Consider the following 60,948-nt stretch of genomic DNA (forward strand, 5'->3'; position numbering starts at 1 on the left):
TGTGGAGCAAAAGAGTGAAAGCGGCTCAATCACCTGTTTAAGAGCTCTTGGAGCAGACCAGTGTGCCGGGTTAGGGAGTATGGTTAAAGAAGGTTTTAATTTAGATAGAAATGGGTGAAGCTTATGTTATTGGTTTGTTTATAGTATGTGTTGGAAATATGTATATGTTTGCGATGTGCTTTAATGTTATTGTATGTTTGTTTGTGTGGAGGGTTATGTGTTCATTTTGATTAGTTAACCCCCATACTTGGGCTATTCCAGATGCTCACCTGAAAAGGTAGAGTATAAAAGGAAGCCATTTTGTTTAGTTGTAGTTAGTGTTTGTGCTGTTATCATGCTCCTTCTTTAATAAAGTGCCAATCCATGGATGTCTTTTACTCCAGTCTCGCGTCATATTATTGGACAGAACCTATGACCGCCGGCCAAAACTGACAAGTGGTGTCAGGAGTGCTGCCTCTAATGAATGAGGTAAATATGATGACGAGAAGTGGAAAGAAGAATGACAGTAATGACGTGGCAGAGGATGGTGAAGGTGCTACAGCTGATCCAGTGGCTAAAGCAGGAGCTAAACCTGGCGATAGACTGGATGAACTGACAGCTCTGGTGAAATCATTGATGCAGTCTCAAGCAACAAGAGACCAGAGAATGGACAGAGAATCAGCCCGACAAGAACAAAGATGGAAAAGTATGCAACACCAGTTTCAGCAAATGCAAGTTCAAGTAAAAGAAATGACAGAACAGCAGCAGGAACAAGAGGGCCACCAAATCGAGGAGGGAGGTGAACCTGATGAGGGGCCTAGTCTGACTGGTCAGCAGATGTGGTCTCTGCCAAGACAGGAACCATTTCACCAGAGAGATCCCAAGTTGTTGCCACTCACTCCAGATGATGATATTGAGCATTTTCTCACTACTTTTGAGAGAATGGCTCAAGTTTGCCGTTGGCCGAGAGAAGAATGGGCTGTTCGACTCGTACCTCTGCTCACTGGAAAAGCACGTAGTGCATATGGACATTGCTGATTCAGAAGTCTATGATAAAGTAAAAGATACCATTCTTGCTAAATACGAAATAACTGCTGACACATACAGAAGAAGGTTTCGAGCCCTGGATATGCACCCAGGTGAAACTCCAAGAGAACTTTATGTGCGATTAAAAGGTATGTTTTACAAATGGGCGAAACCTGAAAACTCTACAGTGAAAGACATTTCTGAACTGATGATCTTGGAGCAGTTTCTGAGGATGGTCCACCCAGATCTGGAGGTGTGGATCAGGGAACGTGCCCCCAAATCTGCAGAGGAGGCTTCACAGCTAGCGGAAATCTTCATCTCTGCCAGAACAGGAACGAGAGGAACCACCTTTGGCCGGGACAGCTTCATGACTGGACAAAGTAAGTCTGATGGGGGTATAAGGAGTGGTGGTATAGGCCAGAGTAGAAGTTATCCTGGAAGCAGACATTTTGTTTCTGGTAAAAGTAACAACACTAAAAAGTCACATTCAGGTTCAAAATCAGATGTTAGATGTTATCACTGTAGCCAGATAGGCCACACTCAGTATACCTGCCCAGCAACAACACAAAGTAGGCCATCCCTTTTGTGCTCAGCCCCCCAGACCCACATTGCCAGGTCCTGATCATGAAGCAGTAAGAACAACACCTGTACTTGTTAATGGTCAGCGTGAAGAAGCACTCTTAGATACAGGGAGCTTTCAGTCAGTGGTTTTGGCTAGTTTAGTACCAAGAGAGCTATGGAGTGACACAAGGACTAAAATAAGCTGTGTACATGGTGATGAGAAGGATTATCCCATGGCTGAGGTGTATTTGACTGTAGGTGGCCAGACATTTCTCCTGCCAGTGGCTTTAGCACCCAGACTACCATATGCAGTGATATTGGGCTTAGATATACCTACACTGCTAGATTTGGTGTCTAATGAAGTTCCGGGACATTTGCATACAGTTCATGTAAATCAAGACCACAACGTACAGAAGCAAGACATTATTCTGCAGGCACAGCCAGAAAGTGCAATCCCCAGTTTGATCACCACAAGAGCTCAGAGTGCAAATGACCCATTAAAAGAGCTACCTTTCTATGATGAAGAATTAGAAGTAAGCCCAGCAAAACCAGCTAAATCTCAAGCGCAAAGACGAAGAGAAAAATTTAGGGGTTCATCCAGGTTAGAGGGTGTAGACCAGAGCCCCAACCTCCCTCTGGAACTTGATATCCCACCAGATATCTCTTCACTTCAATGGGCAGATCCATCATTAAAATCCTGGTTTGATAAGGTGTCGGAGGTTGATGGACAGGTGCGAGGGACAGTAGATGTGTTGGCAGATGCAACCTATGTGTTGAGAAATGGTGTCCTTTATGAGTGTAAAGGCAAGACTGAAGCCATAGCATTACCACAGGCACTAAGAAACAAAGTCATGGAACTTGGTCATTCTGTACCTTGGGCAGGCCATCTTGGTTTTCAGAAATCTCTACATAGGATTGCAAGCCATTTTGTCTGGCCTGGCATGTACACTCAACTACAGCAGTTTTGTAAGTCATGTCAGATATGTCAGCTCACCCTAAATAAAGGAGTGGCCTGTGCCCATCTTCAGCCATTGCCTGTCATAGATACACCTTTTGAAAGAATAGGAATGGATGTAGTGGGGCCCCTTGAAAGAAGCTCATCAGGTAATAGTTACATCTTGGTCATTTGTGATTATGCCACTCGTTATCCTGAGGCTTTCCCCCTAAGATCAGTGAAAGCGAGACAGGTTTCCAATTGTCTCCTGCAGTTGTTTTCTAGAGTGGGTATAGCTAAAGAGGTCCTGACAGACTGTGGGACAAATTTCCAGTCTAAATTTCTACAGCAGGTATATAGATTACTTGGTATAAAAGGTATTAAAACCACCCCTTACCACCCCCAGTCAGATGGACTAGTAGAGCGTTTTAACCAGACAATAAAGAACATGCTGCGCAAATTTGTAACAGAGACTGGCTCAGACTGGGATCAGTGGCTGCCTTACTTGTTTGCCTATCGCGAAATGCCACAGGCCTCTACAGGATTTTCACCATTTGAACTGCTTTATGGCCGTCAAGTGAGATGTCCACTCGACCTGCTGAAAGAACAATGGGAGAATCCAGAGCCTGATGGAGATAATGTAATAGCTTATGTGCTGAAAATGAGAGAGAGAGAGAGAGAGAGAGAGAGAGACTAGAACAAATGACAATACTGGCACAGCAAAACATGAAAGTGGCTCAAAACAAGCAGAAAACCTGGTATGATAAGAAGGCCAGGGAAAGGACATTTCAACCAGGACAGCATGTGTTGCTGTTGCTTCCTACGACAGATAGCAAACTGCTAGCCAGGTGGCAAGGCCCCTACAAAATTACAAAACGTCTTGGCAATGTTAACTATGAGCTGTACATGCCTGACAGGAGGAAGAAACATCAGGTCTTCCATATTAACCTGTTAAAAGAATTCACGCAGCAGCAGCAACCCATCACGCAGCAGCAGCAACTGCCAATGCAGTCCACGCAGCAGGTAAAACAGCATTGTCTTGTTCAGGTAGTCAAGGACGAAGAGGAGGGAGAATAGTTTTTTCCCACAGGCAAATCAGGGCCAAGTTTAGTGTCACTGACCCATCTTAAGCCCTCCCAGCAGGGAGATTTAAGGGCTCTTCTGGATCCAAATTTGTTCCTGGAAAAGCCTGGTTTTACAAAACTGGTACAACACAGAGTCCACTTGAGGGATAATGCTCCACCCCGTAGAAAATTCTATAGGATTCCTGAACGCCTGGTTTCACAGCTGAAGAAAGAAATCGACCTAATGTGGTCACTTGGGATAATTGAAACATCAGCGAGTGAATGGTGCAGCCCAATTGTTCTGGTCCCAAAAACGGATGGAACATTGAGGTTTTGCATTGACTTGAGAAATCTCAACTCTGTCTCAAAGTTTGACCCCTATCCAATGCCTCGTATTGATGAGCTCTTGGAAAGGGTGGGGAGAAGTAAGTTCATTACCACTCTTGACCTAAGCAAGGGCTACTGGCAGGTGGCCCTAGCTCCAGAGGCAAAGGAACTGACGGCCTTCAAAACCCTGTTTGGGCTGTTTCAGTTCAAGGTGATGCCGTTTGGTCTCCAAGGGGCACCAGCAACGTTTCAGCGGCTGATGGACCAGGTCTTGAGGGATGTGTCAGACTTTGCTGCAGCATACCTAGATGATGTTGTGATATTTAGTCAGACCTGGGAGCAGCATGTGGCTCACCTGCGACGCATTCTACACAGCAAATTCAAAAGTGTTAAATGTTTTGGTGTTAATAGTCTTCCTGCAAAAGTAGAGTTAATTTTACTCTAAGCAGAGTCACATTCTTTTAATGTAACTCTGAGGTGTAAAATGATAGTAGTTAAAATTGAGTGTTAAAAATGAGTGTTTCTCTGTCAAATCTGGAGGTGTTACAATGGAAACATTAACTCTTGACCTCTTAACTCTGAACTCCTACAGGGGCTATGACACCAACAGAGTAAATTCACAGACTCCGCCCCCAGCACGGCTCCAATCGAAGCTGAAGTGAACCCGTTTCAGAACATTTTGCTCTACATATTTGAGTTGTTTGCCATGCTTGGTAAGTCATTTTTTCAAAGATTGTTTCAATTATTATTATGAGCTTTTACTTCTGTGGCTCTTTGGAGTTGAGACAAAGCTGTGTGAAAGGCGTTAGCCATGTTGCTCGCTGATAGCATAATATTCTGTTTTAGCTAGCTGAAAGGTATTGTTTGCGGGCAAATACCACAGCCTTGAAAAAAGCTTGCATGTGAATATTCAGTCAAACTTTTGGTCAAATACACCTAAAACAATGTCTAGAATGTGAAATGTTGGTATAATGGTGCTACTTGAAGCCTGAAAACGATCGCCCATAAAAAAATAAATAAAAAAAAAAACCGAGCAAACAGCAGTAGCTGACGTCCTGACTGGATTCTACGTTAGCATAGATACCTCCAGAGTTTTGTGCACACGGTTTAGGTAAAAATGAAAAAGGTTGAGGTTTTACATTTAGTTCAGTATTACCTGTTGCCCGTGTCCTTGTCTTTTGGGAAAATACTTTACACAAGTAATGGCTCAAAGAGGATTCCTTTTTTTTTCTGTGCTGCAATTGTTTACTGGATTATTTGTGCCATTAATTAGTGTCAACTAATTTTTATTCTATCTCCGCACAGGATATGCTTGTGAAGATGGAATATGGGGGAGAGCAGAAGTGTGAAGTTCCACAAAGGGATGAATGAAGGACATGCATATTGTATTGAAGAAATAAGTGATGAGGATGCTGTTATTTGCATTTACCATGTCAGACCTTTTGATAAACAAAATTCTAATGAAAGTGAGAACATGTACACTGTTACATCTTTCAGAAAATGTTTTGAAATTGTGGTGCACAGTTCAGAATAAATGTTTTTCAAAAACATTGCATCTTTTTAGTAAATGTTTATTTCCAAAAGAAATTTCTAGAAGTTCAGAACAGTAAAATTCCCGCTTTTTAGAATGAATTAGAAGATAACTCTTACGTAGTTAAACTAAAATACTCTTTGAGAGTTACTATATAAACTCTTAACACCAAGTGTTAAATTATCAACTCCAGACAGATTTGGTGTTTAACACTAAATCAGAGTTAACGTACCAACTCTCCAACAAGAGTTAAATTAACACTCTCTGGTGGGTCCACACCAGAGAGTGTTAATAGTGTTGAAATCAAATCCGACAGTGTTAATTTGGACATGCTGGATTTGCTATGTACAGTTTATCAAATCTGCTGGTCTTACTATCAATCCTCACAAGTGTAAGATCGCACAGGGGCAGGTGGAGTACCTTGGATATGTGGTTGGACATGGACAGGTGAAGCCTCAGGTGGGGAAAATGGAGGCAATCCATGCATATCCAGTTCCTACAACCAAGAAGGTGCGGGCATTTATAGGCTTAGTGGGCTGGTACAGTAAATTCATCCCCCACTTTGCAGAGAGGGCAGCACCTCTCACGGATTTGACAAAAGCGTCGGCGCCGAATAAGGTCAAGTGGACAAAAGACTGTGACAGAGCTTTCATTGACCTTAAGTCAGCCATCACAAGTGATTCTGTTCTACACAGCCCGGATTTTGCTCAGCCTTTCACACTGCAGACAGATGCTTCTGGAGTAGGCTTGGGAGCCGTGCTGCTGCAGGAGGTGGAGGGAGTGAGGTGCCCGGTTGTTTTCCTCAGCAGAAAGCTTCAGGACAGAGTCTAGATACTCCACCGTGGAAAAGGAGTGTCTTGCTATGAAGTGAGCGGTGGAGTCACTGAGGTACTATCTTCTAGGCAGACATTTCACCCTGGAGACAGACCACCGTGCCCTTCAGTGGCTGCACAAGATGAAGGAGACCAACATGCGTGTTGCGAGATGGTATTTGTCATTGCAACCCTATGATTTCACAGTGCGGTATCGTCCAGGCAAATCTGTGTTGCAGACTGTCTTTCACGTATGTATGAAGATTGAAGTACAGTAGTCTAAGGAGAAGGGGGGAGGAAATGTAATGGAGACCAGGGGTTCCATTACCTGGTTGGTATTGTTAATAATAAATTGTTGGATTGGGAATTTTAAAATAGGGTAATAAAGAAAACACATTAGTTCTTATGGAGTCTTTTATTAGGTTATTTGACATACGATTAAATTGACAGCTTGTAACAGAAAACAGACAGTGGGACTGGCCATCCTACCTGTGTCGGAGAAGAGCCAAAGTTAGAGCTGCTTGCAGTTAATCATTTATCAATAACCTAAACATATGTGAAATGAGAACTTGTAAAGGTACTCACCTGTCCTGGTTGCTTCTTGCAGGATGTGGAGCAAAAGAGTGAAAGCGGCTCAATCACCTGTTTAAGAGCTCTTGGAGCAGACCAGTGTGCCGGGTTAGGGAGTATGGTTAAAGAAGGTTTTAATTTAGATAGAAATGGGTGAAGCTTATGTTATTGGTTTGTTTATAGTATGTGTTGGAAATATGTATATGTTTGCGATGTGCTTTAATGTTATTGTATGTTTGTTTGTGTGGAGGGTTATGTGTTCATTTTGATTAGTTAACCCCCATACTTGGGCTATTCCAGATGCTCACCTGAAAAGGTAGAGTATAAAAGGAAGCCATTTTGTTTAGTTGTAGTTAGTGTTTGTGCTGTTATCATGCTCCTTCTTTAATAAAGTGCCAATCCATGGATGTCTTTTACTCCAGTCTCGCGTCATATTATTGGACAGAACCTATGACCGCCGGCCAAAACTGACAATCAACCTCTACAAGAATGATGGCAAGGAAAACGTGTGGAGAAAGTGTGGAACAGCTTATGATCTGAAGCATAATCTGTCATCTGTAAAACACGGCGGAGGCAGTGTAATGGCTTGGCCGTGCATGGCTGCCAGTGGCCCTGGGAAACTAGTGTTTATTGACGATGTGACACAGAATAGAAGCAGCCGAGTCATAGACCTTGTTGTAGTTAATCCAGGCAGTGCACAGGTTGGCCAGCCTAGTCTTGCAGTCTTAGGTGACTGCTTGGTCTACCAGTAGGTGGTGTTTTGGGCCTCTGGTATTCTTGCCAGTTCCTTTATGTGCCATGCTCATGTACTGAGCCATGTGCCTGTTCATTTTGCCCACTATGATGCTGGACAGGATCTTCCATGTGGTACTGAGGCAGGTTATTGGCCAGTAGTTGGATGGGGGGGGATCAGGACCGCCTGGCCCTCAGTTAGCCATTCTGGATGTATCTTGTTGACTAGCAGCTGGTTCGTTTGTACTGCTAGACACTTGTGGAGTGCAGTCAGCTGAACAGACCGTGTGAACCATGTCAGGGCCTGGTTCAATTCAATTCAATTCAATTTTATTTATATAGCGCCAAATCACAACAAAAGTCGCCTCAAGGCGCTTCATAGATACAGAGGAAAAACCCAACAGTCATATGACCCCCTATGAGCAAGCACTTTGGCAACAGTGGGAAGGAAAAACTCCCTTTTAACAGGAAGAAACCTCCGGCAGAACCAGGCTCAGGGAGGGGCGGCCATCTGCTGCGACCGGTTGGAGTGAGAGAAGGAAGACAGGATAAAAGACATGCTGTGGAAGAGAGACAGAGGTTAATAACAGATATGATTCAATGCAGAGAGGTCTGTTAATACATAGTGAGTGAGAAAGGTGACTGGAAAGGAAAAACTCAATGCATCATGGGAATCCCCCGGCAGCCTACGTCTATTGCAGCATAACTAAGGGAGGATTCAGGATCACCTGGTCCAGCCCTAACTATATGCTTTAGCAAAAAGGAAAGTTTTAAGCCTAATCTTGAAAGTAGAGATAGTGTCTGTCTCCCGAATCCAAACTGAAAGCTGGTTCCACAGAAGAGGGGCCTGAAAACTGAAGGCTCTGCCTCCCATTCTACTTTTAAATACTCTAGGAACAACAAGTAGGCCTGCAGAGCGAGAGCGAAGTGCTCTAATAGGGTGATATGGTACTACAAGGTCATTAAGATAAGATGGGGCCTGATTATTTAAGACCTTGTATGTGAGGAGCAGGATTTTGAATTCAATTCTGGATTTAACAGGAAGCCAATGAAGGGAAGCCAAAACAGGAGAAATATGCTCTCTCTTTCTAGTCCCTGTAAGTACTCTTGCTGCAGCATTTTGGATTAGCTGAAGGCTTTTCAGTGAGTTTTTTGGACATCCTGATAATAATGAATTACAGTAGTCCAGCCTGGAAGTAATAAATGCATGAACTAGTTTTTCAGCGTCACTCTGAGACAGGATATTTCTAATTTTAGAGATGTTGCGCAAATGGAAGAAAGCAGTCTTACATATTTGTTTGATATGTGCTTTGAAGGACATGTCCTGGTCAAAAATGACTCCAAGGTTCCTCACAGTGTTACTGGAGGCCAAGGTAATGCCATCCAGAGTAAGAATCTGGTTAGATACCATATTTCTAAGATTTTCAGGGCCGAGTACAATAACCTCAGTTTTACCTGGTGCTGTCCAACTCTTCATACTGGAGAACTTTTCTTCGATATCTGCCACTGCGATGGTTACTGGACCCTGTTCAGGGAGGTTTCTGTTTTTAGAGTAGACCACTGAGCATTAAAGTTATGGGTTGCATCCTTCTCCCATATGCTCTTCCAGTAGTGCTCAGTCTCCAGTCTTTGTCATGGTCCGGGTGGGTACAGGGTTTTTCCACTCCGCTGGGCTCCACCTTCAGGCAGAGACTCCAATCAGCTTCCACACCTGGTTCCAATCAAGTCACCAGCATATAGGGCTTTGGAGTTGACGTCACGCCGCAGTGCATTGTGGGATCGCGGCGCCATGTCAGTAGGCTAGAAAGCAAAACAAGTGCACAGTGTTGGAATCGGGACTGCCAGAACCATGCTCAAAATCAGCGCAAAAGCCAAAGGGCTGTATCGCGACCGATTGCGCCCAGACGCCAAGAGACGGTACTTTGAAAAAATTCCGTGCATCGGCTGCGAGTACGTTGTTGATAAGACATAGGTAAGTCGGTTTGAACTTGATAACTTTATAAACAACTTCCTTGTTACAGTTTTTGATTTGCACGTACAGCCAACCCATCTATATTAGCCTTGGTTCATTACAGACCTTTTATCAAAAGTGTTTATGTGTTTCAGGTACTGCACTCACAACGACTGAATGAAACTGCATTACAGCCATGGGTCGTGAGCACCAATGGGAGGGTTGAGGCTGCTCACTGCACATGTATGGCTGCAGAGACCTGCACCTATGTCGCTGCTCTTTTGTTTAAAGTCGAGGCTACAGTGCGTTTCAGAGGCACCAGAACTGTAACAGATGAGCCAGCATATTGGGTATTGCCCGGAAATATGACAAAGATACAGCCCAAGGTTGCACATAACATTGACTTCTCCTCAGCAGCTGCCCAAAAACGTGGTCTTGATTAAAATATAAACACACCCTCCTTTTGCCTTTGAGAGGCAAAAGGAAGCGATCGCAAAAAAGGCAGATTCCTATTGCAAAGCTGGAGGATTTGTCACCATTACTGGATACACTACTGTCAGGTACAAATACAAATCTTTGTTACCGGCGCCAACCACTGTGACCTTGTTGTGTGGACAGAGAGACCTTGCTGTGATACGCATCTTCCCTGATGTGGATTTCTGGGAACCACGTTTAAAGCCAGCACAAGATTTCTTTCTTTAAGTGTGTCTTCCTGAACTTGTTGGGAAATACTTCTCCAAACAACGTGCTGCTCTAAATAGCCTGTAATGTTTAATTTTGTGGTTCAAGATTGATGCCAGCTGTGTGTTGCCATGTAAATAGTTTGCATTTCATTTTTATGTACTTGCTAAGTACATGTGAACAGATCAAGAATAAAAAACAAACAAATATACTTTTCTTTTCTGTTTTATTGAAACTACTTCACATAAAGTACAATTATTTACAATGAACTACACATGCAACACAACAGCTTTATGAATACTCAACAAGAGAAAGTTTCATTTGGCGCTGGTTTGACAACCACACTGGGGCACATATTCACCAAAACACAACAAACCTTAACAATCTTATCAAGCAGTGTTGTTTATTTCTGCTCTGCCCTGTTCATTGCACACAATACTTCGTCTGCCCTTTAGCTTCCGTGATGCTGTCTGTCCGATCGCCACTGTCCACATTTGCAGCTGGTACCTCATATCTTCCACTTGTCCAACACAACTGCTGTCCACTGCCTCCATGACATGGTGATTTTGTTGTTGGTCTTCTGTCAGATCTTCATCGATCACTTCTGCACGGGGCACACCTTCAGACTCTGCAGCTGCATAACAAAAGCCTGTAAGATAAAATTAGTGACAGGTGTGCAATTCAACTGGAAGTTATGTGCGGATTAGTGTACAATGAGAGCAATTTGGTATGTTTTTAGAGGCCCATGTGCAGTGTTGGTGCTGTTGTAATCTCCCAATTCTTTGAATCTTTGGGCTGAAGGAAGGACAATACTCGGTGTATAAATGCTCAATCAACAATCATTTATTTCCATACAATTCAACACAAAGAGCATTTAGAATCATCATGATGGGGAGACATGCCTGAAGAGGCTCGCAGCAGTCTCGAAATGGTGATGTGTTACTCAGCTTCTTATAGCCGCTAGTGGCCCCCACCTAGTCGTAAAAGCCTAAACATTCACATTCTTTCTCTGTTACGGCGCCCAAGTTACGACCTCGGCTCCCTGTCTTTCTCTGCTCTCTGTAAAGGTGGGGGTATGGAATGTGGTCTATCTCCCCTGTCTTAGACACAGAGTCTCCTGCTTACAACCTTCTTTTTATGATTCAACAATAGAGCATGTCAAGAAAACAGTGTAACACATTCCCAGCAGATCAAGGATACAGAGTGATGCACATTTATCTAATGAACTAATATGTGAATATGTTCTGTTAACTCAAAAGTATAATGAGAACTAAACTACATACAGATCACACGCTCTATATTAAAGGGTATAATATGATCTACAGCAGTATTCTAATTCAACTACTTTGATTACATATATAAGGTAACATATAATAACAGAATAATCTAATAGTGCCCAGTCTGGATTTGTTACATCCATGCTGCTTTGCCTGCAATAATGCTAAATCATAAGCTACTCAGTCGACATGACATGGTTCTGCAGCATCAGACATTAGCATGTTTTATCTCATTATCTATGACCTCAGCACATTGAAAATAACACTAAAAGCCTTTTAAGAGTGATATGAATTAATTTAGAACTCACCGGAAAGAAAATGCGGAGAGCAAACCAACAAAAAGCTGGGGACTGCACAGAACTCGATCCGCTCGTCTCACCACTGCAATGCAAGCCTGACGTCTTTGTTTAGTAATATCGGATACATGGGATCCCTCACGTTGCCTCCAGGATGGAAAACGATGAAAAGAGAGCCCGTTATCCAGTTTCTTGCCTTCACGATCGTGAGATCTCAACACAACACATACGAACCACAGCTGAAGCTGTATCCTGTGTCTGGCCTACTGTCATGGCGAAAGGGAGGGTGGCCCACCTCCCGTGACATCACGCTCCAAAGCCCTATAAGACCAGCATTCACAACAGACCTCTGCCAGATCTTCTGCTAACTCATGTTAGTGCTAGGCCGCCAAGCCCTTGTGAGAGCCCTTAACTACTGCTTTTCTCCTCACCGTGTTTTCTTTGTCATAGGACCCACCTGGCAGTCGCTCTTCCCAAGCTAAACTACTCACATCTCTGCCTGGACGCTGGTTCTGTCATCTGGTTGCTTCCTTTCCATCATTGGACTACATTTGCCTGCCTCCCAGCCAAGTACCTCACTCCAAGTATATTCTGGATCCTCTCTGGACACTCCTCACCCAGAACCCCTTGGACACCCCCTCCTCGCATGACACTTTAACCTGCAACACGTAAGCCCTAACCACCATAGTCTAATCCTTCAGCTGTGATTCACTAGACTGCCACTAACTACTTGTCTCCTCTCATTATAGTGACTGCGTACCTCCATCCAAGCCGCTGCCCCTTTTTCCATTCCCAGGATCTATCCATGAAATCTAGCACCTAGTCATAGCACTCAGAGTTTCATGTTCATAGTTTGGCCCATAGTTCTCAGTTCATAGCTTCCACAGTTCATAGCATTCTCCATTCATAGCATTCATAGTTTCCTGCTTTGTAAGTTAACTAGGCACTGTAAATAAAGCACTGTGTTCACGCCCGTTTTGCCTCCCTCTGTGTCTGCATTTGAGTCCACACCCACAGCCTGGCCCTCTCGGCCGTAACAGTCTTGGTGGTTCTGTTCTCATGTTGTTCGCCTGCCACTTAGAGTACACCTAGTACACCATGGCTGGTTCTGTGGAGAACAGCTGGTTTATTCCCCCCCCCCCACCTTCTAGCTTTCTGGTGTGTCTGTTCAAAGGGCTGGTCAAGGCTGTGAGTCTTTGCTTGCAATTTCCAAAGCCTCAGGTATGGAGAGCTTGCTGTACTTCTTCATCACACCATTCTGCAGCTCTAATAGTTTGCTAAACCTCTGTGCTATCTTGATCAAGCCCTCTGGTCTCCTTCTCCATACTGGTACTGCTTCTTGTGGCTCTTCATCTTCTGAGGGTATTTCATGTAGTTTTGGTAACTGACAACGGATGATCCAGGTTTCAAGCTTCTCCATGATCCTTTCTCTCAGGTCAGTCATCTCGCACTCAACGATTCTTCTTCCATCATGCTTGCCCTGTTAACACCTGTTAAATCTTGTTAATCTGGGCGATGTCCGAGCCGGTATGGCTTCATCTTTATGTCTGTGTGTGTGTGTGTGTGTGTGTGTGTGTGTGTGTGTGTGTGTGTGTTAAAGAAATCAAAAAGCTTTCACCACCAGAGGGTGACAAATGACTTTCAACACACTGTAAAAAAAAATTGTTGCGAAAACTTAAAAACTCAAGGCAACCTACTGCATTTACATTTTTAGGTTCTAATGGATAACTTTCAAGTTTAGGAGAAAAGTTGCTTCAACTAATGTTTTTGTGTTTACAAGATTAATAACTGTGCTTTTTCTTAATTCATATTTTATTGTTTCAGCAATTATTATTGTTTTAACAACACACACTGGCACACAAATTATTTGTGCCAGTCAAAAAAAATTGCTTGTGTTCAATATAAGACAGAAGAGAACAGCACAATCCTAAACCCTGCAGGTCTGACAACAGGATGGTGTATCAGTCCTGTTTGCATGTGGGAACAGCGTTTACACTGGAATCTGCCTTTGATGGCTTTTTTAGAGCATATGTGACATTCAGCAGTATAACTGACACACAATACAAAACAATAACTACACAAGCACAGCACACTAACTCTTGCCTCCAAACACACTAAACGTCACTAATGTCTTACATATGAAAACTCACGCTCTCTTTCTTTTGCTCGCCCGCTTTCCATCGCGGGTGTCACTCCTAAAATTTCCCCTTCTCCCTAAACAACCAAGTGCCACATGTTGCCATATCATTTTTGATAGGCTGACATGGGAAACTTTAACACCAATAGGGAAGGGGTGTTTTTTGTTTTTCTTTTTCTTTTTTACTCGCAAGTGGAGAGTGTTTGCTAGCGTGGTCCGCTAGCAAAACTACGGAGCCCCGCAAGGGACATGGGAGAAAAAAAAAATTAAGATGAACTTTTGCGAGATCTCGCAAAACTAATTAAAAACCGATAATTACTAGTAGAGCTAGGATCTAGATTCTGTTTTTTTGAGAGTGGAGTTACCTCAGAATGTTTAAAATAAGATGGAACACAACCTTGCCTCAGTGAACTGTTGATGATGGATAACAATGTGGGACCAATGATGATGAGTGTAACAGACAGTACATGATGCTATATATCTAAAGAACACGATGAGAATTTCATTTTACCTATTACTGTAATTAAGTCATACAGTGTGATTGGAGAAAAAGAAGTAAATGACCCATGCCCAAAGATTTCTTACTTTTTTTGACAATATTTGCTGTTTGTGTGACACACTACTAAAAATATGAAAAGCATACAGTACTTGGTTGAGACATAATATTTTAACAACAAAAGTATAGATATCCCCCCCCCCCCTCCCCCCAAAAAATGGCTTGTTCCAGCTCCCCCTCTGGCTCTAGCGCTCTTTCTGGCAGAACGATGGTGGCTGAGACGCAGCGGAGCGGAGGTGTGCGTTTCTGGCAGAGGTGGGACCAAGTCATTGTTTTGCAAGTCTCAAGTAAGTCTCAAGTCTTTATCCTCAAGTCTCAAGTCAAGTCTCAAGTAATGTCAGGCAAGTCAGAGTCGAGTCTCAAGTCACTGGTGTAAAAGTCCGAGTAAAGTCACAAGTCTGAAATTTTGAATTTCAAGTCCTTTCGAGTCTTTAAAAAAAAAACGAAAAAATAATGTTGCAGTTATGCTAAATGTAAATATTAGACCATGTAATTTTTAAATCTGTGTTTTTCTCAACACATGACAAAATAGTGAACTTAGAAAATATACACAAATTGTGAAATTGCACCTCTTTAAAATGCAGCTCAATTAAACCTAGCTCCAAGAATAATTTTCACCGACAGTTCTGAGATAAGCTGCATGTTATTCTTGGATGCGGTTGTAGGACCGGCTTTAAAATCGCATGACAAAAATATCATACATATTAAAAAAAACTGCATCACCAACGTAGCCTGGAAAACATTTGCTAGTTAGATGAAGTCAGCTATCTCATTGTAGCATATTTATATGCATATTTATAATCATATGGTTCTTGGAGTGAGTGCATACACTCATGAAGTTTAGTAACTTCAGGTCACTGCAACAAGCCCAGGTACAGTTTACCGACGGATGGGTGCACGACCTTGAAATGCACCGTGTAGAACGAAAGACCATCGTACGTATCATAAGTTTACCAGTCTCACAAATTGTCTTCATAAATACACATTCGTTAACCGTTTATTAATAGGACCTTTGAGCTCAACGGTAATTAATTAGTAGTGGAAATAATTTCTGGTACGCGTTACAGAAATGTAGCAGTGACAATAATACTGTATGCTGTAATCGTACTGGGCAATTAGTGATACAAAACAACTGTTTTATCCTGTGACTAAAAGTATATGTTTTTGTCAATGTACCATAATAACAGAGGCGAAACGCAATATTGTGTCAGGACAATTCACTATTTATGCACAATAAATAAAGGAGCATAGCGCGACAATTTCTGTTCAGCGCCAGACTTGCTTGTAACCTATATCACCAATTATGTTATGAAAATGACGTATTAACTACTAAAAAACACTGACCTTTGTGTAAATGCTTGAGCAGACTAACCTGTGAGCTGGAGTGTTCTGGGACGTTATATTTGGTCTTTGAATGGCTGCAATCCAGGCCACCCGTCGCGTCTTTGTTACTTCGGAAACATGGCTTGAACAATTTCTCTTCAACGACGTAATCCGATAACAACCGATCTCTTTACCCGTCGGCTTCCCGTGGCTGTCATGCGACCAGCTATTGCAGTTAATAATACAACGGCTTCTTGACATTTTTGTGTTTCTTTTTATCGCTGTGTGACTGATTTCAATTGAAAGCCTGCGTGCGCTAGTACCTCTTGCCACGAGTTCCCAGAATCCTTTGCGGTTTTACCCCTGAATGACGTCACATTTTCAATCTCTATATAATATGCATGTTAAATTTTATATTTGGGGTGAAATATCAAGTCTTTTCAAGTAAACCGGTTCAAGTCCAATTCAAGTCCCAGGTCATTGGTGTAAAAGTCCAAGTCAAGTCACAAGTCTTAGAACATTTTTTCAAGTCAAGTCTAAAGTCATAAAATTAATGACTCGAGTCTGACTCGAGTCCAAGTCATGTGACTCGAGTCCACACCTCTGGTTTCTGGCTTAAAACAGGACATGTTAGCTGCATTTAACCTTCAGTTACTCTTTATATAGTTAGGTAGGAGTCAGACCATGTTTCTTTTTAGCTGAAAAACATTACACCCAGGTAACCTGCAGCATTGAAAATGTGTTTTCCGACGATGTTTGCTACCCAACAATCCATCCTACTCTGTAGTAAAATCAACAGCCATTGAGTAAAAGCAGCAACATCTGACTGTCCTGTTGCTCCCGTTTAAATTTTTATAGCCTATTTAAAATCTAAAACTTAAAATTGTCCATAGCCTACTGTTGTTACCACTGTCCTGTTTGAAATGGAATGAGAGAAGTTGCTTATTTTGTCATATATACATGTGCCGATATTAAACCCAAGGTACTAACTAGCTAACTGACTGGATGCCCATTAACCTTATAACTCCTGTTGTGTGTGTGTGTGTGTGTGTGTGTGCGTGCGTGCGTGTGTGTGTGTGTGTGTGTGTGTACAGAGAGACAGCCAGGTTCATAATGGATTTAAGGAGGTTTTTTCAAAAAAAGGAGCCACATTCAGGTAAAAGTGTAAGATCAAATGATCCATCAGTCAAGAATAATGTTGGATCAGTGTTTCAATATTTATATATTTTATTAGATGTACATGTGGTTTGGTTATTTGCCTTTTGGTTGAAAGTACACTGAGAGAGGACTTTTTCATTAGTGATCTTAATAGTATTTTTTTTCATATTAATGTAATTTTTTCATCTAATTGAATACAATCTATTTGTGTATGATTGTCAGTCCAAAGAGGGAGAGAGGAAAGAGGGGAACGTGAGTAGAAAGTACAAGGTCAGGAAGAATCAGGTAAGAAAACAGACAGGGAACAGTGACAGCCAAAAAAGAAACTGTTAAACTGCTTGAGAGAGTTGACCACCAAAAAGTGATAGACAGATTTGCCAACCTCAAGGTGAGGCGACATAAGTTAAAATAAAATAAAAAATCTGCAGAGCCATAGTAGTATCTGCAGTAAAGATCTTGTCATATATAGTATAAATTGTACCATAGGCAAATTTGCCTCCATTTGAATTGTTTTTTAATTAATACATTATACATTTGTACTTTTCAAGGGCTCTTCTATTTTTAGAGTGTATTTTTTATGTATCTGTATTATATTATACATACACATTAAAAATTAATCTCTGTCCAAAAAATACACTGTTTACTTTTTACTCACTATGAGCATAATTTAGTAATTTCCCCTATTAATTAAGGTTAAGATAGGTATTTTTTTTTATTCCAATCCATTCTTCTTTTTCAGTAGTAGTCTTTTGCGGCATTTAAATAACCTTTATCAGATTTGATGGTTTTGTTACAGACTTAAAAAAAGTGTTATGCCTTTCTTTCACAAATGTGGGGATTAAATTGTGTTAAAATGTACAAAACAGTGATGTCATGTTTTGGGACGAGGACCCAGGCACAGATAGACTTGATGAATTTAAGAATCTTATGATTTAATGAAGAAATTTGCAGACTTGCACAGAGATGGTAAAGTTATGATGACTGATAATGGAAACGAAGACAACAGACGACGAGGACAGCCAGGAACAGGGATTTAAATGCACCAAGGAGACAGAGAGAATGGAAATGGAGACATTTAGGGATGCAAGGACTCACAGAGACAAGGAAGAAGTCCAATCGTGACGAGTAAAGTTTATCTTGCCTGGCTGGGAAGCTCTCTGGGTGCTCAGCACCCCCAAAGCTCTGATGCTAGAATCACCCCTGGACACATGACACTGAGGGGAGGCACTTGAAGAGATTTTGGATCTCAGGTACATCACCTTATTTACAACGTGATTGAGGAGAGTATTACAGTCTTCATCAGAAAGCAACACAGCATGCTGTGTTGGGGGTGAAACAATACTGTTAATGGTATCAAATGGAATTCTTGGGTTATTTTTATGACAGGTTATAAGATTATTGAAAAAAGAGGATTTAGCCTCTTTCACTGACTCATTGTATAAGTGAAGTAGTTCTTTGAAGTGTTCAAAATGGACAACCAGACCAGTGGACTTCCAGAGACGCTCTGCTTTTTGACAAGAGCATCGGAGGCTACACGTATGATTGTTTAACCAGGGTATGCAGGAACTAACAGAGCAATGCCTAGTTCTGAAAGGAGCAACCTGTTTAAGAATGGCAAGACAGTGTTCATTGAAAGAATTAGTAAGGAGGTCAACATTGTCAGAGGTTGTGGGGATTAATCCAGTAATGACAAGTCTCAGGCATATCCTACCGGCAGCATCCCAGGAATAAAGCCCCCAAAGATCCACTTCTCTCCAAAGCCAGCGAAGCCACTCAAGAAAGCCTGCTCTCTTGCCCGCTTCCTCCGATGAGGCCTCTGAAGCAAAAGTGAACTGATAGGCAAGAAAGAAGGTAAACCAGGGGCAGCGAAAAGACCGCAGGGGGGTTCAAAACGATCCACTGTTCTTGCCGGCTCTAGTGATCCTCGACCTCGCTGTCTGCTATGGAGCTGGCGGGTCACAGATGTCTCCGAAAACATCAAAGCACGTTTGGAAATATATGATATCTTGATAAATTGAGCAGATATTTGAAGCTTACACAGCTACATTCTCCCTTGAAAATAACTTAAGTTTCTTTTGTGACCCAGAAAGAGTAATATTTAAAAGTTTTTAGCCGCGCTTGTCCACCATTGCCGCGTTTGAGTTTTGGACGAAATGTATTCTGGGATATTTAGCTGTACCAAGTCAACACAAGTCATCGCCGCTGCATGCTCGATAAAACAGGTGGAGCAAGAACACATCCAGGAATTTTTTGTGTTTTTTTTTTTTATTTTACCTATGAGAAAACAGTATGTTCCATTACTGCTGTTGTTGTAGGAGGGGGTCAAAGTGAATGTGGTTCGATGGAGTTTTGAATTTTGGTGGTTCTGGTATTAAAGTCCTATACACCATGAGGGCAGCTACACAAACACTCCTGTACACAACTTTCTGCACAGAGCCTCATCACTAAATCCAGTAGGTTTATAACATTTAAAGGTGACTTTGTGCTGCTGCAGACATTAGTATATCTGACCTTAAATGTTTTCTTTTCTTTAAAATTCAAACTTCATGTTCACAGGCTGTTCTCATTTAAATTGCCTGCATAAAACAACAGGTTTAAAACATGCTGTGGTAAATTAAAATATGCATTCTGCACTCCATTTTCTGCACATTATACTTTCAAAATGGCAGAAATCTGGCGTCACATCGCTAAGGAGAGACGAGTGTGAGGTTGTTCAGATTCTCAGAGCTCAGATGTTTTCCCAAGTCCTTACCAACTCTCCTACCCACCTCTCCTTGACATTGGTGATGTAAGAAAATAGTTTAGGAAAAGGAGATAGGAGGGACTTTTGAACCCATGTCAAAGCAGAAGAGCCGCTGCAAATGTCACATGATTTCTTTTGGATGATGGGACTGGCTGCTGCTGCTCTGAGTGGATTTAGTAGACTGTAATCAAAGAAACAGACTGAGGAACATTTGCTGCAGGTTAATTATTGATATAAAGTCATATGAGGATGCAGCAGCTTACCTTTGATCCATGTGCTGCAGATTAAGTCTCGTTTATGGTCTGAATTGTTTAATGTTTATAGTGTTTAAGATTACAGACACACCCGTAGTGACACTATTGTTGAAAATTATTTGCGTGTTGCTATCTACAGTGTGGATTTTATATGAGTGTGTTAGCTGAGCTTTGACCCGCGAGCCACATCTTAAGACTCTTTTATGGTGTGGAGTGCTTAATGTGAGAGCAGCCTGCAGATACAGAGGAGTGACGACGGAGAAGAAGCAGAGGATTTTCTGTTTCTACACAGACCTGGTGCAGACAGCAGAGCTACAGAGTGAAGAAGTTCATGGAAAGAAGCTGAGTAAGTGAAACTTTAATTCATTCCAGTCTCTGAGGTTACCTCCTCATCACAAAGCAGCTGCTCTTTGTTAGAGTGTTTCTGCGGAGAAGACTCGTTTCATCTCTGATGTCTGGTGCTGGATAAAGACTCCAAAGCAACAACAAAGTCTCCAACATCCAGCTTAGAGCCTTTCAATCAGAGTGTGCCGGTAGAGATTTGTTTTCCTCACATCACATCAGACTTACAGTCTGTGTGGGCATCTTCATGAGGAACGTTGTTGGATCAAACATATCTGCCACTGTTTGATCCTCTTTAACAGGGGAAGTGTGACTGTGCTGTGATGTTTAGTCACACTCAGTGTTCATGTGGACTCTGAACAGGCTCACAGTCAAACTATCAAACTGGAGTCCTGATATGAGAACCTGCTTCAGATGCTGGACTCCAGCTTGACTATGACTGTTCAAGTTTTTTTGTTTTTGTTTAACGAAGGATCAGAGTTCACGTTTATCTGTTAAATATGCTCCAGAATTCATGGAGAATATTTAAAAGCACTAAGTGAGTGCCCCCTGCTGGTTCCTTCTGAGTGCTGCTGTTATTCTCCAATGATCCTGTAGGACAGATTTATGGATGCTTTGAGGGATTCGCTGCAGTCCTGCTGTAGTTACCCCGCCCCCACAGCTACACCTAAATGAAAATGGAAGCCATCAACAGTAATGACATCACAGCAATAAAATTATTTAAAACTCACAAACCTCTGAAAATCTGTATCTGCTGTTGAAGTGTTGCTGACTGTGTGTAGAGTGAATAGAGGACTCAAATACAGACCAAAGATGAAATGTGAACATAACTTGAATAATAAATTTCTTTTTTTTAAAAAACAAGAAAAAAGCGACTGTTATGGCCCGTCTAGGCGCGGCCAGACCACAACATAAAGGGTGATCCATCCCCGTCCAACCCCAAGCAGCACGTCACACACTTACTATTTTGTGACAGTGATTTATTTACCATAGGTGCGGTTAAACAAAGGAAGGGAGCATATCATAGCTTCAGGGTGAACCCAAGGCCAAAACAACAAACATAAGCAGCCTATCTCAAAAATAAACGAAACTTACCTACTCAAAGGAACTAAACAAAACGACAATCACTTTCCTCCCTACCTAACAAAAACAGGAGAAAACTGATTAACCAAAAAGGCGGTCCACCCCTACATGCTCTTACATTACATAATACGTCGATACAGTGACCGGTCTGCCGGCTGGGTTGGGCCGAGGATGAATGACTGGGCAGTCCCTGGCGGGCTCTTCTTATCCGCTGTCTCCCAGTCCTCAGCCAATCGGTGTGAGCCATCCACCCTGGATGCACCAATCCCGGAGGAGCACCTAGATACTCAAATCCACACACAATTACGGTCACAGTCGTAACACCCCCTTACCCAAGAATTAACATTAACCCCAAAATGTTTAATTCAAGGAGACAGTGCTCTAGACAGGGTGTCAGCCAATACGTTATCCTTCCCTTTCTTGTAACTGATCTCCAAGTTAAAATCTTGCAACAACAAGGACCAGCGCATAAGTCTTTGATTGGAGTTGCACATTTGGGAAAGGAACACCAGTGGGTTGTGATCGGTAAACACCTGCACAGGCAGCACACTTGACCCAGCATAGACCTCAAAATGCTGTAACGCAAGGAGTAAAGCAAGGGCCTCTTTTTCAATGGTGCTATAATGGGTCTGGTGTCTGTTAAACTTTCTTGAAAAGTAGCAGACGGGATGATCTACGCCGTGATCATCTTCCTGTAACAGAACAGCGCCTGCGCCACACGAGCTGGCGTCAACGTCTAGTTTAAAAGGGCGCTCAAAATTCGGCGCAGCTAGCACTGGTGCACTGCACAACAATGCTTTGGCAGATTCGAATGCCACCTGACATGCTGGAGACCAAATAAAAGGTTTTAAGGGGCTAACAAGATCAGTTAGGGGACTAACCACATCAGAAAAATTTCTGCAAAACCCTCGATAAAACCCGGCCATTCCTAAAAAACGATGCAGTGCTCTTTTTGTCTGCGGGACAGGAAAATCAACAATGGCCTGTACTTTCGCAGCAACAGGGCGCACTTGCCCCTGTCCGACCTGTTTCCCTAGATAAGTAATGGTGGCTTTACCAAACTCACACTTAGAGAGGTTTAGTGTGAGAGAAGATTCACAAAAACGTCTGAACACCTCAGAGAGCGTTTCCAGATGTTCTGACCATGTTGGAGAATAAATGACAATGTCATCCAAGTATGCCTCACAGTTTCTCACTCCAAACAATACCTTCTGCATTAGACGTTGAAATGTTGCGGGTGCGTTTCGCAACCCAAAGGGCATTACCGTGTATTGGAGGAAATGATCTGGAGTTACAAACGCGGAGACTTCAGAAGCTCTGGGGGTTAACGGGACTTGCCAATATCCTTTTAACAGGTCTAATTTAGTGACGTATGTAGCTGAGCCGACACGATCAATGCAGTCCTCCATTCTGGGGAGAGGGAAAGAATCCGGTTTTGTGACAGCATTAACCTTTCTGAAATCGGTACAGAAACGTGGGGTGTCATCTGGTTTAGGCACCAAAATACAGGGTGAACTCCACGCACTGTTACTGGGCTCAGCTAACCCATGTTTAACCAGGTATTCGACTTCCTGTTGCATTAAATTCCGCTTGGTTGGATTTACTCGATAAGCATGTTGCTTTATTGGCTTATCAACTTCCACAACGATATCATGAGAGAGCACAGACGTCTGCCGCGGATGGTCAGAGAAAAGCAGCAAATTAGCTTCAATCAGATCAAGGATATCTTTGCGGGCGGAATCTGACAGATGCGACAGGAAAGAGTCTAAGTTTTCTAACGCTTCTGAGTTTCGCAAACGGGCCAACGGCATACAACTGCTCTTGTCAGTCAAGTCATCATCTTGCAAAACATACAATGGGGGTGCCGAACACACAGAGACAGGCGTTATGGGTGTGGTTTTGTCAACTGCCACGTCCTCTCTAGAAACATAGCGTTTAAGCATGTTAACGTGGCAAACCCTCAGTTTTCTCTTTCGATCAGGGGTTTTTACTGCATAGCTAGTGTCACTTATCCTTTTGTCCACCTCATAGGGACCAGAAAACCGCGCATGGAGGCTAGACCCAACTAAAGGAAGCAACACTAGAACCTTTTCACCAGGAGCGAAATGTCGGACCACTGTCTTTTTGTCATACCGGGCTTTCATGTTGCCTTGTGTTTGCTCCAAATTGTCACGGGCCAACTGACATGCCCGGAAAAGACGCTCTCTAAAACTGCAAACATAATCTAACACGTTATGCTCGGCTCGCTGCGACTCAGATAACCACTTTTCTTTAAGCAGTCGCAGGGGACCGCGTACAGTGTGTCCAAAAACCAGGTCAGCCGGACTAAATCCAAGGGATTCCTGGGTGGTTTCTCTAACAGCAAAAAGCAAAAGCGGAAGTCCCTCATCCCAGTCTTTACCTGATTCAAGGCAGTATTTGCGCAACATGGTCTTTAGGGTTTGATGAAATCGTTCCAGTGCACCTTGACTCTCTGGGTGATAAGGGCTGGACGTTTGATGTTTAACTTTTAACTCCTTTAAAACCTGGGCAAACACTTTTGACATAAAGTTTGTTCCCTGATCAGTTTGAACAACCCTGGGTAACCCAAAAGTCGAAAAGAACTTCGTGAGGGCTTTCACAACGTTCTTTGCCTTTAAGGTACGTAATGGAATTGCCTCCGGAAAACGAGTGGCAGCGCACATTACCGTTAACATGTACTGGTGGCCTGATTTTGTTCTTGGCAACGGGCCCACACAGTCCAATAGAACTCTCTCAAACGGCTCACCCAGCGCTGGAATCGGGTGAAGAGGCGCTGGCGGAATCGGTTTATTTGGCTTTCCCACCACTTGGCATGTATGACACGAACGACAATATTTCACCACATCTGATTTTAAACCAGGCCAAAAGAAGTTACGTAATACACGATGATACGTCTTTTTGACCCCAAGATGTCCAGCTAAGCAGGCATCATGCGCGAGACTGAGAATCTGGGGTCTATATTCCTTTGGCACCAAAACCTGGTTTACCCGATGCAAATCAGTTGAATCAGGAGACCAAGATCGCAACAGTACACCATTCTCAATGAAATATTTTACGGGAGCTTTAGATCCCTCTCTGTCCACAACAGAGGAAAAACAAGGCACCAGTGAAGGATCACCCTGCTGTGCTTTGATCAACAGCTCTCTGGTAATATTCAAGCTCTGATTAATGTCCTCAGGTATCATTTCAGGGACGTCACATGTGGAGAGTTTCACAGAATCAATGGGTGACACGAAAGAGTCGTCTTCATCAAGCGTAGCCATAAACGACCCCGACAAATCCACAATCTCACCCATTTTACGAGCCTGAGCACGAGTAATTGCACACGCAGGAAACACCTCTGAAGCAGTGGAGCTTGAGTCAGCAGCAAGGGCAGGAATATCAACAACTTCTGGCGGGGGAAAAACATGCCCACCAGCTAGATCATTACCAAGAATGAAGGAAACTCCTTCGATTGGTAATCGCCGGCGCACGGCGACTTTAACGTAGCCCGACACTAACGGCGAGTGCAGGTGCACCATATGCAGAGGGGCTTTGGTGACGCTCATTTTTATTCCCCATACTAGTATGTCGGAACCACAGGATGTTTTTTCAGACAAAGGCAGCACAGACTCTAGTAGAAACGAGTGGTACGCACCCGTATCTCTAAGAATCGTGACTGGCACTTTATCATGTTCTTCACCTGTCAACGAAACAAAGCCACATGACACAAATGGTAGAAACTGCGGATCAACGTCAGTTTTCGGGTTTCGTTCAGCCTCCACGTGCACTTTTGGCGAGCAAGCGGTTTTAATCAAACCCACGCCTGCGGGAAATTTAGTGCCCCTCGCTTCTTTTCTTTTTAATACTGGACACGCAGCAACAGGGCGCACTTGCCCCTGTCCGACCTGTTTCCCTAGATAAGTAATGGTGGCTTTACCAAACTCACACTTAGAGAGGGTTAGTGTGAGAGAAGATTCACAAAAACGTCTGAACACCTCAGAGAGCGTTTCCAGATGTTCTGACCATGTTGGAGAATAAATGACAATGTCATCCAAGTATGCCTCACAGTTTCTCACTCCAAACAATACCTTCTGCATTAGACGTTGAAATGTTGCGGGTGCGTTTCGCAACCCAAAGGGCATTACCGTGTATTGGAGGAAATGATCTGGAGTTACAAACGCGGAGACTTCAGAAGCTCTGGGGGTTAACGGGACTTGCCAATATCCTTTTAACAGGTCTAATTTAGTGACGTATGTAGCTGAGCCGACACGATCAATGCAGTCCTCCATTCTGGGGAGAGGGAAAGAATCCGGTTTTGTGACAGCATTAACCTTTCTGAAATCGGTACAGAAACGTGGGGTGTCATCTGGTTTAGGCACCAAAATACAGGGTGAACTCCACGCACTGTTACTGGGCTCAGCTAACCCATGTTTAACCAGGTATTCGACTTCCTGTTGCATTAAATTCCGCTTGGTTGGATTTACTCGATAAGCATGTTGCTTTATTGGCTTATCAACTTCCACAACGATATCATGAGAGAGCACAGACGTCTGCCGCGGATGGTCAGAGAAAAGCAGCAAATTAGCTTCAATCAGATCAAGGATATCTTTGCGGGCGGAATCTGACAGATGCGACAGGAAAGAGTCTAAGTTTTCTAACGCTTCTGAGTTTCGCAAACGGGCCAACGGCATACAACTGCTCTTGTCAGTCAAGTCATCATCTTGCAAAACATACAATGGGGGTGCCGAACACACAGAGACAGGCGTTATGGGTGTGGTTTTGTCAACTGCCACGTCCTCTCTAGAAACATAGCGTTTAAGCATGTTAACGTGGCAAACCCTCAGTTTTCTCTTTCGATCAGGGGTTTTTACTGCATAGCTAGTGTCACTTATCCTTTTGTCCACCTCATAGGGACCAGAAAACCGCGCATGGAGGCTAGACCCAACTAAAGGAAGCAACACTAGAACCTTTTCACCAGGAGCGAAATGTCGGACCACTGTCTTTTTGTCATACCGGGCTTTCATGTTGCCTTGTGTTTGCTCCAAATTGTCACGGGCCAACTGACATGCCCGGAAAAGACGCTCTCTAAAACTGCAAACATAATCTAACACGTTATGCTCGGCTCGCTGCGACTCAGATAACCACTTTTCTTTAAGCAGTCGCAGGGGACCGCGTACAGTGTGTCCAAAAACCAGGTCAGCCGGACTAAATCCAAGGGATTCCTGGGTGGTTTCTCTAACAGCAAAAAGCAAAAGCGGAAGTCCCTCATCCCAGTCTTTACCTGATTCAAGGCAGTATTTGCGCAACATGGTCTTTAGGGTTTGATGAAATCGTTCCAGTGCACCTTGCCAAATGCTTGACATTTGGCAAGCATTTGACACCCTTTTAAGAAGCTCTCTTCTTCTGTTATCTGATCATGAACATCCTGTACAAAAAAAACTGTTGCTCTGCAAGTGCAAAGTTTCCAAGCAAACTGTGTCTTAACTTCCTGTTATCTGTCTCTGCAAGCATTTTTTTTTACATTGACCTTTTACTACCCTCTGTCACCTTTCACAACAGATCATCTCTTCATGTAAGAAAATCATTTTAAAAGATCAAAGAGAAAACAAATATTTTCAATCAATTACGTTTAAGCATAAAAGCAATTACTTATGAGTAAGTTTTATCATAGCTAAATTATCAAACACCCAGAAAGTCATAAAATGATCCTAAAGCCCCTTATTTCAAATTAAACCCAAAATCACCCCTTCTTGACACATTCTATGTGTCAAATAAGCTAAAGACCCGCTACTGAAACTGAAAATGCTTCACCACCTCTTAAGAAACTTAACCCTTGTATGGTGTTCGGGTCTGTGAGACCCGTGTTCAGTTCTTTTCAAAAGAAAAATTAAACAATTAATTATTTTTTCACGTGTAAATGTGTTGTGTCTTTCCACTCACTCCACTTGATTATAACTGATTTATTTATAACATTTTATATAAAAGAAAAACGAGAAGCACATTAATTCATAAATGTGATCTAACAAAGGTAAAGGGAAAAAATTAACCATGTTTGCTGTTCATATGTCTTGTAATTGGGATGAAGTAAACATCTGTTGAGTAATTTAACATAAAATTGTTTGATAGTGTTAATTTGGAAAGCCAAAACTCTAGCGGGTCCACCAGACCCATGAACACTGGCTGAGTAACAAAAATACGAACACCACACAAGGGTTAAAAGAAAAAGTCTTGATGCATTCTCAATCATCCAGGAAAATAAATCTCCAAATGTTGATTCTGTTCATCTGGATGTAGCGTTTTCTGGGAGAAACGTTTCGTCACTCATCCAAGTGACTTCTTCAGTCTCAGCTGACTGCAGGTTTCCCCAATCTTATAAACAGTACACTTGCATAATGACTTGCCCATATGGAAAAGAAATAGTAAAAACTTATATGACTTAACTCATGAAAGTGGCCACTTTCATGAGTAAATCGTATAAGGCTTACATGATTTACTCATGATAGTGGCCACTTTCTCATTACTTTCATATATTGTTTTAGTAAGTATCCAAAACATACAAGTTTCATTATATAATTTTTCAAGGGATCTTATATCTGTTTTCACTCTTGTATGCTTTTCATACAAGTTTCACACAAGACAGATACAAACTTTATAAGATTTATATATATATCTTTTCCATATGGGTGAAACCAGTCCACTGAAGTAACTGACCTCACAGCCCATTGTTCCTTCGGTGGGCTGGTTTCAGTCATTATGCAAATGTATAACTGCATTTTATATGAAAAGTCTAGCGATCCCCTATGTGACTCATAAATATTGCTTCTCCCCCTTTAGCATTTGGCATTTTCCCCACTATATAATTTACTACCATAATCTAAACCCAGTCAATAAAACAAAATTTTCTTAAAGCAAATATCAGCAACCCAAAAAAGTCTGCAACTCCAAACTTATGTAAACCTCCAGTCTCCCTCTCTCTCCCTTACGTGATTAATTGTTTGTCAACCTTCATTCCTCCTGACCTTGGTCCAGTCTTTGTTTCAGTGTCAAGTCAGTCAAACCTTTAGTCCATATCGTCAGTCCAGTCACACACATTCACTTACTCACACGCATTCACTCAAAAGAAAAAACTATTGTTCATCATTTTTGGTCTGGATTGACACATGGCAATCCTTTTAGACAGGAACCGGGTTCCCACAGATGGCTTCTCCCCAGCCCATTGTAATCTGGAAAAGCTCACCTTATATTTGCTCTCCCGAAATTTTTTTCTTTACAGCGCTGTTAATTCAATCGTGCAGGCCTGCTTAGAACAAAAATGAGAAAAAGAGAGCTGATTAGTAGCTCATCAAAACACAAAACATAATCACCTGACAGGATTTCTCTAAGTGCACTGTTACAATTTTAAAGGGCCAAGTTCTAACCATGTCCATGATTAGTAAAACTCCCTCTATTAAAATAAGAAAACAACCCTAACCTAACCGACAGAATCGACCCATCACTAAAACAACAACCCCAAAAATCTTAATCACAGAAAAGTTTTGCTTACTCATCTAACAACATGTTGGCCTCAGGTTCTTCAGCATCCTGACAATCTGAGGTCAACTGACATAATTTCACCTGCTAAATACAAAGAAAATCTTGTTAAAAGCAGCACCATTTGCACAACAGTAATATTCCCCATTAAGCACTCTAAACACGCTATAACAATGTGTCCTCACTAAATTATACATTTCCTGTCCAAATCTGCACTTCTGGACAGACCTGACCACCTTATTTAATTATTTTACCATTATATATTATACCAAGTAATTCTTCTCAGTCACTGCTATGTTTCCTTCATTGAAAGCCTCAGACACATAGCCAGACAGGAAGCTTCTTTGACACCACTAATTTCAGCTAATTTCCATATTGAGTCACATCTTAAGAAGTTGCCTTGACAACAGAAATGCATATTTAAACATTACCACATGAAATTATTTTTATTTTTACCGTAGTCACTTCTTTTGCTCAATCGGCACAAGAGCACTACCAATTCACTATTTTTAAAACTACTGTAAGCTTTTAATCACTGGTTTATCCTTTTTCCTTTTCACAAAAATCACTTTATTGTCATGGGACTTTCGTGAGTTATTCCTCCAGCTCTAGCTTTAAGTATGTTAAATCTAGCATTTATGTCATGTAGTCACATTCATTCACATTCACATTCTCCAAAAATAATTTCACATGTAACAATTTGCACGTGTCTTTTCTATTCATTCAGGTACTTGTTAGTTTATTTCTCTCTTTAGCTCTCTCTCTTTTTTCTTTTTTCTTTTTTTACCTTTCTGTTATGATCCTCTGGACATTTCTAAACCTCCATGAGTTCAGTCTCAATCTTCAATCCAATTTTCCCATATGCTTTCACTGTATCACATCTAGGTTCACCTCTCACTACTGATCCTCGTCCCTGTTCTAACAGTTTCCTGTGTGGGCTCGCAGATCAACACAGGCCCAAATCAGTGGTTTCTTCTCTCCATTGCTTCTCTCTTGATCTTTTCAGTGTTTTCTTGGAGGTTCACTCCCAGCATGGCAAATCTGAAACTCAGTGTCCAGTGCTGTCCAGTGCTTTCACACAGTCAACCCACTGTTCAACTTCCCACCTTGTAATTCAGAGTGCATGTTCCATCAAGTGTTTTCTTACATGCTGCTGCTGGAGTCTTCAGTGCTATAGTTCAGTTGCACTGTCTTTTTGCCTGCTGTTAATTCTTCAAGTACACGGTGTTCTGTCTGTCTTCTGTCTTCATCAGGAGATTTACTGTCTTTTAAGCTTCTTCTCAGGATAAGGACAGAATGAGAGGTGAAGCTGTCAAATTTTAAGCCAAAGCCTGGCCTGTTTTCATCCCAATTCTGTTAATCTATCATTTTGCTGCTGTACTCATGTTTTCAATATGAGAAGAGTCCACCTGTATTGACACACTAAAACATTTAATTAATATAATTTTCATTGCTATGTCTTAATACATTCAGTCTCTAATTCCTCTGTTTTCACATATCACACCAACGTCACAAGCTCAGTTTTCTGCTTCACTTCCTGCCAGACACACACTCCCACAGCCACACAAACTCATGTTTTCATCTGTTTCTACAGCCTAATTGAACTCTTATTTTATATTTACAGTCTATAAACCCTCTGTAACTCTACTAAATGTTGATATAAAAGAATGCTCTCAGTACACACACACTTAAATATACTAAGCTCTTTGCATTTGCAAGCATTCACATCAAAATCTTCAGCGTGCTTAGCAGAGCTCTTTCAGACCTCAGGACAATTAATAGTTTTGGGTTTTTTTGGGTTTTTTTCCCCACACATATCACCATTCTTTAGCTCAGCTTTGTAGCCTCATTCACACAATACTTTCATCAGCATTTTACACACTTCCCTGGACTTCGTTGTCTCTCACACACACACACACACACACACTTTTCTCTCAAAACAATGTGCACCTTTAATCATTCATCCAAATAACAATTTCACACATTTATATATATAACAAAAACTGCCACTGACTGCCAATAAATTATTTCCATTACCATGTCACATCTTCACTTCATCTTCCAAACCTTAGTACTGGTACACCTAACTTTACGACTAATTTAAAAGCCTCTAAGCCCAGCTTCGCCCACCTTGCTGGTCAATTGTAGCTGTTATCTGTCCAGGATAGCGGCCCGATTTCTAAGCCCTATGATAATTTATAAGCGCTTCCCGCAGCTCGACAGAAGGTAGTGTGCGTTAAAATGATTTAGGAACCAACAGCTGAGGTTTGGCCAGCTTATAAAATAAATGAAAAACAAAAAGCAAAACAAAAAAGTTCTTCCTGCTCTGGTAATTAGACTGTAGCCAGTAGACCGAGAAAGGCTCTTAAAAATCAAAGCTTATAAATAGCAGTTTTTCCAGGAGCCCTCCACAGAGTGGATTCTTCAATTAATGGTGAATAACTCTAACCTGGAGATGATTTATCAAACGGCCTCTTGATACACTGTCTTCAACTGCTGGACTTGAATTGAGCTCTCAGCAAACTGCTAAGCGTGGAGAGAGAGAGGGGTTAACATGTTCCATCCATCCATCCATTCGCTTCCGCTTATCCTTTTCAGGGTCGCGGGGGGCGCTGGAGCCTATCCCAGCTGTCATAGGGCGAGAGGCGGGGTACACCCTGGACAGGTCGCCAATCTGTCGCAGGGCCAACACACAGGGACAAACAACCATTCGCACTCACTCGCACATTCACACCTAGTGACAATTTGGATTATCCAATTAACCTATCCCCTCAAGCTGCATGTCTTTGGACGGTGGGAGGAAGCCGGAGTACCCACGCAAACACGGGGAGAACATGCAAACTCCACACAGAAAGACCCCGGCCTGATGTTGGAATTGAACTCAGGACCTTCTTGCTGTGCGGCAACAGTGCTAACCACCGTGCCACCGTGCTGCCGTTAACATGTTCCATGCAGTGTAAACGCACACATTCATATTTTAAACAGTCAAAAAAAAAAAAAGACAGGTTCGGGCCACAAGAAAATGTGAAGATGGTGGTAGGATGGCAGTCAAAACTTATCAAAAAAGATCAAAGCTTATTACAAATCATTTTGAAAGATTAAAGCCAACCTCATTCAATAAAATAATTAGGTCACAAAGGTCACAAATAATCACATTTTGATACTTAATCCCACTTTGCAGACAGGTTTGGCCCAATTTCTGGGGCCAGCACTGCTGGCTGACTTCTGGCATGGTAAGTGGTATGTCATCCAGATATGGGCCAGGCCTGGAGTTGATGGCACTGTTTATATGATGGCATGCCACATCTGACCCGATTGTGGTTTGGTTTATGTGGCCCAGGCTCATAGAAAAGAGGCCCAGATCCGGCATCAAGCTGGCACTTCTAACTGACTGGTGTCATGGCAGAGTGTATGTCAACCAGATGTGGGCCAGGTCTAGCAATTATAGTACTATTTATGTTCGTATTTTCCTATTTTAGTTAGAAGACCCAAATGCCTTGTTGCAATACTATACTGCTGTGGTAGCCAACGTTTCAAATGCAGGTTTGACAGGTTTGTCAGTGTACACTTTATCTAAAACCTAGTGAGGGTTTGCACATCTTTTCTGCTGGGTAGCTGTAGCTCAGGAGGTAGAGCAGGTCACTTACTGACCGGAAGGTTAGTGGTTCGATCCCTGGCTCTTCCAGTCTGTATGTCAAGAGAATTAATGTAGTTAGGAAGCAGCTTAGACAAAGTGTGTAATTGGGTAAATGTTGTATAGAGCACTGTGAGTAATCCAGTGCTATATATCAGTCCATTCATTGTCTGAACAGAGTTTTGTCATGTTACTTTTGTACTATTATGTTCCAGCACATGTTGTTATTGCGTGGCTTGATTAATGTATATATTAGGCTGAAAACTGGGGCCAGAGTTGAAACTGTTCTGGGCCACCACAGGGCCCGCAGTGTGTCTGCAACTGGCCCGTGGCTGCATAGAACTTACACATGGCCCACATATCGCAAAGAATGATGGCCTTTTGGTGGCCCAGACCAGGTTTGCCAGAGGTAATCCACACATGGGCCAGCACAGGATATCTAGTGTGTCTGCAACTGGGCTTGTTCTGGCCCATGTGTGGGACACCTCGGGCAAACCAGATCTGGGCCACCAGAGGGCCGTCATTCTTTGCGGTATATGGACCATGTTTAAGCACACTGTGTGGGCCAGATCCAGGCCATGCCAATTTTGCTATCTGGGATGTGTCTCTTATTTTCTCTTCTGACACTGAGATGAAGCAGAAAAGAACAGCTGATATTTGGACAGCACACATGATGGAAAGGAGGATTTGAGTTGATGTGCACATGAATGATTTGTGTTTCCTCTGCAGGTGAAGGTAGAAAGTGTGTGTGAGCTGATGTGGATGTGAATTCAGCAGCATGGATCAGTGTGAGGACAGAGAGGAGGGAGTCCCTCCCTCTAAAACCACTCTGTGTGGGGAACATGAGAGCCAGACCAAAGCTCAGAGGTGAGATGACCATCTCTAACTGTCCATGACTCTTTAACATGTCGCAGCTCAGCTCTCACATCACTGCTCCATTATTATTCACAGGAACCAACCTGAACCTCAACCCAGCTGTGTGTCCTTAAAGAGTGACCAGTCTAAAAAACGCTTGATTGAATTTAAGGAACAACCCTCTGCTGCAGAGAGGTGAGCTGATGGGAACATTAACTTTTTGATTGCTGATAATTTGTGTCTGATTTAAATGAACTACTTGATGGTGTTTAATGGTTGCCAAAGTGCTTCCTCATAGGGGGCCATATGATATGTTGGGGTTTCTTTGTGTTATTTGACACGATATAAATAAAACTGAATGGTCTCCTCTTCAGCAGATACAAGTTCATAAAGTATTTCTGGTCTGTATATGAAGTATAATTAATTTGATGTTGCTGTAATTGCATAATGAGAGGGGGGGTAATTGGGGGTTGTTTCCTATTTTCTTTTTCCTCCTTTAGCTGATGATACAGTGGGGCAAAAAAGTATTTAGTCAGCCACCGATTGTGCAAGTTCCCCCACTTAAAATGATGACAGAGGTCAGTAATTTGCACCAGAGGTACACTTCAACTGTGAGAGACAGAATGTGAAAAAAAAAATCCATGAATCCACATGGTAAGATTTGTAAAGAATTTATTCGTAAATCAGGGTGGAAAATAAGTATTTGGTCACCTCAAACAAGGAAAATCTCTGGCTCTCACAGACCTGTAACGTCTTCTGTAAGAAGCTTTTCTGTCCCCCACTCGTTACCTGTATGAATGGCACCTGTTTGAACTCATCATCTGTATAAAAGACACCTGTCCACAGCCTCAAACAGTCAGACTCCAAACTCCGCCATGGCCAAGACCAAAGAGCTTTCGAGGGACACCAGGAAAAGTATTGTAGACCTGCACCAGATTGGGAAGCGTGAATCTACAATAGGCAAGGAGCTTGGTGTGAAAAAATCAACTGTGGGAGCAATCATCAGAAAATGGAAGACATACAAGACCACTGATAATCTCCCACGATCTGGGGCTCCACGCAAGATCTCATCCCGTGGGGTCAAAATGATCATGAGAACGGTGAGCAAAGATCCCAGAACCACACGGGGGGACCTGGTGAATGACCTGCAGAGAGCTGGGACCAAAGTAACAAAGGTCACCATCAGTAACACACTACAACGATCCCGCAGTGCCAGACGTGTTCCGCTGCTGAAGCCAGTGCATGTCCAGGCCACTCTGAAGTTTGCCAGAGAGCACATGGATGATACAGCAGAGGATTGGGAGAATGTCATGTGGTCAGATGAAACCAAAGTAGAACTTTTTGGTATAAACTCAACTCGTCGTGTTTGGAGGAAGAAGAATACTGAGTTGCATCCCAAGAACACCATACCTACTGTGAAGCATGGGGGTGGAAACATCATGCTATGGGGCTGTTTTTCTGCCAAGGGGACAGGACGACTGATCCGTGTTAAGGACAGAATGAATGGGGCCATGTATCGTGAGATTTTGAGCCAAAACCTCCTTCCATCAGTGAGAACTTTGAAGATGAAACGAGGCTGGGTCTTCCAACATGACAATGATCCAAAACACACCGCCCGGGCAACAAAGGAGTGGCTCCGTAAGAAGCATTTGAAAGTCCTGGAGTGGCCTAGCCAGTCTCCAGACCTCAACCCCATAGAAAATCTGTGGCGGGAGTTGAAAGTCCGTGTTGCTCGGCTACAGCCCCAAAACATCACTGCTCTCGAGAAGATCTGCATGGAGGAATGGGCCAAAATACCAGCTACTGTGTGTGCAAACCTGGTAAAGACCTATAGTAAACGTTTGACCTCTGTTATTGCCAACAAAGGTTATGTTACAAAGTATTGAGTTGTATTTTTGTTATTGACCAAATACTTTCCACCCTGATTTATGAATAAATTCTTTACAAATCCTACCATGTGGATTCATGGATTTTTTTTTTCACATTCTGTCTCTCACAGTTGAAGTGTACCTCTGGTGCAAATTACTGACCTCTGTCATCATTTTAGGTGGGGGAACTTGCACAATCGGTGGCTGACTAAATACTTTTTTGCCCCACTGTAAGTTCCCTAGTTTTTTTTTTTTTTTTTTTGTTTTTTGTTTTTTTAAATTTGCTGGAAATACTTGCATTGATTTATTTAAACATGTAAAAATAATGTAAATACAGTATGCAAGGCAAAACAGAGTTTGTACACAGCAAAATCTCCAGTGTTAAATTTACACTAGAGAGTGTCTATATGGGTCAACACTTCTGAGTGTTAAATACAACACTGAGTGTTAAATTAACACTTTTGACAGTGTTATGTTTAAAAGTAACCTACCGTAATTGTCGGGCTATAAGCCGCTACTTTTTGCACAAGCTTTGAACCCTGCGGCTTTTAGTCAGGTGCGGCTTTTCTATGGATTTTCCATGATTTTTGTGATATCGTAAGACGATTTGTTTTGTTTGTTCCGCTGTTGTACGGCACTACGTTGCCTGGCGGAAGGATCGAGGTTCAAGAGTGGTATGTTAGTCACATGTCCGTCCGCCAGGCAACGTAGTGCCGTACGAAGTAGCGCGAAAAACAAACTTCAAAGTAGCGCTACGCATTCAGCGGGAGGCGTGGATGACGAGCGGCGATAAACTTGCGAAAAGCAAGTTATGCCCAACTCCACCGGTGGATTCTGACATCGTGGAAAAGTGCGAAAACATCCACGATCACCAACGGATTTTGAAGGGCTGGACTGCTGCATGATGGAGAGGAGGACACCGCCACGGCCCTTCTGAGGGTGTTCGACTCTGACACTGACAACGAGGATTTCTTTGGTTTTGAAAGTGACAACGAAGGAGAGAAGCGGAGAGTGGATGACGAAGCCATCCTGAGCCTGTTCGTTTCCGACATTGGAGAAGAGGACTTTGGTGGTTTTAGAGTGCAGGAAGAAGAGAAAGATGGTGAATGACTGACTTTTCTTCTCCGTGTCACTTCACCTGAGCCTAAAAGGTAGTCCGAATCTATTTTTCTGGTGTGCTGTAGGTTACTGTTATGTACTACATGTGCAAATATGTACCCATAACTTGATTTTCAAAATATTAATAAAAGGGGTGTGTCTCCAAACAGCCATCTCTTTCCTGACAATTCCCTTTGTGCATATTCTCTTACATATGATAAGTCAACATTGAAACACCTGCGGCTTTTAGTCAGGTGCGGCTAATGTATGTACAAAACAGGGTTTTCCCCTGATTTTAGCTTGTGCGGCTAATATTCAGGTGCGCTTTGTAGTCCGGGAAATACGGTAGTCAGTTTTGAAGATTAACAATGGCTAACACTGAGCAGTGCTGATTTTCTAACACTGGAATATTTCTAACATTTTGAGTTATTTTCCAATGTTAGAAAATCAGCACTGCTCAGTGTTAGCCATTGTTAATCTTCAAAACTGACTAGGTTACTTTTAAACATATAACACTGTCAAAAGTGTTAATTTAACACTCAGTGTTGTATTTAACACTCAGAAGTGTTGACCCATATAGACACTCTCCAGTGTTAATTTAACACTGGAGATTTTGCTGTGTAGAATTGTTCTGACCATTTCCATGATGTGCTCACACAACTCTTGGTGGCGCTGTCACTTGGTGTTCACTCGCTCTGCGGTAGAGTATCACTTCCTGTTCCTGCTCAAACACAGTGGTGTTTCTGAGTAGCTTATTTGCTTAGCAATTTAATTAACAACTTTTAAATACATTCTTCTTTCATAGTATAATCTTCACGTGCTTCATCCGAAGCACACTTTCTCTGTACTCACTACCTAATTTATAGCCAAAGTATTCACTCACTGTCTCTGTACTGTTTCGCTAGCTTAGCTCGTAGCCGACTCATTAGCACCATGGCTACTTCACCTGTCCCTCCAGCACTTTCTTGCTCATTGTGTCAGATGTTTAGTTACTCCTCGGCCTCCTTTAGCAGTAATGATATCTGTAACAAATGTAGCATATTTGCAGCTCTGGAGGCCAGGATTACTGAATTGGAGACTCGGCTTCGCACCCTTCATTCACCCATAGCTAGCCAGGCCCCTGTAGCTGGTGCAGCCGAAGACAGCGTAGGCCCCGCTAGCTGTTCCCCGGCAGATCCCAAGCAGCTGGGGAAAGAGGGCGGCTGGGTGACGGTGAGGAGGAAGCATAGTCCTAAACAGAAGCCCCAGGTACACCACCAACCCGTTCATGTGTCTAACCGTTTTTCCCCACTCGGCGACACACCCGCCGGGGGTCAAACTCTGTTAATTGGTGATTCTGTTCTCAGACATGTGAAGCTAGAGACACCGGCAACCATAGTCAATTGTCTTCCAGGGGCCAGAGCAGGCGACATTGAAGGAATGACAGACTTTTAATTAATTTGAAAGCCTGATGCTTGAAGGATTGAAGGACATTTAAAACTGCTGGCTAAGGGTAAACGTAAATTCAGTAAGATCATAATTCATGTCGGCAGTAATGACACCCGGTTACGCCAATTGGAGGTCACTAAAATCAATATTGAATCGGTGTGCAACTTTGCCAAAACAATGTCGGACTCTGTAGTTTTCTCTGGTCCCCTCCCCAATCAGACCAGGAGTGACATGTTTAGCCGCATGCTCTCCTTAAATTGCTGGCTGTCTGAGTGGTGTCCCAGAAACGATGTGGGCTTCATAGATAATTGGCAAACCTTCTGGAGGAAACCTGGTCTTGTTAAGAGAGATGGCATCCATCCCACTTTGGATGGAGAAGCTGTCATTTCTAGAAATATGGACAAATTTAGTAAACCCCCCAAAATATGACTATCCAGAGTTGGGACCAGGAAGCAGAGTTGCAGTCTTACACGCCTCTCTGCAGCTTCTCTCCTTCTGCTACCCCCCCAAAAACCCATCTCCATAGAGACTGTGTCAGCTCCCAAAAAGACAAAAAACAAACTAAAAACCAGCAACAAAAACTTAAACATAAACAATTACAAAGAAAGAACAATACAGTATCCACATCTGAACCAAAGAGTAAAACAGTGAAATGTGGATTATTAAATATTAGGTCTCTCTCCTCCAAGTCTCTGTTAGTACATGACTTAATAATTGATCAACAAATTGATTTACTCTGCCTTACAGAAACCTGGTTGCAGCAGGATGATTATGTTAGTTTAAATGAATCAACACCCCCGAGTCATTCTAACTACCAGAAATCTCGAAGCACAGGCCGAGGGGGCGGTGTGGCAGCAATTTTTCACACCAGCCTATCAATTAATGAAAGACCAAGACAGACTTTTAATTCATTTGAAAGCCTGATGCTTAGCCTCGTCCACCCCAGCTGTAAAACTCAGAAACCAGTCTTACTTGTTATCATCTATCGTCCACCTGGGCCTTACACAGAGTTTCTGTCTGATTTCTCATACTTTTTATCTGATTTAGTTCTGAGCTCAGATAAAATAATTATTGTGGGTGATTTTAACATCCATGTAGATGCTAAAAATGACAGCCTCAACATGGCATTTAATCTGTTATTAGACTCAATTGGTTTCTCTCAAAATGTAAAAGAACCCACCCACCACTTTAATCACACTCTAGATCTTGTTTTAACATATGGCATAGAAACTGAACATTTAACAGTGTTTCCTGAAAACCCTCTCCTGTCTGATCATTTCCTGATAACATTTACATTTACAATAATTGATTACACAGCGGTGGAGAGTAGACTTTATCACAGTAGATGTCTTTCTGAAAGCGCTGTAACTAAGTTTAAGAATATAATCCACCCACTGTTATCATCTTCAATGCCCTGTACCAACATAGAGCAGAGCAGCTATCTGAACGCTACCCCAACAGAAGTCGATTATCTTGTTAATAATTTCACCTCCTCACTACGTACGACTCTGGATACTGTAGCTCCTGTGAAAACTAAGGTCTCTAATCAGAAGTACCTGACTCCGTGGTATAATTCTCAAACACGTACCCTAAAGCAGATGACTCGTAATCTGGAGAGGAAATGGCGTGTCACAAATTTAGAGGATCATCATTTAGCCTGGAGAAATAGTTTGCTGCTTTATAAGAAAGCCCTCCGCAAAGCCAGAACATCTTACTATTCATCACTGATTGAAGTAAATAAGAACAACCCCAGGTTTCTCTTCAGCACTGTAGCCAGGCTGAAAAAAAGTCAGAGCTCTTTTGAGCCAACAATCCCTTTAACGTTAACTAGTAATGACTTCATGAACTTCTTCACAAATAAAATTTTTATCATTAGAGAAAAAATTACCAGTAATCATCCCACAGATGTAATATTATCTACAGCTACTCTTGGTACCATTGATGTTAAGTTAGACTCTTTTTCTCTAATTGATCTTTCTGAGTTAACTTCAATAATTATTTCCTCCAAACCATCAACGTGTCTTTTAGACCCCATTCCTACAAAACTGCTCAAAGAAGTCCTTTGAGCAGTTTAATTAATTCTTCGATCTTAAATATGATCAACCTATCTCTAATGATCGGCTATGTACCACAGGCCTTCAAGCTAGCTGTAGTTAAACCTTTACTCAAAAAGCCATCTCTAGACCCAGCAGTCTTAGCTAATTATAGGCCAATCTCCAACCTTCCTTTCATATCAAAAATCCTTGAAAGAGTAGTTGTCAAACAGCTAACAGATCATCTGCAGAGGAATGGGTTATTTGAAGAGTTTCAGTCAGGTTTCAGAGCTCAGCACAGCACAGAAACAGCTTTAGTGAAGGTTACAAATGATCTTCTTATGGCCTCTGACAGTGGACTCATCTCTGTGCTTGTCTTGTTAGACCTTAGTGCAGCATTTGATACTGTCGACCATAATATCCTATTAGAGCGATTAGAACATTCTGTAGGTATTACAGGTACTACACTGCAGTGGTTTGTATCATATCTATCTAATAGACTCCAGTTTGTTCATGTAAATGGAGAGTCCTCTTCACACACTGAGGTTAATTATGGAGTTCCACAGGGTTCGGTGCTAGGACCAATTCTGTTTACATTATACATGCTTCCCTTAGGCAGCATCATTAGAAGACATAGCATACATTTTCACTGCTATGCAGATGACACCCAGCTCTATCTGTCCATGAAGCCAGACAACACACACCAATTAGTTAAACTGCAGGAATGTCTTAAAGACATAAAGACCTGGATGGCCGCTAACTTTCTGCTTCTTAATTCAGATAAAACTGAGGTTATTGTACTCGGCCCTGAAAAGCCTAGAAATATGGTATCTAACCAGATTCTTACTCTGGATGGCATTACCTTGGCCTCCAGTAACACTGTGAGGAACCTTGGAGTCATTTTTGACCAGGACATGTCCTTCAATGCACATATTAAACAAATATGTAAGACTGCTTTCTTCCATTTGCGCAACATCTCTAAAATTAGAAATATCCTGTCTCAGAGTGACGCTGAAAAACTAGTTCATGCATTTATTACTTCCAGGCTGGACTACTGTAATTCATTATTATCAGTATGTCCAAAAAACTCACTGAAAAGCCTTCAGCTAATCCAAAATGCTGCAGCAAGAGTACTGACAGGGACTAGAAAGAGAGAGCATATTTCTCCTGTTTTGGCTTCCCTTCATTGGCTTCCTGTTAAATCCAGAATTGAATTCAAAATCCTGCTCCTCACATACAAGGTCTTAAATAATTAGGCCCCATCTTATCTCAATGACCTTGTAGTACCATATCACCCTATTAGAGCACTTCGCTCTCGCTCTGCAGGCCTACTTGTTGTTCCTAGAGTATTTAAAAGTAGAATGGGAGGGAGAGCCTTCAGTTTTCAGGCCCCTCTTCTGTGGAACCAGCTTCCAGTTTGGATTCAGGAGACAGACACTATCTCTACTTTTAAGATTAGGCTTAAAACTTTCCTTTTTGCTAAAGCATATAGTTAGGGCTGGACCAGGTGATCCTGAATCCTCCCTTAGTTATCAAATCAAATCAAATCAAATCACTTTTATTGTCACATCACATGTGCAGGTACATTGGTACAGCACATGTGAGTGAAATTCTTGTGTGCGAGCTTCACAAGCAACAGAGTTGTGCAAATACAATAATGTAAACAAGCAAAATACAAGAATAGCTACATCTGAAACTAATAAATATATGTACAGTATATAATAGTATATGCATTATGCTGCAATAGACATAGGCTGCCGGGGGATTCCCATGATGCATTGAGTTTTTCCTTTCCAGTCACCTTTCTCACTCACTATGTATTAACAGACCTCTCTGCATTGAATCATATCTGTTATTAACCTCTGTCTCTCTTCCACAGCATGTCTTTTATCCTGTCTTCCTTCTCTCACCCCAACCGGTCGCAGCAGATGGCCGCCCCTCCGTGAGCCTAGTTCTGCCGGAGGTTTCTTTCTGTTAAAAGGGAGTTTTTCCTTCCCACTGTTGCCAAAGTGCTTGCTCATAGGGGGTCATATGATTGTTGGGTTTTTTTCTCTGTATCTATGAAGCGCCTTGAGGCGACTTTTGTTGTGATTTGGCGCTATATAAATAAAATTGAATTGAATTTCTAATGAGACTTCGGCAAAACTAGTTGTATCAACTGAAACGCCAGTGACATCTCTCTGGTTCTTACTCAGATCTATGTTGGAGTTTTTGCTATTAAGAACACGACTTTCAGATTCTGATAATTTGCTGTAGATTGTGTTTAGACCTGTTGCTTATTGGTTTGTTTTCCATTTTTCAGCTAATAGCTCTTCGAGAATCACTTCGTTGGTACATAAATGCTATTTTATGGCTGTCAAACTGTGTTATCTCTGACATTTCCATAGATTCAACTAAAGAAATGGGAACAAATGTGTTCTTACACCAGGTCACTATGTGTAAACAGAACCCATGCAAACTCCACACAGAAACTCTGCAGCCAGAATGCTACTACTGCTAATATACTCAAATCACTGCTCGATCATTATTCACAGGAAAAAACACGGAATTAAACGCAAACATCATCCTGGATCTGAACCCAGCTTAGTGTCCGTTAAGAGTGACCAGTCTAAAAAACGCTTGATTGAATTTAAGGAGCAACAACCCTCTGCTGCGGAGAGGTAAGCTGATAGTAACATGAACTCTTTGATACCTGTCAGTTTGGTGTCTGATTTAAATTAACTACTTGATGGTGTATTATGGTTACCAAAGTGCTTGCTCATAAGGGGCCATATGATTGTAAAGATTTCTCTGCATTAATGTGGGGTCTTTATCTTATAATACAAAGTGCCTTGAGGCGGCAGTTGTTGTGTTTTGGTGCTTTATAAATTAAACTGATCTCTCTTTAGAAGATCAAAGTTCTTCAAAGTTCTTTCTGGTCTGTATATGAAGTATAATTAATTTGACGTTAAGCTAAAGCTTAATGTTAAGCCTGCTTAATCCATTCCCAAATCATGTTTAATGTGTACTTGTTCCTGGGTTATTTCCAGACATCCTAACCAATTTCCTTCCATCTAAAGTTGACCATCTGGGACTTCTTCCAGACCTTGGCACAGGGCTGACACATCATGATAACTTGTACTTATTTACAATTGCAAGAACTGATGATTTTGGAATCTGCAGTGTTTTGAAATTGTTCCAGGAGACCATCCCAGCTTGTATAAATCTATAGTTCCTCTTAGATCTTCACTGAGTTCTTTGGACATTCCTATTGTGCAAAGTATTGGTTAAAACAAATGCTTTTTATGCTGCCAAAGACAAACTATCACAATTTTTCAGTTGTCCCTGGCTGCAACAATGTGTTTCCTGTTTTAAAATCAAGGATATACTGTTCAGTTTCATACCTGTCTGTTCGGTAGTAAGTGGTTCCTTCTTGTTTGGCTAGATGCACTCTTACAGGAAAATCCAGCTGTTAGCTGTGATATTCCGGTTTGTGAAGCACTTTAAAAATTAGGCCTTGCATTCACTTTGCTTATCCTCACTTCTGATCCAACCTAATATCATGAAAAAGCATGTAATAGCCATGCACTATGTCCATTTCATGCTTTGCCTCTCAAAACATGAAATGTACAGGCACATAGAAGTTGCAATAAATTGCAGTAATAGCAGAATGAGATATTTTATCTCAAGCCAACATGAAAATTAAATCCAGGAAAGTTTTTAAACAGATATTATTAACACATTTACATATATATACATAATAGCCCGCTAGCTTAATTGATTCTGATGATTAAGGACCCTGCAATGTACTTAATATGTTTTTTGCTGACTACCAACTTCGTGGGTTTAAATATATTATCTCACCATGCTTCTTCATGCATGTCTATTTTACATTTTGGAGAGGCAAAGCCAGAAATGGACATGTTTATAACATGTTTGATACAGTGATACTGGGTTGTCTAATATGAAGTAATCCAGTCAGTGAGATGACATGAAGAAAAAAAAAAGGTCTCCAAAAAGTTTAGCACCTTTCATTCTTCTTGTCTTTAATAGTAAGTGGCTAGCTGGACTCAGTCGGAAAAATCCAGCTGTTAGCAGTAATGTTCAGGTTTGTAAAGCACTTTATAAATGAGGACAGTGTGGAGGAGAACCTATTTAAGTCAGGTAAGAGGTGTTTCACCGGAGTCAAAAAGTTGTTTGTTTCTTCCTCTAGTCGGTTGCAGTGCAGTCAGCAGCAATCAGTAGTCTCCCTTTTCCGAAGCACATCCAAACTACAAAACTAGGTTTCTTAGCAAAGCACGAATGGGAATCCCATCAGTAGTATGTCTGCGAAAAAGCTAAAACAATGCAGAGGCTCAGAGGAAGAGATGCCACACTTTTTGGAGACCTTACTTTTCTCCTGTCATCTCACTGGCTGAATTCCGTAATATTATTTCATATTATTTCCAAATGTAAGTGAAGGAGATTTTAATGTGGAGATTTTTTTTTTCTTTTTGGCTGCAGATGTGCTGATCGATGATAGAATTTCCAATTGTCTTCAGTAACAACAGTTATGTTTTTGGTGTGACATGCATGTAGTAACCTCTTATGTAGTAAACTGTTTCATTGTGCTTGGGAAAGGTGAGAATATTTTATTGCATAAAGTAGTGCTGATCGCATCGCAAACGTCTGCTTTGTCAAGTGATTGCATGGCCCAGTACAACTGGCCTGGCAGTCTGATGACTTAAACAGGCCATCCTCCACACAGTCCTCATTTATAAAGTGCTTTATTAATGAGTCAATTTAGCTAAACAACAAAGAAAGATTTACTGCTAAAGAGACAGACAGTGAAAGTGGACTGTATATCCTAGATCTCTTAACATAAAACTCTTGGGAAAGACTGTTGCAGCCAGGAACAGGTCAAAATTGATCTCTTTAAATGTTCTTAAAAATTAAACTTTACTTATCATTTGTTTCTTAAATTGAAAAAAAAAATCAAATAGATGTAACAATGTTACATCTATTTGATTTTTTTTTTTTAAAGCTGTGCTCCATCATGTAAATGAGCTTTTGTATGTGCATTGTTTTACATCCTCTTTAATTACTAAGCTAATATATTTCAACAAAGTTACCTTGGCACATTTTGCTCAGTGGTTATTAATCCAGCATGGCAGACAGAGAAAAGGAGGGAGAGGCAGGATTTGATCTTCTGCTTTCTGATTGGTTGAGCTCTACCCCTAGTCCCTCCATGCCTCCTCCAACTCTCCTGTCTCACATCATAGCTACAAGTGTACACGTTTTAGTTTTGTAACACATTTGCAACAAGCAAAGCATACAAATTAACAAACTTGTGATTAGAGTGGCTGTAATTGAGCAGTTGTATTAACTGACTTGAGAGTTTGTAATCACAGAATTGTGGTTGTACGAAGTACCAAAATAAAGTAAAATTTGACTTACTAGGTTTTTCTATGTATTCTAATCCTTATTCTATAAGTTCTCACTTATCTAAAAGCTGTCACATTTTGCAACATGTGAATTTGAAGATTCCCAAATGGATTCTAACATCGTGTTCTTACAGTGACAGAGATCATTATAAGGCTCTGGTGGATCTTGAGAATTTGGCTGATAATTCATTCATTTTAATTGTCTCACAGAAACCACTTCAATTGTTCTCAATATGTGAGACATATACACAGGAATGAGCCTATCAAATCATGCTTTAAAAATCAGCAAAATTATTTTAACATTCAAAAAGACCAGTAAAGGGACTGTAAAACGGGCATAATGTATTCTTTCCTTCTGCTCCTAGTTAGCACTCTGAATGCACAGTTATGGATCAGTTGTTGATTCATCACATACTGTAGGCCACATAGCAAAACATTGCTGCAGTCAAGTCTGTACATTAGTTTCTCAGAGAGAAAAGATTTAAGGTGATTACAAATCATATGTAATGACAGACAACAAATTAACCCTGGGCTTAAAATATGAGTCAAGGACCACTCTCAGGTTTGTTGCTTGATGACTTGGGTTCAAAATAGCTGAGCAATGTGATGATATCTCTCTTGTCTGAGCAGCTTTCTTTGTCCAGATTTTAATATCTAAACTTGCACTGTGCACCGATTGTTTAGCTGTGCACACATTTTTATTTATAGTATGTTGTTAAAGGTATTTTCATAGACAACAAAAACCTGGCCAAAATGTTTTGTCTATATTATTTTTACTCTTCTTCATGATTCCTCCACAGAGTGGACAAGAGCTCAGAGGTTCCCAGCGGTCAGTCTGCCCAGCAGCAACAAACACATCTGGACTCCATATTTATGGTCTGTACACATACAATATTAGTTTTATATTCATTCTGTTCACAGTCATGTTCATGATGGGTATGGGGGTATGGGAATTGGTTGTCTCTCATGTAGAAGGTTGATGGTCACATCTCCACCTCCTTCCATCTACATGCCATAGTGTGATACATGTAGTTATTCTTATATCCCTTTCTCCCAGTGACAAGGAGGGAGTTCATGCAAGACGTTTACCTAAATAAAACGTAACCTAAACAAGATGCAAAGACCACCAATAAGTTGATGTTCTATTCGATTGCATGAAAGACCTGGGCCACCTTTAATGAGGCTATACTCCAACTCAGTTCAACTTAGATAAGCATTTAGCAAACCACAAGCCAACTTGTAAATCATTAGTGACTTAAAGTTTAATCTTACCAGTGGATCTAAAGATCTCAAACAAGCACCTAAACTCCCTCCTTGTCACCTCAAAGTAGGTGACAAGGAGGGAGTTTACACAAAAAGTTTACATAAATATAAAATCATTTATTAAACATAACCTAACCAAGACACAAAGGTCACCAATAATTTGATGCCAGGTGCAGTGGAAGACCTAGGCCAGCTTTTATAGGCCATTGCTTTCATGAGTGTGAGAAGGTCACAACAGAGAGGAGCTGTTATATAGAAATATATCTCAATTCTTTTAAATAAGCGATGCTTTGAATTTCAAGGAGGGACCTAGTTCTTACTGCAAACAGTTAGAGTGATTTAATAATATTCAACCCAGTGTTGAACATGAACATGGTTGTAGTAAAGAAATACTGCAGTGATGAACCAACATACAAGCTCAACAAAACCTGGATTTTCTGTCATATTTTAAAGAGATCGCGGTATCTTATTTCTTCTTATCTCAAAAAAAGCATGCTTCTCTCAGACTGCAGGCTTACTTCTGGTTCTTAGAGCTTTTAAAAGTGGAATGGCAGGAAGAACCTTCAACTGCAAAGCCCATCTTGGGTAGAACCAGCTCCCAGTTTGGTTTTAGAAAACAGAGATGCTCTCTGGTTTTAGGATTAGACATTTAGTGTTACTTTGTGGTTAAAGTTTTGAGTTAGGGCTTGATTATGTGAGCCTGAACCATCCCATAGTTATTTTGCTATAAGCTCAGGTTTCTGGGGGAATTTCATGATGACTGAGTACTTTTCGACTCCCTGTTTTTACTGCCTTGGTATACATTACTGTATGTCATTAAACGTTGTCTTGTCTCACCTTGGGGTATTGTTCTGTTTGTTGCTTCTGGGTGTGTCTTTTCCTTCTGCTTTCCTCTTTACCCAGCACCCTATAGAGATTGAGGGGTGGTTAGATCATTAATGCAGTAATGTTTTCCAGATGCTGGAAGACGACATCATTACTTTTGTGAAGAATGAATTGAAGACGATCCACAAGGTTTTGCGTCAAGATTACCCAGAATGGGCAGAGAGACAAATGGAAGATGAGGAAGTATTAGCAGGTGAGGATGAAGAGCGGAGGAGAAGCAGCAGAAATGCAGTTTTGAAGATCACATTAGACTTCCTCAGGGGAATGAAGCAGGAGGAGCTGGCTGACCGACTGCAGAGCAGTAAGAGGATTTTTCTAAAGATTTATGCTAGATGAAAAAAAAACATTTACTAATGTGTCAAGAGATCTACAAAAATGCATTCAAAAACCTGTTTGTTGTAGAAATAAGTGGCATCTCTAGTTTATAAATACTTAATTGATATTTTTGCCCTTTTGTGCCTTTAGGAACTCCCATTGTAGTTTGTCAGAAACAAAAATCTGCTTTAAAAAAGAAGTTCCAGTGTGTGTTTGAGGGGATTGCTAAAGCAGGAAATCCAGCACTTCTGAATCAGATCTACACAGAGCTCTACATCACAGAGGGAGGGACTGCAGAGGTCAATGATGAACATGAGGTCAGACAGATTGAAACAGCATCCAGGAAACCAGACAGACCAGAAAAAACAATCAGACAAGAAGACATCTTTAAAGCATCACCTGGAAGAGAACAACCAATCAGAACAGTGCTGACAAAGGGAGTGGCTGGCATTGGGAAAACAGTCTTAACACAGAAATACACGCTCGACTGGGCTGAAGACAAAGCCAACCAGGACATCCAGTTCATATTTCCATTCACTTTCAGAGAGCTGAATGTGCTGAAAGAGGAAAAGTTCAGCTTGGTGGAACTTGTTCATCACTTCTTTACTGAAACCAAAGAAGCAGGAATCGGCAGCTTTGATGACTTCGAGGTTGTGTTCATCTTTGATGGTCTAGATGAGTGTCGACTTCTTCTGGACTTCAACAAAACTGAGAAACTGACTGATGTTACGGTGTCCGCATCAGTGGATGTGCTGCTGATAAACCTCATCAGAGGGAAACTGCTTCCCTCTGCTCACCTCTGGATAACCACACGACCTGCAGCTGCCAATCAGATCCCTGCGGAATGCATTGACAGGGTAACAGAAATTAGAGGGTTCCCTGATACACAGAAGGAGGAGTACTTCAGAAAGAGATTCAGAAGTTGGTGGAAGGCACACAATATCATATCCCACATCAGGACATCACCTAGCCTCCACATCATGTGCCACATCCCAGTCTTCTGCTGGATCACTGCTACAGTTCTGGAGCATGTGCTGAAAACAAGAAAGTGGAATACGATGCCCAAGACCCTGACTGAGATGTACATCCACTTCCTGGTGGTTCAGGCCAAAGTCAAGAAGGTCAAGTATGATGGAGGAGCTGAGACAGATCCACACTGGTGTCCAGAGAGCAGGACGATGATTGAGTCACTGGGAAAACTGGCTTTTGATCAGCTGCAGAAAGGAAACCTGATCTTCTATGAATCAGACCTGACAGAGTGTGGCATCAATATCAAAACAGCCTCAGTCTACTCAGGAGTGCTCACACAGATCTTTAAAGAGGAGAGTGGACTGTACCAGGACAAGGTGTTCTGCTTCATCCATCTGAGTGTTCAGGAGTTTCTGGCTGCTCTTCATGTCCACCTGACCTTCATCGACTCTGGAGTCAATCTGCTGGAAGAAAACCACACAACCTCCAGGAAGTTTGAAAGAAGAGAATCTAACGAGAAATACTTCTATCAGACTGCTGTGGACAAGGCCTTAAATAGTCCAAACGGACACCTGGACTTGTTCCTCCGCTTCCTCGTGGGTCTTTCACTGCAGACCAATCAGAATCTACTACAAGGTCTGCTGACACAGACAGGAAGTAGCTCACAGACCAACCAAGAAACAGTCCAGTACATTAAAGTGAAAATTAGCGAGAGTCTGTCTGCAGAGAAAAGCATCAACCTGTTCCACTGTCTGAATGAACTGAATGATCGTTCTCTAGTGGAGGAGATCCAACAGTTCCTGAGTTCAGGAAGTCTCTTGACAAATAATCTGTCTCCTGCACAGTGGTCAGCTCTGGTCTTCATCTTATTGGCATCGGAAGAAGATCTGGATGTGTTTGACTTGAAGAAATTCTCAGCTTCAGAGGAGGCTCTTCTGAGACTGCTACCAGTGATCAAAGCCTCCAACAAAGCTCTGTATGTAAATGTGTGCTCGCTTCTTTAATTTTAAAATGCTGATTATAGTTAACAAAATAGCAAATGCTCAATTGAAAGAACCCCCCCCCCCCCCCCCCACAATATTTTAATAGGTTCTAGCCTCTAATAGAAACTCTTATAGAAACTCTAAAGCTATTGAATATAATTTTCATCAGCATTCAGCAAGTATAATATACTTTCAATATATCACAGCATTAGAAAGTGTCAGAGTCTCTGAAACATTTGTGGTTGTAACCCTTATCAGATGGAAGAAAAATGTCAGAATCAATATAAATTCTTGGCTGTTGTGATTTTCAGTGGTCTTCCCCCTGGTTTACTAGTCTCGGTGGTCTGTGCTCTCCATTTCTAATTCATGTTTTTTTGTCACCAGACTTTAACTACATCATTTTCTTTTGTCAGTAATCATAGCTGAGTTTTTACCTCACCTTCAGTACAGAAACTGTAGCAGAGAAGTATAAATCAAGTCTTATCGGACAAGAGCTCCTATAAATTACATTTTACTCATACCTTTGCATCCAGAGCCCAAAAAATTTCATTTGAAGCCAGCATTTCAGTTCATTTCCATGGCAACGTTTTAACAGGGATACGGTTTTATACTGCACTCTCTGAAAGATAAAATCCAGCGTTATGTTCCACAGGTAAAAGCATATAATAAGAAACCTTCCCCTTCTGTAATCTTTGTGCAGTATGTGATAAAGGTCATTTTAAACTGAAACACAGACTTAAAATGCTATATATTTATTTCTGATATAACTTTTTTAGTTATCCATAAATTTTTGTCAAACACCTAGATATTTCCTTTGTTTTTTGTCTGTTCCAACAAGTAAAATAATTTCTTGTGTGAACTCCATCCTAGTCACTGGGAGAAAGGGATATAAGAATAACTACATGTATCACACTATGGCATGTAGATGGAAGGAGGTGGAGATGTGACCATCAACCTTCTACATGAGAGACAACCAATTCCCATACCCCCATACCCATCATGAACATGACTGTGAACAGAATGAATATAAAACTAATATTGTATGTGTACAGACCATAAATATGGAGTCCAGATGTGTTTGTTGCTGCTGGGCAGACTGACCGCTGGGAACCTCTGAGCTCTTGTCCACTCTGTGGAGGAATCATGAAAAAGAGTAAAAATAATATAGACAAAACATTTTGGCCAGGTTTTTGTTGTCTGTCATTACATATGATTTGTAATCACTTTAAATCTTTTCTCTCTGAGAAACTAATGTACAGACTTGACTGCAGCAATGTTTTGCTATGTGGACTACAGTATGTGATGAATCAACAACTGATCCATAACTGTGCATTCAGAGTGCTAACTAGGAGCAGAAGGAAAGAACACATTATGCTTCTCCAAAAGTTGATTCTGTTCATCTGGATGTAGAGTTTTCAGTGGGAGAAACGTTTCATCACTCATCCAAGTAACTTCTTCAGTCTCAGCTGACTGCAGGTTTCCCCAATCTTATAAACAGTACACTTGCATAATGACTGAAACCAGCCCACTGAAGGAACAATGGGCTGGGAGATTTACTTACTTGGATGATTGAGCATGCATCAACACATTATGCTTCTTATACAGTCCCTGTACTGGTGTTTTGAATGTTAAAATAATTTTGATGATTTTTAAAGCATGATTTGATCATTCTGGTTCTTTTTCAGTAGAACCAACCACAAAGCAAACAAACAAAAACCTAGCTCTAAGCTGGAAAATCTAAACACAAAACACTACATGAAACAAGAAACTTAAAACATGGGAAAAGAAACCTGAAACCTGGAAACAACAGGAAGAGAAGCAGACAAACTGAAAATAGACACATGTTAATGGGAGGAAGCAAAGCAGAATAGACTAACACAGGACACAGAGATATCAAAGTAAAACAAGAAATAGACAAACATGGAAAAAATGATGACTAGATGTAATACAAGGAACACATGGGAAGCACAGCAACAAAACCTAAAGGCTAGAAACTATCAAATATATAACCAGAAATGAACTACATCAAAGGATATTAATAATCAAAAACATAAACACTGAGTCACTAGACCTGGGACCTTGACAAATAGAACTTGTTTTTTCTTTCCTAGACTAAGTGTCTGTAACCTTTCGGAGAGAAGCTGTCAAGCTCTGTCGTCAGTTCTCACATCGCAGGCCTCTAGTTTGAAAGAGTTGGACCTAAGTAACAACAACCTGGGGGATTCAGGAGTGAAACTTCTGTCTGCTGCACTGAAGAGTCCACAATGTGAACTGGATACTCTCAGGTCAGCTCAAACAATACTGAGTTTCTCTTAAGTGACAGAATAAATTGGTTTAAAATTTTAAGAATAAAAGTCAACTTTTTCCATATGTTACTGTATAATAATGTTTTTCAGTATTTGAGAGTCACATTAAACATTAAGGATTTATTCAAGGCTAAATATTGCTAAATCTAGTATATCTAGTAATTCCATAATGACACATTAATATCAGTATTGTTATTGTCTGTGTTTGTTTCTAATTTTTCAGACTGAGTGTCTGTAACCTCTCAGAGGCGAGCTGTGAAGCTTTATCCTCAGTTCTTGGCTCACAGTCCTCTAGTTTGAAAGAGCTGGACCTGAGTGACAATGATCTAAAGGATTCAGGAGTGAAGCATTTGTCTGTTTGCGTGAAGAGTTCCTATTGTAAACTGGAAACACTCAGGTCAGGATTAAGACTTTTCGCTGACTGCTATTTAAATGTGTAATTATAGTATTGCAGAAACACTTAATCCCAACATTTACCCTTTATTTACATTTGTCCAAAAAAGTATTCAAATCATAATTTATATATAAAATTTATTTTATATTTTTATGTTATATGTTTGTTTGTTGTTGTTTTTTTAACACACTGGTCAGTTTAGAGTTTTACAATTTCAACAATAATAATTTCCTGCTGAAAAGAAAATGCCCAAAACACAAGTTTAATATAATTTAATGTATTTAATTAGGTATGGTATCAAGTTATGGTATGGTATCACTTCCATTAAAACCCTTGCAAAACATCTTATTTCATCATGTAATCTGCAGCTCTCTTTTGGATCACCTGCTGATAGTGTTTATTCATTTGTCTTTAGGGATTTGCTAGCTTAGCTTAGCTCATAGCCGACTATCTAGCAAACTAGCATGGACTTCACCTATCTCTCCTGAACTTTCCTGCTCAGTATGTCAGATGTTTAGTTATACCTCAGCCTCCTGGCTAATACAATTATTAGTAATAATTGTAGTTATAATAAATGTAGCCCCTTTGCAGCTATAGAAGCTGTGTGTAAGGAGAAGGATTTTAAATTCAATTCTAAATTTTTTCTAGAGCATGTGCACCAAAAAAAAACCAACCTATTTCTGACAGTGCAATTTAAGTTCCCATGAACTACACAGAAAGTCATAAAGTCAAACCTGACTTTTAATAGCACCAGCAAACCTTTGCAAGTGCCTGTAGGAAAAAAGATCTACATTTCCCACTTCTGATTCTCGGAGGTAATGGTAGACATGTGGTAGTTCTTGCTGACAACATGATGACTTGTATTCCAACGTAGGAAGTGCTATGAACAGCTATGATCAGATTGGCAAAGTATGTTCCTGGATTATAATGTTTTGTTGTTGTGTGCGCTTTTTTATGCAGTTTTTGCAAAGTCATTAGTGGAAGGAAACTGCAGCATAGAACAGGCTGAATGCATGATGTATGCAAGTATGAATCCTCCAGTTTCATAGTCAGAAAAAAAAATATTGCTGTAGTTTATTTGGTTGCAATTATTCTGGGATTTAAAAAATAATTACGTAAATGGGATAGCAGACACTCCCGTGGGTTTAGAAGGGAGAAAGCCCACACTGACCTTTGGATTCCAGTCAAAAACCTACAATTTCAAGAGAACGTGCAGCTAAACGTATCACTCTTGGTCCAGAGAAAACTACAGGGAGTGCAGAATTATTAGGCAAGTTGTATTTTTGAGGAATAATTTTATTATCGAACAACAACCATGTTCTCAATGAACCCAAAATACTCATTAATATCAAAGCTGAATGTTTTTGGAAGTAGTTTTTAGTTTGTTTTTAGTTTTAGCTATTTTAGGGGGATATCTGTGTGTGCAGGTGACTATTACTGTGCTGGCAACTTAACAAAAAACAAATATATACCCATTTCAATTATTTATTTTTACCAGTGAAACCAATATAACATCTCCACATTCACAAATATACATTTCTGACATTCAAAAACAAAAACAAAAACAAATCAGCGACCAATATAGCCACCTTTCTTTGCAAGGACACTCAAAAGCCTGCCATCCATGGATTCTGTCAGTGTTTTGATCTGTTCACCATCAACATTGCGTGCAGCAGCAACCACAGCCTCCCAGACACTGTTCAGAGAGGTGTACTGTTTTCCCTCCTTGTAAATCTCACATTTGATGATGGACCACAGGTTCTCAATGGGGTTCAGATCAGGTGAACAAGGTGGCCATGTCATTAGTTTTTCTTCTTTTATACCCTTTCTTGCCAGCCACGCTGTGGAGTACTTGGACGCGTGTGATGGAGCATTGTCCTGCATGAAAATCATGTTTTTCTTGAAGGATGCAGACTTCTTCCTGTACCACTGCTTGAAGAAGGTGTCTTCCAGAAACTGGCAGTAGGACTGGGAGTTGAGCTTGATGATACCAACCCAAACCAGTACTCCACCTCCACCTTGCTGGCATCTGAGTCGGACTAGAGCTCTCTGCCCTTTACCAATCCAGCCACGGGCCCATCCATCTGGCCCATCAAGACTCACTCTCATTTCATCAGTCCATAAAACCTTAGAAAAACCAGTCTTGAGATATTTCTTGGCCCAGTCTTGACGTTTCAGCTTGTGTGTCTTGTTCAGTGGTGGTCGTCTTTCAGCCTTTCTTACCTTGGCCATGTCTCTGAGTATTGCACACCTTGTGCTTTTGGGCACTCCAGTGATGTTGCAGCTCTGAAACATGGCCAAACTGGTGGCAAGTGGCATCTTGGCAGCTGCACGCTTGACTTTTCTCAGTTCATGGTCAGTTATTTTGCGCCTCGGTTTTTCCACACACTTCTTGCGACCCTGTTGACTATTTTGGATGAAATGCTTGATTGTTCGATGATCACGCTTCAGAAGCTTTGCAATTTTGAGACTGCTGCATCCCTCTGCAAGATATCTCACTATTTTTGACTTTTCTGTGCCTGTCAAGTCCTTCTTTTGACCCATTTTGCCAAAGGAAAGGACGTTGCCTAATAATTATGCACACCTGATATAGGGTGTTGATGTCATTAGACCACACCCCTTCTCATTACAGAGATGCACATCACCTAATATGCTTATTTGGTAGTAGGCTTTCGAGCCTATACAGCTTGGAGTAGGACAACATGCATGAAGAGGATGATGTGGACAAAATACTCATTTGCCTTATAATTCTGCACTCTCTGTATAGAATCTGACATTGTTTTGGGAAATGTAAAGACTGATTCGATATTAATTTTAGCCATCTCCAATCTACATAACCTGTTGTCTTTACTGATGATATGAATTATAATTTTACCAAATCTAAATGTATCCTTAGCCGGTAGTTTCAGGTTTCCTTCAATATTGCCTGCTCTGACAATAAAAGACAATTGACGATGGATGCTGGTGTGTCTACCTGAAAATGTTTAAAAACATAATCATCAGTAACCAGAGTTGGTTCCTTGACAGTTGTTGTTTGAGTAGGGAGAATGTTCTTTTCCTTCCGTGCATCCCCCAATCAGCTGTCTTGGATGGCCCTGCTTTAAGCAGTTTCCATTGGAAGTATCTTTTTGGGATAAAGTAATTGTTCGTAGGACATAATCTGATTTCTGGGGTATTTGAGGAGGTCTTGTGTTACTGGAGGTCCTTTTGTCTGTTTGAAATAATCTCTTTATGAATAAAAAGGAAACTGAATTTAATAGATGAAAAGTATAGATGTAATTGTATCTGAAATAAGAAAAAAAAAAGAAAGAAAGAAAGAAAGAAAGAAAGAAAGACCTCCAGTAACGTATGAATTGTTGTTTTGTGTGTCTGCAGTCTGTCAGGCTGTCTGATCACACAGGAAGGCTGTACTTCTCTTGCCTCAGCTCTGAGTTTCAACTCCTCCCATCTGAGAGAGCTGGACATCAGCTACAACCATCCAGGAGACTCAGGAATAAAGCTGCTTTCAGCTGGAGTGAAGGATGAAGGTTGGAAATTGGACACTCTCAGGTATGGAGAAAATGTCTTATAGAAAATATATTAAAAGTGGACCAAATATCCATTTCACCTTAATCAAAATAGATGTGTCATTAACAGACTAAAAGCACCAAATAATCTACATATTAAAATTTGCTATAAATTAGATGTAAAACTATATCTTTAGTACTGTTACATCTGGGATAATAAAATCCAGCTCTAGTTGGGTTGTAAAACATTTAAAGTTCCAGAATAAGGATTTCTGATTTTGTTAAACACTTTAGAACAAAAATAATTTATTTTATAAAACTAAAAACAGAATTTAATTATGTGCAAATCTCATAATCCCACATTTTATTCACAGTGGAACATAGAAAACAGAGGTGAGAGAAGTAACAAAGAACAAATACTTTGTTGTACCTAAGTAGAATTTTCAGGTATCTGTACTTTACTTCGAATCTTTTACTTTTACTCCCTACATTTTTAAGCAAATATTGCACTTTCTACTCCTCGCATTTTTAAAACTGACTTGTTACTTTTGGTTTAACTTTTTTTTGAGGAATTATTGTTTCGTCATTGCAAGACTCCAAACATCAAATGGGTTTGAGCCTAAACAGAAACACATGAAAGGCAATCCTGTCCTATTAATCACCAGCAGATGTCACATGTGGCAGAGTCTGGGGTTAAAGTGGGTGGGTGGTTTTTTGGCACAACACCAGAATTGTATTGAGGTGCATAAACAATCTGAAACTCATCTCCAAAGTGACATCTGCTGGCCAATTTGGCTATCACCGCATCTTGATAATTCTTTTCTTTGAAACAATGATGGAGACAAGCCCTGCACAATTCCAAATAAAACTACTTATTATACCAGACCGTTTGTAATAGGGATCAGCACATCTTTTAGCGAAATCTCTATTCAAACAAGAAAAGAAAGTATTGAGACTGTAATGGAATAACTACACAGGTTTATTGCTCTTTTGGGGCTTAGTCAACTTTTTTTTTTGAGGTTTGGATGTGTTTGGTTGTTTTTTGGGAGCTTCTGTAATCAGGTTTGCTTTATGCACTGTTCAGCAATGCTAGAAGCTGGTATAGCATTAGCTTTGATTTTTAATCAGTTTAAAAATATATATTCAAATGAAAAAAAGACTAAAGGTGTTTTCCTTGTTTATTAAAAAAAAAGGGTAACATTTATTATATTTATATGGACTAATTTTGACCAATCGTAACAGTCAGTTTCACGCACTTTGACCTGTACACTTTATAATCATCATCTGAACCATAAAGAAACTTTCCTGAACTTTAAACTGCTGTAAATGGTTTATCATGTAACATGTTGTTTTACTGAGTTTGGAGTTTTGGTTTTGGTTTTGAACTTTCAGATATTTTAATGAGTTTGAAACAAGAGAGTGAGGATAGACAGGACACAACCTTTTACCTCAAAAAGAAATGGGAAGCTGAACTGGCCATAACTATAACAGAAGGAATGGGTCAGTATGTGTGAAATACAACACAGCACAACAAATTCGCTGTTGTGGAGGGAATTTTGATGGAAAAAATTGACACGTTTTTTTCATTACACCCAATATTAAAAGTAAACAGATCTCAAGTCCACAGGAATGTTGGAGACTATGTGGAGAAACAGAAGCAGACCATTCACATGTATTCTGGAAGTGCATAAAAATTAAAAAGTATTGGGAAGACCTTAAAATGACCATGGATAATATTCTGGGATATGCACTCCCAAACACCTGCCAAGTGATGTATCTTGGAAACATAAAGGAACAGATACAAAAGGAGGACTTATATTTAGTAAAAATTATTCTAGCCGCAACTAAAAAAGCAATTACAAAGAAGTGGTTACATCCAGACCCTCCCACTCAACGAGATTGGATTAGTATTGTAGAGGGTATCTCAGAGATGGAAAAAATAACATTCAATATCAGATTGATGGGATGTAAATACAATGGACAATGGAGGAAGTGGAAAGCATTCCGAAGTGGCACCAAGAAAACAACACAACAAGAAATGCGAATGGAATAGATGGAAAATAAATGTAAACTCCAGCCTGTTTGTATGCTTGTTGGTTTGTAATTTTCTTTACTGTGTTTTTTTTTCTTTTAATGTTACCTAAAATTAATTTTAAAAAAATTAAAGTTGAAAAAGAAACAAGAGAGTGAATGGAGCTCACAGAGCAGTATCTCTCTTATCTATATGGCAGTAATCATTCGAATACGATATTTATACATTTATACAATATTGATTTGATTACACTTTTGAGTCCAGTTTTAAGTGGTTGCATAGTCTATGTTGGTTACACATGCACATGTAATTATCTCAGTAGTGTTTGATAAACACCACCTTTTTATTGTGGTACCACTTACTTTTTGAGGTCATTTTTATTCCTAACCCAGCTTTTTTGAGGTATGTTGCTATCAAAGTGAAAATGAGCTAAATTTATTTTTCCTAAATTAGAGCACTTTTTTAGACTATACATTTGATATGTTTTCTATGTTCCATTGTGATTAAAATATAGATCTATGAAAGTTAATAATTATTGCATCACTTTATTTATGTTTTAAAAAACTTTAAAACTTTTTGGACAATCCAGTGTTTACTGCCAACTTACCATATAATTTCACACTGGCCTGTTATAAGCACACATCTATCCCACGTGAATGTTTACATTTTCTATCGGTAAGCTTTTTTTTTTTTTTTTTAGAGGAACCCAGTAAATATGTTTACTATTTGCCATTTCCATTGTAAATCCCAGTTAAAATAAGGGGGGGGGGGGGGGGCAGGTAGTAATGTGCAGATTGGAATTAAGTCGTAACATCATCAAGTACTTTTTCTTCCTCATTTTGTGTTGTCCAGTCAGGGGAAAGAATCATGATGATGATGACACAATATTTTCCCAATTTAAAGTGTTCTTCTATGAATGCACCAGTTATTACAACGGTGGACCAATGATTTGACTTTATAGATTTATCCAACAGCTGCTTCAAAAGACTGACAGATCCAGGATCAGTCCAAATCATCACCACTTTGATCCACATATGGATTGAAGTGTATTTGAGAAAATGTTGGACTGTTCCTTTATCAGTGTTTAACAGTATGTGCATGAGGGGGATGTAATGTCCATGTGTACATGCTGAAAAAGACTGTGCTGGTCTGACCCCCTCTTCTTTTCAGGGTGGAGCCTGCTGGAGTCCAATGGTTGACACCAGGTCTGAGGAAGTGTAAGTGTGTTTTTAATGTGATTCAAGTAAAAAAAAGCCGTACACATTCAACTATCTTCAAATTGTCAAATCATTCATTCACATCTCTCATGTCAGGAGTCATCATCAAAGTGTCAATCAATGAACAGATGATGGATCAATAACTGCAGCTGGATTGTGTTTGTTCTCTCCATCAGATTCCTGTCAACTCACAATCGACACGAACACCGTAAACAGAAAACTCCAACTGTCTGACAACAACAGGAAGGTGACACATGTGGAGCAGGTTCAGTCATATCCTGATCATCCAGACAGATTTGATGTTTGGTTTCAGCTGCTGTGTAGAGATGGTCTGACTGGTCGCTGTTACTGGGAGGTCGAGTGGAGTGGAGAGGTTTGGATAACAGTGAGTTACAGACAAATCAGCAGGAAAGGAGGCAGTTATGACTCTGCATTTGGACACAACACTCAGTCCTGGAGTCTGCAGTGCACTAACAACGGTCCTCATTTTGCCTGGCACAATGACAAAACAATATCCTCCTACTCAACCTCCTCTGTCTCTAACAGAGTAGCAGTGTATGTGGACTGTCCTGCTGGCACTCTGTCCTTCTACAGAGTCTCCTCTGATACTCTGATCCACCTCCACACCTTCAACACCACATTCACTGACCGTCTCTATCCTGGATTTGGAATCTGTGCTGCTTCCTCAGTCTCCCTGTGTTGATTTTAGCATTGAGGTTTTACAGACACAACATTAACCAAAAGATCTAAGGAAAAGGTCAATAAGGCCCCAGTCACAAGGCTTAGAAATTGGTTTGTGACCATCTGGCAGCTACCAATCAAGAACAAATTATTATTTGAGTTAGGAGTAGTTTCTGGAGGTTTACAGTTGCTGGGAAAATTATTGCTTGTGCCCCAGTCACACGAGCTTAGAGACCAGTCTTTGATCCCCCTGTCAGTAGGCAAAAACGTGTATTGCCTAACCGGTTGCTTTAATAACACATTGCTGTGGTTGTGGTTTTGAATGTGTCAGGTGTGGTGAATCTGTACACAATTATTTTCTGAGTTATACTTAGAGTACTAATGTGGGAACTTCAACATTTTGTGCTATTTGGATTAGACTGCCTACTGACATTTTTGTTTTTGTGGTGCATCCTGTCATATTTGTGCATTCCAACGTGAAAGTTGAATGAAAATGGCATTTTAATAATTTTTGTGACTAAAACTGTTTGTTAAAAAGCATTCTATGTAACAGGAGTGCTCTGCTTTTTTAAAATTCTTTTTAAATTGTATTTTTAACTAGCTGATATTTAGACCATTTTTGATGCGTTTGTTCCAAATTTCAGATTCAGATTCATCTTGATTGTAAGAAAAAACAGGTTGTTTTTTTTAAATATATATATTAATGTTCAAACATTGCTTCATGTTTCAATGTGTGGGAAAAAAGGCCTTACTATGGCTAGTTGACCATTTTAAAAATATGTATAAATCTTCAAAGAAATCTTCAAAAGTACTTGATATATGTAGCTGAAAATGTAAGCAATGACTGTAAATGTTAAAATCCTGCAGAATAAAATTTGTATACAAATAAGATAGTTGAGCAGGATATGTTGTAAAAATTGGCTGATTTCAGATGAAGTTACACTAAAAGATTCTACAACAGGACACCTAAACTGCTGACGTGTCAAATCTGCATATAGACTAAGCCTTTAAATTCTTTTTGTACATTTAATAGTTACTAACAGTCACCGCTGTGGCTGTAGCTAAGAGAAGAAGAGATAAAACCTGCACTTTATGCATTAACGAAGTACTCAATTGTAATCCATAGATTATCTCTTGTTGCAATGATAGTTATGTCTAACTGACTAAAGACCTTAAATCACACACTTCTAACACTATATTACTCTACAG

At 40.8% G+C, this 60,948-nt stretch overlaps 1 protein-coding gene across 1 annotated transcript; it reads left to right on the top strand.

Moving 5' to 3' along the window:
* The first annotated feature begins 20,067 nt into the window (after positions 1 to 20,067).
* Positions 20,068 to 60,471, top strand: LOC308394513 (NACHT, LRR and PYD domains-containing protein 3-like). Its single transcript, XM_080878868.1, has 12 exons — positions 20,068 to 20,258; positions 33,234 to 33,371; positions 33,456 to 33,554; positions 42,321 to 42,446; positions 45,989 to 46,064; positions 47,409 to 47,637; positions 47,802 to 49,596; positions 51,715 to 51,888; positions 52,133 to 52,306; positions 55,679 to 55,852; positions 59,012 to 59,058; positions 59,235 to 60,471. Exons 2-12 carry the CDS (start codon positions 33,283 to 33,285, stop codon positions 59,759 to 59,761), a joined length of 3,510 nt encoding a protein of 1,169 aa, XP_080734994.1. The 5' UTR covers positions 20,068 to 20,258; positions 33,234 to 33,282; the 3' UTR covers positions 59,762 to 60,471.
* The last annotated feature ends 477 nt before the right edge of the window (positions 60,472 to 60,948 follow it).

This window comes from Rhamphochromis sp. 'chilingali' (assembly GCF_963969265.1).
Source record: "Rhamphochromis sp. 'chilingali' genome assembly, chromosome: 3".
Classification (NCBI taxonomy): Eukaryota; Metazoa; Chordata; class Actinopteri; order Cichliformes; family Cichlidae; genus Rhamphochromis; species Rhamphochromis sp. 'chilingali'.

Excerpts from the sequence above, each read along its gene's own strand:
- LOC308394513 (XM_080878868.1), top strand. The coding sequence starts at position 33,283 with ATGGATCAGTGTGAGGACAGAGAGGAGGGAGTCCCTCCCTCTAAAACC. Across the intron at positions 33,555-42,320 it reads CAACCCTCTGCTGCAGAGAG|GAAAAAACACGGAATTAAAC; the intron begins GTGAGCTGATGG and ends CATTATTCACAG. Across the intron at positions 55,853-59,011 it reads TGGAAATTGGACACTCTCAG|GGTGGAGCCTGCTGGAGTCC; the intron begins GTATGGAGAAAA and ends TCTTCTTTTCAG.